Genomic DNA, 72089 nt, shown 5'->3' with positions numbered 1-72089 from the left:
CCGTCACTTCGCCGCTCCACTGACCGGCCTGACAGAAAGACAGTGCCGCCTACGCCGCTCCGACTGCGGTGCCACTTGACAGAGTGAGGCTGACAGGCAGTCAGGCCCGGACGCAGGCACCATAGGAAACTCCGCTCCGCCCGACCCAGGGCTCGGACTCGGGCTCAGCCCCAGAAGACGGCGAACTCCGCTCCGCCCGACCTAGGGCTCGGACTCGGGCTAAGTCCCGGAAGACGACGAACTCTGTTCCGCCCGACCCAGGGCTCGGACTCGGGCTAAGTCCTGGAAGACGACGAACTCCGCTCCGCCCGACCCAGGGCTCAGACTTGGGCTCAGCCCCAGAAGACGACGAACTCCGCTCCGCCCGACCCAGGGCTCGGACTCGGGCTCAGCCCCAGAAGATGACGAACTCCGCTCCGCCCGACCCAGGGCTCGGACTCGGGCTCAGCCCCAGAAGACGATGAACTCCGCTTCGCCCGACCCCAGGGCTCGGACTCCGCCCTGGCCTCAGCCGACGGTCTCCGCCTCGCCCGACCCAGGGGCTCGGACTCGACCTCGGTCACGGAAGACAGACTCGACCTCGGCTTCGGAGGAGCTTCCACATCGCCCAACCTAGGGCGCAGACTGGCCACGTCAACAGGAGGCGCCATCATCACCCTACCCCGAGCTGACTCGGGCCATAGAGAACAAGACCGGCGTCCCATCTGGCTCGCTCCACCAGATAGGCAATGATGGCGCCCCGCATACTCTGTGACGACGGCGGCTCTCAGCCCCCTTACGGAAGCAAGAGGACGTCAGCAAGGACTCAACAGCTTCGACAGCTGTCCCTCCGCCAGGCTCCAGCACTCCTCCGACGGCCACGACATCACGCCAGTAGGGTGCCAAAATCTCTCCGGCTGCCACAACGGCATGTACTTAGGGCGCTAGCTCTCCCCTGCTAGACACGTAGCACTCTGCTACACCCCCCATTGTACACCTGGATCCTCTCCTTACGCCTATAAAAGGAAGGACTAGGGCCCTCTTAGAGAGGGTTGGCCACGCGGGGACGAGGACGAGACAGGCGCTCGCGTGAGGCCACTCGCTCCCTCTCCCGCGTGGACGCTTGTAACCCCCTACTGCAAGCGCACCCGACCTGGGCGCGGGACGAACACGAAGGTCGCGGGATTTCCACCTCTCTCACGCCCATCTCCGGCCACCTCACTTCCCCCCTTCGCGCTCGGCCTCGCGTCGACCCATCTAGGCTGGGGCACGCGACGACATTCACTCATCGGCTTAGGGACCCCCCGGTCTTAGAACGCCGACAGTTGGTGCGCCAGGTAGGGGCCTGCTGTGTGTTGACGAACAGCTTCCCGTCAAGCTCCAGATGGGCAGTCTCCAGCAACCTCTCCAACCCGGGACGGTGCTCCGTTTCGGGAGTCTTGAGTTCATGTCCCTCGATGGCAGCTACGACATGATACTCTTTCCACCGCCGGGCGACAGCGACAATGGCGGCCGATAGCTCGCCCGCCGGCGGTGGAATCGACGACGTCTTCCCCGCGGGGTGGAAGAACAACCTTCGAGCTCGCCCCGTCCTCTCCCCCGCCAACGGAGGAGGAGGCGAGGCAACCAAGGCCAAGCGGGAGGCAACGCCTCGTCGACTGTCGAGCGAGTCGACGGCCCCAGCGCTCCAATGGGGGGCGCGTCGGGCATCGACCTCGCGTTTGAGACGAAGGCGAGCGTCATCTCCCCGCGACACGCCAACTCCGAGCAAATGGACGACGCTGGCACGCTCGCGGAAGGCTTGCTGGGCGTCACCCTCGTACCTGAGACGACGGTGCAGTCAGTCCCCGACGTGACTTCATCACCGCCCGTCGACCAAGAGGTACCGACCAATTCCCATCTCGCGCCTTTCGGATTCAGCCTCGACCCGCCAAGCGGCCTCGCTTTGGCGGACGCTCTCGTAGAGGCGAGTCCGAACCCCTTGGGGTTTCGTATGCGGTCACCTTGGGACCGGCTGACGGACGTCTCGACCTACGGGCCCTCTGGGTCCGGGGAAGACGACGAGCCCAGCTTCTATTAGGATTTCTCTGGACTTGGCAACCCCAGTGCCATGCGGGACTTCATGACCGCATGCGACTACTGCCTTTCCGACTGTTCCGACGGTAGTCGTAGCCTCGGCGACGAGGACTGCTGTGACAGAACCTCCCAAGTAATTAGGCCCACCTACAGTTGTCCTTGTCTCACAGACATCAGACAACCCTGTAGGTGCCCCTGAACTACTTGACAAGTTCGGTATCTTTCCTTACCTTACCAGGAACGTCTCACCCATCTTGTAGACATTACAGAGCATCGGAGATAAAGAAATGCGGAAGCGAATTACATAAACTTTACATTTATTTTAAAAGTAAGCTTGAGTTATATTATTACAGACCAGCCTAAAAGTGAGTGCATAGAGTAATAATTATACAAACCAGGGAGACACAAACTTCTCCCGAAAGACTATACACAAAAGATCCTAGATGGAGGACCGAGTCCTCCCGCACTTCAGTCTTGTTTTTCTTCTTTGGGAACCACCTTAGCACAGAAGCAGCAAAAGTCTGCTACTTCCTCACCTAAAAACAACGAAGGGATAAACCCTGAGTTTGGAATACTCAGCAAGTCTTACCCGACTAAGGAAAAGACTCTCAAGGGTATGCTGGTTATAGGGGAGTCAAGGTAAGGCTTTTCAAAATTCAAGACTCTGTTTTTGCAGAAATGCTTACTAAAGTGGATCCTTAAAAATCCAGTTTTATTTGTCAAGTTAAGTAAAATTACCTGCACTAGAGTTCTTTCTATCCTAGTTCAATCACTGGTCCTGCACTAGCCAATTTCTTTAACAAAAACCCATCATCTTTAGTGGAATGCTACGTGTAGGTCAGTGACCAAGTCTTCATAACCGCGAAGGTACGGCGATCCGAATCGATTATACTCAGCTGAGGATCTCCAATCACACGACATATGTAGCACTTAACCCTTGCATATGTCAACCCGCCACCGGGGTTCTTAAGACCGGATCAGGTTCACGCAGACCGAGAGCACAGATACACCACCGTCCAGCCTCTTGCCACGGAGGGTACACGCTACTCTCGCCACCGCTCCACGCCCATCTCGTGTTGTCTTATTCCGGCCTTAGTCTGCCCGAGGCAAGGCTTACCCATGACGAGGCATGTGACCAGTTAAAGGGTCCTCGATCATCAAGCCTACATCGACAAGGTCCTTAATCGACTCAGACGGAGACACTACACCGAGACTCTCTTCTCGTGCAAGTCACCCGCCCGGTCTCAGCTTAATCATTTCAAATCCAAAGTTTGGTACCTGACAGAGGTACATCTTTTTCGATGTTGGACCCATCATGGCCATGATGGATCCACCATCAAGTTTTGTTTTTGAAAACATCCCAACCACTTATGCCAAACATCTTTTGTAAAACAAATCCTTTTGTTTTTCTAAAGCAATACTAAGCATAGTAAAACCTTTTTGTAAAAACAGGGTTGCAAGGAGGATAATCAAAATCAAGGAAGGTAATGCAGGAATTGTTTAACAATCAACTCCTATAACTTAATGCAGCAAGCAAGTGAGAAAGATTTAAAAACATCAAGGGAGGTGGCAAATGCACCGGGGCTTGCCTTCGTTAACAGGTGATTCAGGCTCGGATCCACAAATGTCGAAGTAGAAACTATTCCCGGCCTGAGTGTCCAAAGGTGGTTGCACTTGCTCTTCAGTTACTTCTATCTCTTCTTCTCGTTCTAATCATAACCATATGCATGTATAAGAATGGATGCCATGGGATGCTCATGAGGATGCAAAGATAACATAAACTTATTAGTTACGTCTTGAATACAACTTGCCTTCACGGAGTTCCGGGAACTTAGGGTTTCCGGAGTCGGTAAAGGAGTTCATGGAGCAGGGGGGGTGTTTTGGGGTTTGGTGATCAAACAAGGTTCAAATCAATTCAAACTCTACCCAAGGTCTCTAAATATTGTATAACACTCACATAAAAATTTTGGGCATTTTAGGACTTATCAATTATTTTCTAAAAATCTATAACCAAGACTTTTAACTACTTTAAATACCCTAAAATTTCTTATTTTCACCAAAAATCACCAACTTATTTTTATTAAATACTATGGAAAATAACAAACCTAGGAAAATTAGTTTCACAATTTTAGCATTTTTCTACATTTTTCCATGGATTTCTAAAGTTATTCTGAAAAAGAAAAGGAGAAAGGTGAATAGTGTTGGGCTGATTTCAGCCCAACCAGCCCAGACCCAGACAGAAACGTGCCCGCGCGCGCTGGCTGTTGATTTTGCGAAAACGCCCCCGAGGTCTTAACTAATCTGCAAAACGTTCTACAGAATATCTAAGAGTCACTGACACCTTACGCTAAGGTCCCTGGAACTTCGCTTCTTCCCCAAAAACGTCCCTCACGGCGAGCAACATCGAGCAGAGCTCCGGCGAGCTCGTGTATAGGCCAATTTACGCAAAGACTGGCGCTCCCGAACGGCTGTCACCGAATTGAACCCCTCCCGAGTATTTCCCCTCAAACAATTTCAATAATGGGGCATTGAATCAACCAGCCCACGGTAACAGGGCGGAGGATCGAAGGGATGAACACGTTCCGACCAACCGACGACGTGACTGACTCAATTGAAGCTTGAGAAAGCTTCACAGGTTAACCAGAGATGCCGCACATACTAAAATTTGGACTGGGCACGAATAGAAACGTGGGGCGACGGAGATGGTGTCACGATGGCGTTCTACAGAGCAACTGTGTGTTCCGGTGATGGGCTTCAGCCGAATTTCAATTGATTGGCATGGAGAGCAATAGGAGATCACATACTAACTAAAACAAAGAGTAATTTGATCATTACTGACCGGAGGGGTGCTGGCCACGATGAGGTTGGATTTCGGGTGTGCTTGAACAGAATTGGGGCGAATGCAAAATTAGAGCTCGTAGGGAATCGACTAGGAGCAATACTTGGTGTGGGGGTGCACAATGATATTGCGAAGCTAGCCACGAGCTCAATTTATAGGCAGCTTCGTCGGTGGCACATGAATTGAAGATGGCGCGGTGGCGGCCGGAGAGGAAAAAGGCTACTGGTGCAAGTGAACTCGTGGCAACCGTCGTGGCGACAACTCCGGTGATCGGCGGGAAGCTAAAACGAAGCGCGGCGATGCGGTGGAGGTACTCAGATACGTGGCGCAAGGTCGTGCGACGGTGGTTCCCCGGCGAGCTTATCTGCTCAGCCGCAAAACAGAAGGGAGATGGTGACGGTGAGTCACCGGAGTGACCTCCAGCCCACCGACGACAAATATCTTTCCTCTCGCGATGTTATCCACCCACCCGAGCGTGCATCTAGGCGGCAACAGCACGAATCCCAGCGCAGGCAGGTCACCGGCGGCGAGCGAGCAGCGCTGGCAGTTTGATCTTTATCAGGTTACTGTACCATTGGATTGGGATTCAGTTAGTCTGACAGTCGATATTCAGGCATGATTTACTCACAAATTCCAATAGGAACATACTCCATGCTCTGCAGCAAAGTTGGAGAGCTATGTACCACCTAAATTTCGACTATAGTGACTGAGCTCATTTGATCACTATATCATGGTTGAATTCACACTCAAAGCTGACCCTGTTACACTGAGTAGCTGAATTTCCAAATGAAACCAGCCTGTCAGCCAAGCTTTGAGCATGATTATCTTCCAATTTCTCTTAACAACTATGCTTTCCTTCTTGAGCAAAGTTGTTCTCCTATGTTTGGTCTTTAACTTTGATGTGGTTCCCTAGGGCAAAATCCCTAGAACATGAAAGATACAAGGGCTCAAAGTTGAAGAAAACACACTGATTTCAGACTTAGGCTCTATAGTGCTTTAAGAAGTGATTTTTGCATTTTGGTCCAAAACTTAGGGTTTGGCTTTCAAGTCCACATATTTGTGAACCAAATGACTTTAAATACTTATTTAGCTTGGTTTCTGCACTTTAGCCCAAAAGTGGACTAATTTTGCACATAAGCCCCTAGGGTTTGGTTTCAGGGTTTTCCAGGATTCCAATTAGGGTTTCTGGCATCCCAGGGGTATAAATGTGATTCAACTTTATTTTTAGGGTCATTTTATGACTTTTACCCTAAAGTATTTAGGTTTTCTTAACTTGGGTTAAGTTTTACCCTTTTAACCTCTATTTAGGGTTAAGTTCCTTAACCAGGGTTCTTTTTGCAAAACACTTTAAACAACACAACTTGTTTCAAATTTTTGCCTAGTGAATGCACTCTAGGTGTGTCAAACATATGCAATGCCAATGCTCATGATGCCATGCTCAAGTTTTAGTTATAGTAACACCAGGGGTGTTACATCCTTCCCCCCATAAAAGAATCTCGTCCCGAGATTAAAAATCCTAGGGTAGGTAATGGTAAAGGAAACGCATCACATTTTTATTTCCTTATTCTTGGTACAAGACAGGGGTGATGTGGGGGTTACTTCTTTTTTTACAACAGCTATACAGGCTTTACAATTTACATGAGGCTAAAAAGCCTGGGAAATTCTTATCCAAGAAGTCTTGGGTTTCCCATGTAGCCTCATCTTCCGAATGCTGGTTCCACTGTATCTTATAGAACTTGAGAGTCTTTCTTCGGGTGACCCTGTCCTTTTGATCCAGAACTCGAATAGGATGTTCCGAGTATGTTAAATCTGGTTCCAGGACAACATCAGCCACTTCAATGGTTCGATCAGGAACCCGAAGACACTTCTTCAATTGTGACACGTGGAATACATTATGCACAGCAGACAATGTTTCGGGGAGCTGAAGTCGATACGCCACTGGCCCATATCTTTCCAGAATAAGAAAAGGACCAATATATCGTGGTGCAAGTTTTCCTTTAACTCCGAAACGCGATACACCCTTCATTGGTGAGACCTTCAAGTAGACATAGTCTCCTTCAAGAAAATATAAGGGCATTCGCCGTTTGTCTGCATAACTCTTTTGCCGTGCTTGAGCTTTCTTCATATTATGGATAATTTTCTGAACCTTTTCTTCAACCTCTTTCACCATATCAGGCCTAAAGAAGTATCTTTCTCCAGGTTCAGACCAATTTAGCGGAGTTCGACACCGTCGTCCATATAAAGCTTCAAAAGGTGCCATCTTGATATTTTCTTGATAACTGTTATTGTATGAAAATTTTGCTAGGGGCAAATATTCATCCCATTTTGGTGAGAAGTCCAAGACACATGCCCGCAGCATATCTTCAAGTATTTGGTTCACCCTCTCAGTCTGTCCATTGGTTTGAGGATGATAGGCCGTACTGTGGAGCAACTTAGTACCCAGGGATTTATGAAGTTCTTCCCAGAATTTGGATACGAATTGCGATCCACGATCCGGCACTATGGTTTTCGGAACACCGTGCAGACTAAGAATACGAACAATGTACAATTGGGTATAGACAGTAACTGGGTAATCGGTCTTGATTGGCAGAAAATGAGAAATTTTCGTAAGCCGATCAACAATAACCCAGATAGAGTCATACCCTTTTGTAGTCCTGGGTAATCCCATGATAAAGTCCATACAATATCTTCCCATTTCCACATGTGCAACTTGCTTTTTCTGATGACACTGTACTATCTGAGTCTGTTGGGTGGCAATTATGCAACTTTACCCAAATAGAATCAGATGCACCATCTTGGGTAAAACACACAAGAAGAGGTTTACCAACAAGTGGTTACAGTAAGTTCATAGCACACGAGACGAGTGTGAATGTTGAGTAACATCACGGTCAACTCGTGTTAGCCAGGGAATCCAAATTCACGAAAGGTGATATTGATTCAAGAAAAATCACCAGTGGAGGGATCTAAAAATGCGGACTTTGCAACTAGTCCATTTTATCGGGCACTAGACATGGCTCGACCCAATCACTTATGCTGGAAAAGCATACATGAGGCAATCGAGGCACGACTAGAGCGATGGTTAGGTGGTTATTGACCGACTTAATCTCGATTCTTGAAAATTCTTCCTTAAGAGGGGTTGTACAAAAGTGAGCTTAGACAACTTGATAAAACGATCTCTAAACTCAACCTTCGTTCAACAGGCAGTTGCACGTTAGTGAAACCAACTTGTTGAACTACTTTTGACATTGAGCAAGTCCTCTCAATACCATCGGTAAGCCAAGGGTTGAGAGTTCACATTTGCAAGCCAAAGGTCATGCATTTGGATAAAAATCCATTTGGTCAGGTTGTTCATCCGTTTCTTCAAGCGAGATGAATTATCCACTTGGTTAGGGAATACATAGATTAATTAGGAAAGCGAATGAACAAACTCCTGCATTTCAGCGGCAGGGGAAAGTCAATCTCCAATTTGAGAGCTAATTAGTTGTTTTCTTACACTAAAAAGCTCCAAGGCTTCACCTTTACACAAAGGATGCAAAGGGAACTTGTGTGAGTAGTCACTACCAAGATCAAAAGAAATAAGACCACACATGAAAGTGGTATGCCCTTTTGATCCAATGGAAATGACAGATGTTGCTTGATCTCTTCAAGACACATAGAGAGTGTTTCAAGGAAAGGTCAATGGAAGACAACACATTAGTGTAATTCCATAATGGATCATGACTAGAGACCTCGATACCGACATGCGCCAAGCAGCAAAATCCTGGGTGCACATTCATAGGAGGCTCTCAGCTTCGCCGTGGTACCATAAGTTCTCCACCATGTCACCAATAGATTGAGCAAGGGTGATTATACACAACGAAATACTCCACTAATAAAGATGGTTACAAGTAGAGAGCCAAATAGATCATGGCCCAAGGCATGGCCATAATCTAAACTTGATAGAAGGAGTACGAGGGGAGACTGTTAATTTAGCCCAATCATATTTCTATGCCCATCGCAGAGATCACAAGGTCAAGGCTTAAGTTGGTATGCCTTCGATAGATATGAAGAAACCAAAGGCATCAAATTCAAGGAAATGGTCGGACATGTCTTTCCTAGGTTGGGTTAATAAAGTAACCTGACGATCCACAAGGAGAGGCCAACTATACTAGAGACTTCAACCTGCATCAGCTGTTCAAGAGAATGGCTCTAAAAGGAGGCACGACTTGAGATCCTTGTTTGAAGTCTAGGTATACTCTAGGTCCGACAAAGAAATTATCTAGGCATTTACTTGTACGGGTGTGGTCATGAAATGATAACGGAAAATTCGACTCTGGGTCGGGTCATGGTTCACTAAAGCCTAATTCTTGGGTTTAGGCAACCAAGTCATCAACTCTCTATTGGTCATAACTCAACCTGATGGTTCTCGGATCAAGGTTGCTTTTTTGCTGGTCTAACCAGTTCATGCCCAAGATGACATCCATGTCTTGGCTTTTCAGAACAATCATATTAGTAGGAAAGTCCTGTCTGGCCAATGTTAAGGGCACCTGATAAGCCACTTCTTTTCACTTTTGGTAGCTTTACTGTCGGGCGTAGAAGACCATTCGTCAACCAACGTCATAGAGGGAGGGGGCCTGAAAAGGTCCGGTTCACCATCACGTGCTTCTCCCGCTACATGAGAAGGTCCGGCTTCTGTCCCGACAAGATTCGCAAGGACGTTCGGGTGCAGTTGTGAATACAACACATGCACTTCTTCATGTAGTGCATTACAACAGACCTGCAAGTTATCCATGGCTAAGCTAAGCTCCTCCACATGGGCTCGAGCTTTGGCTTCCTTAGCCCAGACGAGTAAACGAGAGTTAACCATCCAATCGAGTGCTAAATCTCGTTTCGCGAATTGGTCTTGCAAGTAGCGGATGGCTGCATCCGCGACTCACAGATCATTCCTGTGACGGAGTTCTGATTGAAGCAGTTCGACTTGTGCTTCCAGATCCCGATGGGATCGTTGCTACCACTGTTACTTCCTTCATGTCTTGGGGCAAGTTAATGGCAGAGTATGCCAATGGGTCTAGTAGATTTGCGCGCGGTCTTTCTGATGCGCGACAACATTTCTCTAAGGGGGAAATTTTATTAATATAGTGCTCAGCATGATGCATGTGTAAGTACAGAATCAACCTTAGTCGATTCAACCTTCTATATGTTGCACTCTTCCTATCTGGTCTTTAAGATATACTCTTTAGAATACTTAGGTAAGAAGAGAAAAGAGTTTTTAGATAAGACTTTTAAAAATCCTTTTGAAGATGCTTCATAATATCTGCCAAGAAGGGCTACGCTCCGATACCAGCTGTGACGGAACCTCCCAAGTAATTAGGCCCACCTACAGTTGTCCTTGTCTCACAGACATCAGACAACCCTGTAGGTGCCCCTGAACTACTTGACAAGTTCGGTATCTTTCCTTACCTTACCAGGAACGTCTCACCCATCTTGTAGACATTACAGAGCATCGGAGATAAAGAAATGCGGAAGCGAATTACATAAACTTTACATTTATTTTAAAAGTAAGCTTGAGTTATATTATTACAGACCAGCCTAAAAGTGAGTGCATAGAGTAATAATTATACAAACCAGGGAGACACAAACTTCTCCCGAAAGACTATACACAAAAGATCCTAGATGGAGGACCGAGTCCTCCCGCACTTCAGTCTTGTTTTTCTTCTTTGGGAACCACCTTAGCACAGAAGCAGCAAAAGTCTGCTACTTCCTCACCTAAAAACAACGAAGGGATAAACCCTGAGTTTGGAATACTCAGCAAGTCTTACCCGACTAAGGAAAAGACTCTCAAGGGTATGCTGGTTATAGGGGAGTCAAGGTAAGGCTTTTCAAAATTCAAGACTCTGTTTTTGCAGAAATGCTTACTAAAGTGGATCCTTAAAAATCCAGTTTTATTTGTCAAGTTAAGTAAAATTACCTGCACTAGAGTTCTTTCTATCCTAGTTCAATCACTGGTCCTGCACTAGCCAATTTCTTTAACAAAAACCCATCATCTTTAGTGGAATGCTACGTGTAGGTCAGTGACCAAGTCTTCATAACCGCGAAGGTACGGCGATCCGAATCGATTATACTCAGCTGAGGATCTCCAATCACACGACATATGTAGCACTTAACCCTTGCATATGTCAACCCGCCACCGGGGTTCTTAAGACCGGATCAGGTTCACGCAGACCGAGAGCACAGATACACCACCGTCCAGCCTCTTGCCACGGAGGGTACACGCTACTCTCGCCACCGCTCCACGCCCATCTCGTGTTGTCTTATTCCGGCCTTAGTCTGCCCGAGGCAAGGCTTACCCATGACGAGGCATGTGACCAGTTAAAGGGTCCTCGATCATCAAGCCTACATCGACAAGGTCCTTAATCGACTCAGACGGAGACACTACACCGAGACTCTCTTCTCGTGCAAGTCACCCGCCCGGTCTCAGCTTAATCATTTCAAATCCAAAGTTTGGTACCTGACAGAGGTACATCTTTTTCGATGTTGGACCCATCATGGCCATGATGGATCCACCATCAAGTTTTGTTTTTGAAAACATCCCAACCACTTATGCCAAACATCTTTTGTAAAACAAATCCTTTTGTTTTTCTAAAGCAATACTAAGCATAGTAAAACCTTTTTGTAAAAACAGGGTTGCAAGGAGGATAATCAAAATCAAGGAAGGTAATGCAGGAATTGTTTAACAATCAACTCCTATAACTTAATGCAGCAAGCAAGTGAGAAAGATTTAAAAACATCAAGGGAGGTGGCAAATGCACCGGGGCTTGCCTTCGTTAACAGGTGATTCAGGCTCGGATCCACAAATGTCGAAGTAGAAACTATTCCCGGCCTGAGTGTCCAAAGGTGGTTGCACTTGCTCTTCAGTTACTTCTATCTCTTCTTCTCGTTCTAATCATAACCATATGCATGTATAAGAATGGATGCCATGGGATGCTCATGAGGATGCAAAGATAACATAAACTTATTAGTTACGTCTTGAATACAACTTGCCTTCACGGAGTTCCGGGAACTTAGGGTTTCCGGAGTCGGTAAAGGAGTTCATGGAGCAGGGGGGGTGTTTTGGGGTTTGGTGATCAAACAAGGTTCAAATCAATTCAAACTCTACCCAAGGTCTCTAAATATTGTATAACACTCACATAAAAATTTTGGGCATTTTAGGACTTATCAATTATTTTCTAAAAATCTATAACCAAGACTTTTAACTACTTTAAATACCCTAAAATTTCTTATTTTCACCAAAAATCACCAACTTATTTTTATTAAATACTATGGAAAATAACAAACCTAGGAAAATTAGTTTCACAATTTTAGCATTTTTCTACATTTTTCCATGGATTTCTAAAGTTATTCTGAAAAAGAAAAGGAGAAAGGTGAATAGTGTTGGGCTGATTTCAGCCCAACCAGCCCAGACCCAGACAGAAACGTGCCCGCGCGCGCTGGCTGTTGATTTTGCGAAAACGCCCCCGAGGTCTTAACTAATCTGCAAAACATTCTACAGAATATCTAAGAGTCACTGACACCTTACGCTAAGGTCCCTGGAACTTCGCTTCTTCCCCAAAAACGTCCCTCACGGCGAGCAACATCGAGCAGAGCTCCGGCGAGCTCGTGTATAGGCCAATTTACGCAAAGACTGGCGCTCCCGAACGGCTGTCACCGAATTGAACCCCTCCCGAGTATTTCCCCTCAAACAATTTCAATAATGGGGCATTGAATCAACCAGCCCACGGTAACAGGGCGGAGGATCGAAGGGATGAACACGTTCCGACCAACCGACGACGTGACTGACTCAATTGAAGCTTGAGAAAGCTTCACAGGTTAACCAGAGATGCCGCACATACTAAAATTTGGACTGGGCACGAATAGAAACGTGGGGCGACGGAGATGGTGTCACGATGGCGTTCTACAGAGCAACTGTGTGTTCCGGTGATGGGCTTCAGCCGAATTTCAATTGATTGGCATGGAGAGAAATAGGAGATCACATACTAACTAAAACAAAGAGTAATTTGATCATTACTGACCGGAGGGGTGCTGGCCACGATGAGGTTGGATTTCGGGTGTGCTTGAACAGAATTGGGGCGAATGCAAAATTAGAGCTCGTAGGGAATCGACTAGGAGCAATATTTGGTGTGGGGGTGCACAATGATATTGCGAAGCTAGCCACGAGCTCAATTTATAGGCAGCTTCGTCGGTGGCACATGAATTGAAGATGGTGCGGTGGCGGCCGGAGAGGAAAAAGGCTACTGGTGCAAGTGAACTCGTGGCAACCGTCGTGGCGACAACTCCGGTGATCGGCGGGAAGCTAAAACGAAGCGCGGCGATGCGGTGGAGGTACTCAGATACGTGGCGCAAGGTCGTGCGACGGTGGTTCCCCGGCGAGCTTATCTGCTCAGCCGCAAAACAGAAGGGAGATGGTGACGGTGAGTCACCGGAGTGACCTCCAGCCCACCGACGACAAATATCTTTCCTCTCGCGATGTTATCCACCCACCCGAGCGTGCATCTAGGCGGCAACAGCACGAATCCCAGCGCAGGCAGGTCACCGGCGGCGAGCGAGCAGCGCTGGCAGTTTGATCTTTATCAGGTTACTGTACCATTGGATTGGGATTCAGTTAGTCTGACAGTCGATATTCAGGCATGATTTACTCACAAATTCCAATAGGAACATACTCCATGCTCTGCAGCAAAGTTGGAGAGCTATGTACCACCTAAATTTCGACTATAGTGACTGAGCTCATTTGATCACTATATCATGGTTGAATTCACACTCAAAGCTGACCCTGTTACACTGAGTAGCTGAATTTCCAAATGAAACCAGCCTGTCAGCCAAGCTTTGAGCATGATTATCTTCCAATTTCTCTTAACAACTATGCTTTCCTTCTTGAGCAAAGTTGTTCTCCTATGTTTGGTCTTTAACTTTGATGTGGTTCCCTAGGGCAAAATCCCTAGAACATGAAAGATACAAGGGCTCAAAGTTGAAGAAAACACACTGATTTCAGACTTAGGCTCTATAGTGCTTTAAGAAGTGATTTTTGCATTTTGGTCCAAAACTTAGGGTTTGGCTTTCAAGTCCACATATTTGTGAACCAAATGACTTTAAATACTTATTTAGCTTGGTTTCTGCACTTTAGCCCAAAAGTGGACTAATTTTGCACATAAGCCCCTAGGGTTTGGTTTCAGGGTTTTCCAGGATTCCAATTAGGGTTTCTGGCATCCCAGGGGTATAAATGTGATTCAACTTTATTTTTAGGGTCATTTTATGACTTTTACCCTAAAGTATTTAGGTTTTCTTAACTTGGGTTAAGTTTTACCCTTTTAACCTCTATTTAGGGTTAAGTTCCTTAACCAGGGTTCTTTTTGCAAAACACTTTAAACAACACAACTTGTTTCAAATTTTTGCCTAGTGAATGCACTCTAGGTGTGTCAAACATATGCAATGCCAATGCTCATGATGCCATGTTCAAGTTTTAGTTATAGTAACACCAGGGGTGTTACAACTGCGGCCCAAGCCGCGAATGTTTCCACGTCGACCTAGGGGGTCCCTCCGAAGGCAACCATCTCGGCATGCCGGAGGACGGTGACCTCCCTAGGCCGGTGCCTCGCGTTGACATCCCATGGGAGCTAGCTTTGGTCCCCGTTCAGGCGGGGGCCATGACCCACAGCTCGAGCAAATCCGCGGGGTGCAGGCCAGGCTCGACGAGGGAGCAGGAGCGCTTGAGCCGATCCGCCGGGACGTCGGGTAGGAATGGGCGGGCCAGCCTCCGGCCGGAGAAATACGTCATCTACCCCAGGGCTTCCAGCACCGCATCACCGACGATGTCAGGGTCAGGCCGCCACCCGCATCCAGTGGGGTTGGCCAGAACCTGGCTGCAGCAGCAATGCTCCTCCGCGCGATGCCGAAGCCATCAACCACCGAGGGGCGGCGAATCCAGAGAGAGCTCAAGAATCTCCTGGAAGGCGTCGCGGTCCGACGGGCCGAGAGCTCCGCCTCCCGAAGGCAGGGGTACCCCTCGGAACCTCATGCCGCGACTTCCCGATTCATGCGGGAAGCCTCGATCTACACCGGGCGCACGCGCAACACAGCGCCTGCGGCCCCGGGTCGCCTCGGCAACGAGCACCATCACCGCGACCGTCGGGCCCACCTCGACGAGAGGGTGCGCCGAGGCTACCACCCCAGGCGTGGGGGACGCTACGACAGCGGGGAGGATCGGAGTCCCTCGCCCGAACCACCCGGTCCGCAGGCCTTCAGCCGGGCCATACGACGAGCGCCGTTCCCGACCCGGTTCCGACCCCCGACTACTATCACAAAGTACTCGAGGGAGACGAGACCGGAACTGTGGCTCGCGGACTACTGTCTGGCCTACCAACTGGGTGGAACGGACGATGACAACCTCATCATCCGTAACCTCCCCATGTTTCTCTCCAACACCGCCCGCGCCTGGTTGGAGCACCTGCCTCCGGGGCAGATCTCCAACTGGGACGACCTAGTCCAAGCTTTTGCCGGCAATTTCCAGGGCACGTACGTGCGCCCCGGGAATTCCTGGGACCTCCGAAGCTACCGACAGCAGCCGGGAGAGTCTCTCCGGGACTACATCCGGCGATTCTCGAAGCAGCGCACCGAGCTGCCCAACATCACCGACTCGGATGTCATCGGCGCGTTCCTCGCTGGCACCACCTGCCGCGACCTGGTGAGCAAGCTGGGTCGCAAGACCCCCGCTAGGGCGAGCGAGCTGATGGACATCGCCACCAAGTTCGCCTCCGGCCAGGAGGCGGTCGAGGCTATCTTCCGGAAGGACAAGCAGCCCCAGGGCCGCCCATCGGAAGATGCCCCCGAGGCGTCAACTCAGCGCGGCGCCAAGAAGAAGGGCAAGAAGAAGTCGCAAGCGAAACGCGACGCCGCCGACGCGGACCTTGTCGCCGCCGTCGAGTACAAGAACCCTCGGAAACCCCCAGGAGGTGCCAACCTCTTCGACAAGATGCTCAAGGAGCCATGCCCCTATCACCAGGGGCCCGTCAAGCACACCCTTGAGGAGTGCGTCATGCTTCGGCGCCACTTCCACAGGGCCAGGCCACCCGCGGAGGGTGGCAGGGCCCACGACGACGATAAGAAGGAAGATCACCAAGCAGGAGAGTTCCCTGAGGTCCGCGACTGCTTCATGATCTACGGTGGGCAAGCGGCGAATGCCTCGACTCGGCACCGCAAGCAAGAGCGCCGGGAGGTCTGTTCGGTGAAGGTGGCGGCGCCAGTCTACCTAGACTGGTCCGACAAGCCCATCACCTTCGACCAAGCCGATCACCCCGACCATGTGCCGAGCCCGGGGAAATACCCGCTCGTCGTCGACCCCGTCATCGGCGACGTCAGACTCACCAAGGTACTCATGGACGGAGGCAGCAACCTCAACATCATCTACACCGAGACCCTCGGGCTCCTGCGTGTCGATCTGTCCTCCGTCCGGGCAGGCGCTGCGCCCTTCCATGGGATCATCCCCGGGAAGCGCGTTCAGCCCCTCGAACAACTTGACCTTCCCGTCTGCTTCGGAACACCCTCCAACTTCTGAAGGGAGACCCTGACGTTCGAGGTGGTCGGGTTCCGAGGAACCTACCACGCGGTACTGGGAAGACCATGCTAAGCGAAGTTCATGGTCGTCCCCAACTACACCTACCTGAAGCTCAAGATGTCGGGCCCCAACGGGGTCATCACCGTCGGCCCCACGTACAAACACGCGTTCGAATGCGACGTGGAGTGCGTGGAGTACGCCGAGGCACTCGCCGAGTCTGAGGCCCTCATCGACGGCCTGGAGATCCTCTCTAAGGAGGTGCCAGACGTGAAGCGTCATGCCGACAACTTTGAGCCAGCGGAGACGGTTAAGGCCGTCCCCCTCGACCCCAGCAGCGACGCCTCCAAGCAGATCCGGATCGGCTCCGGGCTCGATCCCAAATAGGAAGCAGTGCTCGTCGACTTTCTCCGCGTGAACGCCGACGTCTTCGCGTGGAGTCCCTCGGACATGCCCGGCATACCGAGGGATGTCGCCGAGCACTCGCTGGACATCCGAGCCGGAGCCCGACCCGTCAAGCAGCCTCTGCGCCGATTCGACGAGGAGAAGCGCAGAGCCATAGGCGAGGAGATCCACAAGCTAATGGCGGCAGGGTTCATCAAAGAGGTATTCCATCCCGAATGGCTTGCCAACCCTGTGCTTGTGAGAAAGAAAGGGGGGAAATGGCGGATGTGTGTAGACTACACTGGTCTGAACAAAGCATGTCTGAAGGTTCCCTACCCTCTGCCTCGCATCGATCAAATCGTGGATTCCACTGCTGGGTGCGAAACCCTGTCTTTCCTCGATGCCTACTCAGGGTATCACCAAATCAGGATGAAAGAGTCCGACCAGCTCGCGACTTCTTTCATCACACCCTTCGGCATGTACTGCTATGTCACCATGCCGTTTGGCTTGAGGAATGCGGGCGCGACGTACCAGCGGTGCATGAACCATGTGTTCGGCAAACACATTGGCCGCACGGTCGAGGCCTACGTCGATGACATCGTAGTCAAGACAAGGAAAGCCTCCGACCTCCTTTCCGACCTTGAAGTAACATTTCGATGTCTCAAGGCGAAAGGCGTCAAGCTCAATCCTGAAAGTGTGTCTTCGGGGTGCCCCGAGGCATGCTCTTGGGGTTCATCGTCTCCGAGCGGGGCATCGAAGCCAACCCGGAGAAGATCGCAGCCATCACCAGCATGGGGCCCATCAAGGACTTGAAAGGCGTACAGAGGGTCATGGGATGTCTCGCGGCTCTAAGCCGCTTCATCTCACGCCTCGGCGAAAGAGGTCTACCTCTGTACCGCCTCTTAAGGAAGGCCAAGTGCTTCACTTGGACCCCTGAGGCCGAGGAAGCCCTCGAGAACCTGAAGGCGCTCCTCACGAAGGCGCCTATCTTGGTGCCCCCAGCTGCCGGAGAAGCCCTCTTGGTCTACGTCGCCGCAACCACTCAGGTGGTTAGCGCCGCGATTGTGGTCGAGAGGCAAGAAGAGGGACATGCATTGCCCGTTCAGAGGCCAGTCTACTTCGTCAGTGAGGTACCGTCCGAAATCAAGATCCGCTACCCACAAGTTCAGAAGCTGCTGTATGCGGTGATCCTGACACGGCGGAAGTTGCGACACTACTTCGAGTCTCATCCGGTAACTGTGGTGTCATCCTTCCCCCTAGGGGAGATCATCCAGTGCCGGGAGGCCTCGGGGAGGATTGCAAAGTGGGCGGTGGAAATCATGGGCGAGACAATCTCGTTCGCCCCTCGGAAGGCCATCAAGTCCCAGGTCTTGGTGGACTTCGTAGCTGAATGGGTCGACACCCAGCTCCCAACAGCTCCGATCCAGCCGGAGCTCTGGACCATGTTCTTCGACGGGTCGCTGATGAAGACAGGAGCCGGCGCAGGCCTACTCTTCATCTCGCCCCTCGGGAAGCACATACGCTATGTGCTACGCCTCCATTTCCCGGCGTCCAACAATGTGGCCGAGTATGAGGCTCTGGTCAACGGGTTGCAGATCGCCATCGAGCTAGGGGTCCGACGCCTCGACGCTCGCGGTGACTCGCAGCTCGTCATCGACCAAGTCATGAAGAACTCCCACTGCCGCGACCCGAAGATGGAGGCCTATTGCGATGAGGTTCGGCGCCTGGAAGACAAGTTCTACGGGCTCGAGCTCAACCACATCGCCCGGCGCTACAACGAGACTGCGGACGAGCTGGCTAAAATAGCCTCGGGGCGGACAACGGTTCCCCCGGACGTCTTCTCCCGAGACCTGCATCAACCCTCCGTCAAGATCGACGACACGCCCGAGCCCGAGGCACCCTCGGTCCAGCCCGAGGTACCCTCGGCTCAGTCCGAGGCACCCTCGGCTCGGCCCGAGGCACCCTCGGTTCAGCCCGAGGTACCCTCGGCCCCCGAGGGCGAGACGCTTCACGTTGAGGGGAAGCAAAGCGGGGTCGCGCCTGATCAAAACTGGCAGGCCCCGTACCTACAATATCTCCACCAAGGAGAACTACCCCTCGACCGAGCCGAAGCTCGGCGGTTGGCGCGGCGCGCCAAGTCGTTCGTCTTGCTGGGAGATGGGAAGGAGCTCTACCACCGCAGCCCCTCAGGCATCCTCCAGCGATGCATCTCCATCACCGAAGGTCAGGAACTCCTTCGAGAGATACACTCGGGGGCTTGCGGCCATCACGCAGCACCTCGAGCCCTTGTCCAAAATGCTTTCCGACAAGGTTTCTACTGGCCGACGGCGGTGGCCGACGCCACTAGAATTGTCCGCACCTGCGAAGGGTGTCAGTTCTACGCAAGGCAGACCCACCTGCCCGCTCAGGCTCTGCAGACGATACCCATCACCTGGCCTTTTGCTGTGTGGGGTCTGGACCTCGTCGGCCCCTTGCAGAAGACACCCGGGGGCTACACGCGCCTTTTGGTCGCCATCGACAAATTCTCCAAGTGGATCGAGGTCCGACCCCTAAACAGCATCAGGTCCGAGCAGGCGGTGGCGTTCTTCACCAACATCATCCATCGTTTCGGGGTCCCGAACTCCATCATCACCGACAACGGCACCCAGTTCACCGGCAGAAAGTTCCTGGACTTCTGCGAGGATCACCACATCCGGGTGGACTGGGCCGCCGTGGCTCATCCCATGACGAATGGGCAAGTAGAGCGTGCCAACGGCATGATTCTACAAGGACTCAAGCCTCGGATCTACAACGACCTCAACAAGTTCGGCAAGCGATGGATAAAGGAACTCCCCTCGGTGGTCTGGAGCTTGAGGACAACACCGAGCCGAGCCACGGGCTTCACGCCGTTCTTTCTAGTCTATGGGGCCGAGGCCATCTTGCCCACAGACTTAGAATACGGTTCCCCGAGGACAAGGGCCTATGCCGACCAAAGCAACCAAGCTAGTCGAGAAGACTCGCTGGACCAGCTGGAAGAGGCTCGGGATAGGGCCTTACTACACTTGGCGCGGTACCGGCAGTCCATGCGACGCTACCACGCCCGAGGGGTCCGGTCCCGAGACCTCCAGGTGGGCGACCTGGTGCTTCGGCTGCAACAAGACGCCCGAGGGCGGCACAAGCTCACGCCCCCTGGGAGGGGCCGTTCGTCATCGCCAAGGTTCTGAAGCCCGGAACGTACAAGCTGGCCAACAGTCAAGGCGAGGTCTACGGCAACGCTTGGAACATCCAACAGCTACGTCGCTTCTACCCTTAAGATGTTTTCAAGTTATTCATATACCTCACTCCTACGCAAAGTTTAGTCATCAAGGAAGGGTCAACCTTGCCTCGGCAAAGTCCGACCCTCCCTCGGGGGCTAAAAGGGGGGAACCCCCTCTGCGTCGAATTTTTTCCTCGAAAAAAGATCCTTTCTGCCAGAATGTCTTTCGTGCTTTTTGACTACTTCGAAAGTGGATCCTGAAAATGACGGAGTACACGTAAGCAGCCAAGGCTGACCGAGCCGAGGGACTCCTACGCCTCTGGGATATGGATACCTCACTCATCACCTTCTGCGATAAGTAACTCACGTTCGGATAAGTGATTCCGCGGACCGAACAAGTCTTCACGTTCGGAAGCTCTTCTGCCGAAGCGATTCTTCGAGCCTTCTCAACTGCGTCGGTGACAGAACCCCATGGACGGGTAAGAGTGCGCGTAAGCAGCAAGGCCGACCGAGCCGAGGGACTCCTACGCTTCCGGGATACGGATACCTCACTCGTCACCTTCCGTGAGAAGCAACTCTCGCTCGCACAAGCAATTATGTTACCGACAAAAAAGTCCAGATACTCGAAATAAGAGGAAAGGAGACGCAGCTTTACAACATGACGAGGGTGTGTTTTGGCCTCGGCGGCCGCAGAAAACACGCGCTACAAGATGATCCGACCCTGCAGGCACGGATCTTGACGCTTGAAGGGAGCAGCAGCACCCTCGGCGTCGACAACACCTTTGGCGAGGTCCGACCTGGCCTCGGACGGCGACACGGTCTAAGGGTCTCCGCTCTAAAAGACAACGTCATCACCAAGCTCGGGCCGTCGCCGCCAGGGTCTTCTCCGAGAATCCGGCTCGGGCAGGCGGCTTGGCTGGCCACCCCCGAGGCCTGGGCCAGCTGTCCCCCGAGGACATCAGCCCGACCCGAGGCCTCGGCAGGTCAATTCCGGCGTCGGTCCCGCTAACGGACGACCCGGCCAGGCTCCGACCGACCAGGTCTTCTTTCCGAGCTAACTCTGCCTCTGTTCGTGCTGACACCGCTACCCCTGGCCTCGGCTCATCGAAGAGCGGCCGAGGGGTTCCTCTAACTAAGCAAGGGAAGCCTCGGACAACAAGGCTGACCGAGCCGAGGGACTCCTACGCCTCCGGGATACGGATACCTCACTCGTCACCTTTACACGGGGCGACTCACGCTTGGTGAAGCGGTTCAGACAACCAACAGGCGAGTCTTAGTGCTCGAAAATGAGGAAAAATACATACATGTTCAGGCCTCGACAGCCACAATGAACAAAAACACTGGCATTCAAAGTGCCATTACAAACGGAACTCCGGTTCCACCTCCGCATGTACGAACAACCCCACTCGATGGGGAGGGGGCCTGCGGAGCAACAGAAGACCGACGAACGGCGCGCCGTCGCCCGCTCCGGCAGCGGCGACGACGACGACTTCTGCTCCGGGGGGCCAAACAGCGGCAGCAATGACCTCAGGGCGGATGCTGCTGCCAGGAGGCCCCCGCCCATGCCCAAACTCGTGAGGCAAGGACGGGCAGAAGGCCGTAGAGTTGGAGGTCGGTCCGTGGGCGGCCCTGGCTATCTCGTCGGCGGAAGAACCTCTTCCAGCTGCCATGGCAGAAGCCGGCGCCGAGAGCGGCTCCGAAGCCACTCGGGCCCGAGAGCCAGGCACGCGGCAGCTGGCAGCGCCACGGACGACAACCGCCCTTCCCCCCAATCACTAAGGGAAGGAGCGGGCCACCGCCCACGCAGGGGCCGACCCCAACTCGGCACACTCCCCTCCCCAGCCCTGGTGATGAAAATCCTTGAGGCTGAGGGAGGGGCAGAGGCCGCGGCCCGGTTTGCTTTCCCCCGCCATCAAACTGGAGGTCACCATCTTGGGTGACCTCCGGCGGAGGGGTGCAGCCGGGCCGACTGATGAAAATCCTTGAAGCCGAACGATGGCTGAAAGGTACCAACTCCCACGGAGTTGCGTTCCTCCAACTATAAGGCGGAAAGACTGCGAGCATCCCCCATCCAGGGGCTTGGAAGGTGGAAAGGCACGATGCATAAGGGAGCGCGAAGACATGGTCGCCTTCCAAGGGGGTCACCCTCCTTTTAAAGGCGACTCTCCCTACTTGCGTCCCCAGCCGTCGTGGGCTGAGTCTTCTCCAACACGCTCCAAGGTCCTCCCCTACGGCGCGGGGGCTGGGTTCCACATGTCATGCAAGCTGGCTCAGAGCAGAAGAAGCCAAACCGCCATGCGCGGTGCGTGCAACCGCCCAGCGGTTACAAGCGGCTCTCCACTTTTGCCCAGACAAGCGGGCGAAAGGGCGGGCAGCCATGCAGGCGGCATGCAACCGCGCCAAGTGGGCGCACTTCTTCGACTCCCAACACGCCCAGCATGGAGGCCCAGGCCCACGCGTCATGCAACTGGCGCGCCGAATGCTTCGTGCATGCAACTGCACCGCCACTTGCGCCACCACCGCGCCTCCTCGACTGCGGAACCGATACCGCGACTCGAGGCGACCCAGAGCACGACCCAGCGGCGCCAGCCTGGCGCGACGGTCAATGCGGCCAAAAATGGGCTGGCAGTAATGGCGGTGGCAGGCAGGCAGGAGCAGCGGTCACGTCGCCAACCAAGCCTACGTCCCATCCAGGGGCGACGAGAGAACCCTCTCTCACGGCGTGAAGACAACGCGCCCGTGTTCCGTTCCTCGAACGGCTCGCGCACGCACAACGGCCGCCCCGCGAACCACTCGCCCCGTCGCATTAACTCCGCGGCGGGACAGGCGGCGCCTCTGGCAGGAGAAGCGAGCGACGCTTTGCCTTCGCCATAATGACCGCGTCAAAAAAGGTACGCCGCGTCGTTCGATTTCGTATCCTTTTCCTTTTTTCCTCTTTCTCTCTCTTGCAACAGGGACCGGGAAAGGGGGATACCCCGAAAAGGATCCTTCTCCGTGAAGGAACCAGGCTTCGAGCCTCCCTACTGATCAGAGGTTCGAAGGCTGGCCCCTCGGAAGGGTTCGACAGCCGCCTCATATCGCGTGGGCTCTACACCCACTACTGGTCAGAGGTTCGAAGGCCGGCCCCTCAGAAGGGTTCAACGACCGCCTCAGGCTACTCGGGCTCCGCGCCCACTACTGATCAGGGGTTCGAAGGCTGGCCCCCGAAGGGTTCACAGCCGCCTCAGACACAGAGCGAGGGATGACCATGGGTACGTTCGATACATAACCAAGGCTCGGGCTGCGCTCCCGAGGTACCCTAGGACATTTCCGAGACCAGCGGGAACGATCTTGTAACGGAACCCCATCAGAGGGAGGCATCGTGCCCTCGGACCCCGTCGCCAGGGGACCGGGTCCGGCAGATCACCCGCAGGTACTTTTGGGCGCGCCTCTGGGCCTCTAGCCGACCCCTAACGAATGGGGCACGGACGTCCACTCGGATTACCCGCCTGCAGCTCACCGGAGACACCATGTTCGGCGCCCATCGAGGGCAACATGGCGCTTTCCCCCCTCCTCCTTGCGGAAAGGCGACGCAGGTGCGTATGTAAAAAAGTCGAGTTTGTCCCTGATCGCCCTCTCGCCCTGTGTAGAGGCTCGGGGGCTGCTCTCGCAAACCCGGCTCCGGTCGAACCGTTTACAGCGTCAACATACCAGCCCGAGAACTTGGGACCCGACCGTACACCTGGGCTACGGCCAGCTCGCATGAGGGAACGACCAGACCAGCCGAAGCATTATGCGAGGCATTAAGACCTCGGAGGAGTCAAACCACTCCTCCGAGGCCTCGGGGGCTACACCCGGCGGGTGCGCTCGCGCGCACCCACCGGAACAAAACGCAACCGAGAAAGGCTGGTCCCCTTGCAAAAAAGTGCGACGAAAGCCTCCAAGCGAGTGCTAACACTCCCTTCGAGGCTCGGGGGCTACTGTCGGGGACCATAATTAGGGGTACCCTCAAGGCTCCTAATTCTCAGTTGGTAACCCCCATCAGCATAAAGCTGCAAAGGCCTGATGGGTGCGATTAAGTCAGGGATCGGTCCATTCGAAGGACGCGATCACGCCTCGCCCGAGCCTAGCCTCGGACAAGGGCAGCCGACCCCAGAGGATCTCCGCCTCGCCCGAGGCCCCCCCCCAGCGGCTAACGTATTTCCGGCTCGCCCGAGGCCCTGTCTTCGCCAAGAAGCAACCCTGACCAAATCGCCGTGCCGACCGACCAAATCGCAGGAGCATTTAATGCAAAGGCAGCCTGACGCCTTTATCCTGACGCGCACCCTTCAGCCGATAGAGCCGAAGTGACCGCCGTCACTTCGCCGCTCCACTGACCGGCCTGACAGAAAGACAGCGCCGCCTGCGCCGCTCCGACTGCGGTATCACTTGACAGAGTGAGGCTGATAGGCAGTCAGGCCCGGCCGCAGGCACCATAGGAAACTCCGCTCCGCCCGACCCAGGGCTCGGACTCGGGCTCAGCCCCAGAAAAGACGGCGAACTCCGCTCCGCCCGACCCAGGGCTCGGACTCGGGCTAAGTCCCGGAAGACGACGAACTCCGTTCCGCCCGACCCAGGGCTCGGACTCGGGCTAAGTCCCGGAAGACGACGAACTCCGCTCTGCCCGACCCAGGGCTCGGACTTGGGCTCAGCCCCAGAAGACGACGAACTCCGCTCCGCCCGACCCAGGGCTCGGACTCGGGCTCAGCCCCAGAAGACGACGAACTCCGCTCCGCCCGACCCAGGGCTCGGACTCGGGCTCAGCCCCAGAAGACGACGAACTCCGCTTCGCCCGACCCCAGGGCTCGGACTCCGCCCTGGCCTCAGCCGACGGTCTCCGCCTCGCCCGACCCAGGGGCTCGGACTCGACCTCGGCCACGGAAGACAGACTCGACCTCGGCTTCGGAGGAGCTTCCACATCGCCCAACCTAGGGCGCAGACCGGCCACGTCAACAGGAGGCGCCATCATCACCCTACCCCGAGCTGACTCGGGCCACGGGGAACAAGACCGGCGTCCCATCTGGCTCTCTCCACCAGATATGCAATGATGGCGCCCCGCATACTCTGTGACGACGACGGCTCTCAGCCCCCTTACGGAAGCAAGAGGACGTCAGCAAGGACTCAACAGCTCCGACAGCTGTCCCTCTGCCAGGCTCCAGCGCTCCTCCGACGACCACGACATCACGCCAGCAGGGTGCCAAAATCTCTCCGGCTGCCACAACGGCATATACTTAGGGCGCTAGCTCTCCCCCGCTAGACATGTAGCACTCTGCTACACCCCCCATTGTACACCTGGATCCTCTCCTTACGCCTATAAAAGGAAGGACTAGGGCCCTCTTAGAGAGGGTTGGCCGCGCGGGGATGAGGACGAGACAGGCGCTCGCGTGAGGCCGCTCGCTCCCTCTCCCGCGTGGACGCTTGTAACCCCCTACTGCAAGCGCACCCGACTTGGGCGCGGGACGAACACGAAGGCCGCGGGATTTCCACCTCTCTCACGCCCATCTCCGGCCACCTCACTTCCCCCCTTCGCACTCGGCCTCGCATCGACCCATCTGGGCTGGGGCACGCGACGACATTCACTCGTCGGCTTAGGGACCCCCCGGTCTCGGAACGCCGACGATAGGATAACCAAATTTAAGATGAGCAAACGAACAAATAGCAAACGAATTTAAGAAGAGCAAACGAACAAATAGCTCTAGTGTAAAAGAATAATAAGAATAATAGCATTTATCCTAATAAAATTGGTAGGCAGCTATGTAGGCAGCTATGGATAAGGAGATAGAGTGTACATGATGAAAATGGACACATGGAGCAAGAAAGTAGGAGAGAGAATCTCATATCTCACCACTAACAAAATCGCACCTGCGTCCATTCCTCATGGAAGGGGTCGGCCTATGTAGGTGAGCAGTGACTGATCTGAGCGGTGTTGGCAACAAAATAAATGTTCTAGCAAAAGAAGAATTGATCAACACAGGGTTAGATTAGTCATGGATTTATTCATAAAAGATTCCCCAGCCCCTAGACGTATTCAAAGATGTTTCTTGGGAGTCTCTAGTGCATCTAGCATTGTTGTTAATCTTTATTTAGCTTAAGCGACGATGAGGACAGGAGGATAGGAACGGGATATGCACGACACACCTTGACAGTGAGGGTCCATGCTCCACAATGAGAAGATGTTTAGTGTATCGACCCCATTGAAGTAGGCCTTGAGTCCTTGACCTCCAGGATCCCCGACCCGCTAGCCACCGACGACAAGGACATCGTGATGGATAAGGGGACTTTAGACAGTCCAACAGAAAGTTGCAGTTGGTATAACAAGATAGCCAGTTGTTAAAAACATTCTCACCAAAAAAGAAGAAAAAACACTTCATGAATAAATAACCAAAAAAGAACATTTAGGAGATTTTAATTAATTCCAAGAACTTGCAAAACTACCTAGATGACGGACCAGAGGCTGTCAATGTCGATGTCGACGTGATTGTGGTTGATGTCGCCGAACTCATAGTTGAGCACTGTGTCGAACCCCACCACCAAGATGTGGTTGCTGGTGGCCTCGGCGCCATCGGTGATGTTGAGGAGGCCTAGGTACTGGATCGACATCGTGGTGGAGAGGCTCCGGGTGCGCGAGATGAAGAAGGCTAGCTCGTGGCTGCTTAGGTGGAAGGATTGTCCGACAATGGTGAACAAAAACAACACGGAGAAGGACCACACCGTGCTGTTGGACGCCGACTCACAGAATGGGAGCGGAATCAGGTGCAGCGCATGGTCCGTCATGGCCACTGTAACGTTGGTGAGCACCAGGAGGCCACTGGGCGCCACGCGCGCGACGCTGTCGAACCACACGGAGGCCGCAGGCATGGGGCGTGCGAGCTCGAGGTGGAGGTGACAGTTGCAGGAGGGCGAGGGCGATGGAGTTGGCGAGTACAGAGGGCGCCAAAAGGCAATATTATGGACTACACAAAAAGGTATTTTCATGTGACATAGTTGTGTGGTCTAACCTATGCTATTTTTAGAATGCCCATTATGTTTTGAAGAACAGATGGTGGCTCAGAAACCTAGCAGACCGTCAAGCTACCATCTGCCGCACCATATGCAAGCAGATCAGAACTTACGCGGCCAAATTTCAACATAGTAACTGCCAATAATAAAATCAGTCAATAATGAGAAAATCGGTACACTAACCAAATCAATTAGATAAAAATACTTGATCGCTAAAAGAGACAAAACACAAGACATGATCATGGGTTCGTAAGATAAAAAAACTGAGGCCTTGTAGTTGTCAAAGATGCAATGCATTCCAACAAATGAGTATGCAAGCTCGGCATATCTAACATGCCACTCAGTATCACTCTGCTTTGAGCCAATACTTATAGTGTGGTTTAACACTCCGCTGAAAGAAACATTTAGTTGAAAAAGGCTAGACAAGTTTACTACTATCTGAAGGAACCCACTCATAATTGGATGTCTGGATTACTACAACAGTTCAGATCTATATTACATTAAGTACAAGTAGTATCATTGACACCTTCATAATTAACATGTCATATCACTGTCTGAAGGAACCCACATGTAATATATTACATTAAGTACAAGTAGTGCAGGTTGTTTAGTCTTCAAACAGAAAACAACTGAAAGTAAAAATATATATTTTAACACCTCGTTGTTCCTTAGGAGCTAGCAGTAAATACAAGCGCATCTATGCACTGATGCAGTATTGTAGAACAAGTCAGACACTTCTTTTCTCCAGGCTTCTGCTGTGATTATTCACTTCAATATTGCCTTTGTAGTCTGGAACCTAAATACCTTATCAGTAAACTTGGTAGTAGAATAGAAATCAAGGTAGTCTTGGAAACGATATTGGCTAGGATATGTGAGCTTTGAAGCTAGGCAGATTATGGCGTCGGCACCAGGGTTATAGAATGTTGCAATGGATAGGCGGCTCCCGTTCTTGTTGGGAAGGACCCGGTGGCATATGCTCTTGTAGGTTCCATTGGTTATCACTTCAATCTGATCTCCAAGGTTTACAAAGATCATGTTGCCTTGTGTTGGAGGTATTGCCATCCACCTACCGTCTTTCAGAAACTCTAGACCTGGGATCAGTTCATCTTGAAATAGAAGTATGATCCCCCCCAGCGTCAGTGTGCTCCCTGAGACCCATCACAAGCTCTGGATGGCTGCACCTGGGATACTTTGCCACCTTAACGCCTACGGAAGGTTTAGAAAACGCCTATCATAACAAGTGCCATGACAGTGCAGAGCAGAGAACTCAATATAGTAACATCATATACTATACTAACATATATAACCATTGATTTCCTTACTGAATGGTACTACTCTTTCGGTGAGAGAAATATGGTAATAAATTATTCATACGACATAACATTGTTAAAAGCTTTGCACTGTCGATTGATGGTACTATTAAAGAAAATCCTTAAATGACAATATTTTTAAAGGCATTGAGTCGCTGACATCCGATTCACACTATTTGGGTAAATCATGATTACACACACACAATCAAATGACTTAATTGGATGCCTGGATTACTACAACATTCAAAAAAAGTTTCAAGGTCCCTCGATAATGGTGTAGATCCTGTGCTAGACAAGTTTACTAGTATATATACATCTATTATCATGTTCTTCACTTATTTTCCATTATCACAAACTGAATTGACATTTCTATTTGAGAAAATAATGATCCAGTTTGGGGATTCCCCTAATAAATTCAGTTATAGCTAGTCGATCAGATCTAAAATAGGTATAAGCTTAAATTCCATATCACCCACCCCGTCCGTACATAAAAATATTGTTTTCTGTAAAAGCGGAAACAACATGCATGTACATTGCCTGCGAATGCAATTCTCGGGCAAAGCAGTAATCGCAAACAAAAGTGGTAACAATAGTTACAAATAACAATAGAAAGTAGTAGAAGAATCTTCTTCGCACCTTGGAGAAATCCGCCATAGTGTATCATCGTTCCCTATTTCACCCTTCACAAAAGAGGAAGATAGTAAGATCATCAGTTAAGGCTCACGAGGAGCAGCGGAGCAGGCAAAATGGCAGATCAACAACAAAACAAACTCATAGAACAAAAAGGTCGTGTGGATACAACAAGAGGAAGTGGACAGCGAGGGAGAGTTGCTCCTCAGCCGCGGTGGAAGGAAGGGTACTGGATCACGGTGTACCGCTCTAGAAGAGTCTTCTTGTCTTCCTGTGTTAGGAGCACATGCGTTACCTCTTGGTAAGCGGTCTGCTGGAACTTGTCGTTCTGCTTGGAGATGTTGATCTTCTTCATGACATACCTACGCTGGCCCCGCGAGGGAGGCAAGCAACATACAAGGAAGGATCAGGAACCGAAGCACACGTCAAGAAAGCAGACCAGCAGAGCGCGATTAAAGCCAGATCAGAGGCGACAGTTCAGATCTAGCGCACTAACCTTGTCTCCAGTGAGGTACAGAGCGAGCAGCTTCACGGCCTGCAGCGAGGTAGCGGCTGAGGCGCCTGACGCCAGATGTGTTCGCACCTGGTAGGAGCCGAGGGCGATGTAGGAGCGGAAGACGATGGCGTCGCGCTCAGCGGCGGCGGCGGCGTCGAGGCCCAGGATGTCGATGTTGTTAATGGCTGCCTGGTAGGCGCCCAGGTAGAAGAGGTTCCGCAGATTGAAGAGCAGGTCGGGGGAGGCCATCGCTGCAGTGCAGCAGAAGACGACGGTGACGAGGCGTGGGTGGGAGAGAGATCCGGGAGGTCGCGGTTGCTCTTGAGTCTAGACTCCGCTTGGTCGTCCCTTCGGTTCGAGTTGATGCGGGGGACGCACGGGCCAGTTCGCTTCCGCTTGGGCTCCCGCGCCGAGTTTGGGGATGGGTCAGCCGACGCCGTCGCCACCGGCGAGGGGATCGGATTCAGAGCGTAGGTACTGCTGGACGAGTCGACGGCGGGCGGGAGATCGAAGTAGCCGACACCGGCGGCGGCGCCACTTGTGACGCTGGACGAGGTGGACGCGAGCCGAGACGACGGCCTAGGGCATGGCCCCCAGGGCGAGATCGCGTGCCCGCGAGCAGGAGGGAGCTTTGGAGCTGGGCGAGGCCGGAGGGGCGGACCACGGACGGATCTGGGCGAGGAGGCGGCGTGCCAGACCACCGGAGGCGGAGGGAGCTGCAGCTGCTGGGCAGGAGCCATGGCGTGAGGCGCCGTGGCGGCCGATTTCGGGAGGCGAGTGCGGTAGGATTGCGCGAGGGGGAGCACAGACGCGATGGATGATTCCTATGGAAGGTTGTCGAAGGAAGGTGCGCGAGAGGCGATGATGGCGGGGATTCCTGCGATTGCGCGAGGGGAGGACGGGCAGAACACGGTGCACTTGTGAACGCCTACAATTTCGTCTTATAGAGTAGTAATAGATGAGTACATTACAGTCAAGATACCATAATGACAACATTTTTTTAAAAAAACTTATAGGCAACAACTTAGTAAAAATTCATAGCATCTCTAGGGCTAGCGTGCTTCTGTGGCTGTGTGAATCGCGTGAGGAGCCTAGCATGCTGTAAACTACTAGCTTGGAGCCTTGGATGCTTGTGTTGACATGTTCAATGCGAGTGCGTGGCTGGCCTGTAGACGGACGCATGGTCATTTGGGCTGGCCAAAAGAGCTCACATAGTGCTTTGCTGGTTAATGGTTTGTTGCCAAAAACGAGATAACCCCTCATAAATACGGGATAAACGAAAATGGTCAGGATGCACCCAAACTGTTTCGTACCGATTCCGAATTTAGTATCCCATTTTTCGTACCATTTCTGAATTTGTACGAAAAAATACGATTTCGATCGAGTTAAATATAGAAAACGATGCGAAACAGAATGAAATTTATCCCGACCGTTTTTATTCCTACTAGACCTGAGTAGATAAGTCCTTTCTACCAAATCTTATTCCATTTTACTTGGACTTTATTTTGAGCTTTCCTACGACTAGACAAATATAGTTAGTACATAATCAAATTGACTAAGTGTGAGGAACTCACCTTTTCACCAAAGTTTACCAGGATTTGCATTTTGGCTCAAATTACGTCCTAGAAGCGCTTTTCTCACAGAATTGGGTTTAAGATGAAACAAAAGTGCTAGAAACATAGTATTAGGCATATGAAACTTATCTAAGTACTCAAACCTCATTGTTTTACCCTTTTACCCAAAGTTACACTTTCTATCCTCCATTTTAGCTTTTTAGGACTTAGAACTTTCAAATTGCCTTCAAGTGAACCTATACTCATACTAATATCAAACTAACTTGTCCATGTTGGTGTGTTGTACACTTAATCAGTCGATACATGTTGGGTGCTCGTCACCGACGAAGATGATCTGAGCATCTAGCGTACAACGACGACACCTTCTCCTTTTTGATGCTTCATCCTTGGAGCAAGGACAAGGAATGCCAGACACAAACCGAGGATGGGTGAGGTGACAACAGAGATCGAGGATAGCCAAACAACGGGAAAAAATGAAAGAAACGATGTGCCTTTCATGTGTGCGAGTTAGGAACCAAGCAACACAAAGTTGAGCTGCTACTTTTGAAGGTGTGAGGTAGGTGAAGCTCATGCACTAATTCATGAGTTTGTGGCATGGCGCTAATGGTTACCATCTTAAATCGTGGTCAAGACGGTTGTAATAGACATGGTTTGATACACGAACTGGATATCATAAGGTAAAATAGGGTGGTTGGAGCGGTGTCTTTAGAAGATGCTTCATGGCGCGTAAACAACAGAGTGAACTCGATTGACTATTGAGGAGGACACCTGCTGCAGCTAGATCTAGATAGAGTACTGAAGAGGTCATAACCGTCTATGGAAGCACGAAGGGGCAGAGCGGTGAGCCACCACAGACGGTGAGTGCAAGCGCCTAATAGGAGTGGGGGGGCTTATGGAAGCGCAAAGAACCAGAGCCATCGCCGGACGCGGACACTAAAATGAGGCGAGGACCTGCACCTGCTACAACCAGATATGACATGGTGCTTGATTCCATAAGCATTGGCGATTGGTGGGGTCACCACTGACGGGGATATAATTCTCAATCTATTATGAATGTATTGGTTGCCTGCATATGCCATTGACCATGTTCACCGAATGCAATCTCCACGTGTTTGGTTGCGTGGCCAGCCTCTGCAGATGCAAAAATTATCTCTAGGCCTAGCTCCCAAGATAAACAAAAAAATGAGCGTTTCTCTATAGTGAGGCTCTATTGGTACAACCATTAGTCTTTCTCAATGATGGATTAATATGTATTTATTGTCTATTATAAATTATTATAATTTGTTTAAAGGCGACTACAACTTAATACACGATATGGTAAAATTATATACTATTTACAACATGATTACATCAAAATATAATAAACTTTAATACTCCCTCCGTTTCTTTTTATTAGTCGCTGGATAGTACAAAATTGCACTATCCAGCGACTAATAAAAAGAAACGGAGGGAGTAGAATTTAAGCTTAGCATCTCTATGGAACAGTTGAGATAACCAACCTAGACGTTAACCAGGCACCAGGTTCGACCAGGATGACAATTAACGCGCCCAAACCTAGACGTTAGCCAACCTAGACGTTAACGCGCCCAAAGCTCACGAGTGTGACACCTGACTCAAAGAGCAAGCTCAATTTTCCCCTTCCCTTGGAAAACCACGCACCCACCGAGCCCGGCCGCCCCCAACCACTCCGACCAAACCAAAACCCAGACCCACTCTCCCCCGAAACCCAGGGCCTCGTGTCGTTTGATGCGATTCCGGCGGCGATCGCGAGCGCCTCCACCACCACCCGCTCCCCCGTCCTAGCGCGCGTTTGGGCGATCTCCCCTCTCGCGGCGGGCATGGCTGGCGGCGGCGGCGGGGCACGCGGCTCCGACAGGGCGGGGGCGGCGCGCTCTCCCACAACCACCACGGCGATACAGTCGACCATCCAATCGATCAAGGAGGTCGTCGTCGGCCACTCCGACGCCGACATCTTGGACACCCTCCGCGAATCCAACATGGACCCCAACGAGACGGCGCAGAAGCTGCTCAACCAAGGTCCCCTTGCATCTTCCCTATTCTCCCGATCTGGGTCGCCTCGACTCGGTCGATCTCGTACCGTTCTGGGAGCTAGGGTTTTGTGGGCTCTCGCCTAGCGCATTGGGTCGGCTCTGCTGCTGCACCCGTGCCGGCGCAGGGGATCGCCGCGTCGGGTCTAGGGTTTTCGAGCTATGGATATTTGGGGTGGCTCTGCTAGGGTGGGTCACCGTTTAATGGTTATTATCGATATTGATTAATGATACTATCACGAGGTTCGTGATTTTGATTAGCCAATGATGTCCATATATATCAATGATATTCTTGCAGGGTCAAATTGTTAACATTTGTCCGGGCTACTTGTATTTTCGTGTTCTATTCTATGTTGTAAATTTGTAAAAGGCAGTGCTTACTATTGCTTGCAGCACGTGGGTTCTAACTATCTCTTTATGATCAGCTTGATGCCATTGTTTGCAATATATATTGCCTTACTAGTAAATCTTCTCATGTTTTCTTTGTGATTGTAATTCGTCATTGTTTGTACCTTTTGTACTTGCAGATCCATTTCATGAAGTAAAAAGAAAAAGGGACAAGAAGAAGGAGGTATACATTTTCTGTTTGGGTACATTTTCAGTGAACGATGAATGATTAAATCTAGAGTTGTTTCTTTTTATTTATAGCATACTTATACATATTCTTCTTGCAATGTTAAGCTTTTTGTGATGTTCTGAAACAATCTAAAGCAAAAAGGAACGTTTGGAGTTCTATGTCCTTAAATTGCGTATAGTCACTCAATAGGCTAGCAAAAGAAAACCTGGCCTCCAAATTCCAAATACTAGATGCAAGTTTGACTCAGGACAAAGCTAAAACAACTTACAATTTGGAACTGAGGGAGTAGGAGTAGACACGCACACTGCTTCTGCACAAGACATGCATTCCACAACATTTTATTTGCTCTTATGTGTTCCTCTCACTTTTTTCCTTGTCATCCCCTGACCCTACCTTGTGTGCGAGCTTCTGGCATTGGGTGTGAAGAAACGAAATAAAAGCTAAAACAACTTACAATTTGGAACTGAGGGAGTAGGAGTAGACACACACACTGCTTCTGCACAAGACATGCATTCCACAACACTTTATTTGCTCTTATGTGTTCCTATGTCTCACTTTTTTCCTTGTCATCCCCTGACCCTACCTTGTGTGCGAGCTTCTGGAATTGGGTGTGAAGAAACGAAATTAATTCTCTATCAATTGAGGAAACATGTTAGGTTTATTGGTTCTTTGTTGAAGTGTGTAATGCATGTTATGAAGCTTCTGTAATGCTGAAAATCATACATTGCTATTCTTTTATTTCGTTGCACTGAAAAAACTATTGCATTGTTAGAGTGCTGGCCAGAAGAGCTTTGCTGATAGCACTGCACAAGTTGAGCAAAACTCACAATGGATGAAGCCACATACACAAAAGATGGAAAATGATCAAAGAACTCCCAAGCAGGGTCAGATGTCAGGTAACATAATTGAGGGCCACCATCTGTAATTCTGATCTTATGTAGATATGCTTCTAGACAATGATGAAATATATAGCTTCCTGTTTTCCATGGCAACATTGTTTGTCTCCAGCTTTCTTGTCTTTGTTCTTGGCTTCCCATGACATACTATAAGCTTCTGCAGTTTTCACATATTGTGTGACATATGTGCAATATTTTGGTTGTGTAACTAGCAGTTTCCACCTGATTGTTAACTGATTGCTTGATGTAGGCCCTACTCGTGAATTTCGGGTTGTGAGGGACAACAGATTTCAACATGGTGTGGTGGAGAACAGACCAGAATTAGGACACAAAGGTTCAGCAAATGTACAAATGTCTGATAGGAGGTATTGTTTGTGACAAATTCTGCCACTGCTCTTACTGTACCATGCATTCATTTGTATGTCAAACAATCTTGTCATCATTTTGTAGTTCTGGTTAAGTTGTATTCTGAGTATAATGCAGCTATCAAGCACTTATTCAACTTCCTAATATTCTGTATAGCTAAGGTTATCTCATCGAGTGTAGGCATCACATCGCCTCCTCTATCAAACTCTAAGGCGCTGTTTGGGACAGCTCCAGCTCTAGAAAATTTGGTGGAGTTAGTGAAGCAGGTCATTAGGTGCTCTAGAAAATCGTGGAGCTGGAGTTGTAAGCCTTTAGAAGACATTTAGATAAGTCTTTTTGTTTATTATTTAGATTAAAAATATTTTTTAAAACTACTTAGATTGATATTAAAAATACAGCTCCATACTGGAGCTGGACCCTAGAGCCATCCCAAACACCCCCTAATTTAATAATGTAAAAATGATTAAATGCTCTAGGTTTGATGTTTCTTTGTTCCGTGCCTATGGTACACGAACAAATCCTATGAAATTGCAGGGTACATTTGTTGAGGTAAATGTTCCATGCATGCAGGTAGCTGCATTGACTGAATTCTGTGTTTTCTACGACTTTAGTTTTATATATGTTTGCTATGGCCATTTTGTTGTTCATTTGCAGCTAGGTTCCAGAGCTGTAATACACTGATCAAATGTCTAAAATACAATTATGAAAGTTGCTATCTTCAAATTTTTGTCAATTGTTTTGCATGAACATCTTATTATAATCAAACTAATACTTTCCTTACTGGATTGTCTATGTTCAGTACTCTTGTTCAGTCTGGTCGAAACCGCTCACCTGCTACAACCTCAGGTGACCAGATCACACATCAAAATGCTATGCAGAACTCCAACTCTGACACAACCCAAGGGAAGAGGGATGCTCAAGGTACTACAGAGAAGCATGTGAAGCCATATTTGAAGAACCCTCAGAATGAGCAGCACTTTCCAGGTTCTGACCCAGCTCATGGGTCAGCCAATGTTAGAATTGCCGGTGGAACTGTTGGACCTGCTCAACGTCATGTTGGAGTTGTTAATTCTACTAGGCAATTTGCTGCCCGTTCGGGTTCTCAGATGCATGCACCAAGTGGTTCTTATGCAAATATTCAGAGGGGGAGTTTTACCTCAGTAGGGGCATCTGGGCGTTACTCAGCTTTCATGTCTAGAAACATTCAACAAAACCAGAGACCTGATACAATGTTTCGTGGAAGGCCCACTGTTAGATCTTTTGTTGCACAAAACACCAACAGATATCACCAGGGTTCTACTAGCAACCAAAAAGGTATCATCTGGCAGTGATGTCTAAGCTTTATTTTTTTGTCATCAGAAGAGTTCATATCAAAATGTTAGTTTTTGTCAGCAGCAACTCTGTAAGGGCATGTTCAGTTAATCCCAGGGGATTGGAGGGCATTGAGGTGGATTCAATTCCCTACAAGTCAAAATCCTCCTCAGCCCCCTTCAATCCTCTCCAATCCTCTTGGATTGGGGATCAACCAAACAAACCCTAATGGTTTTTGTGAAAAATATATATAATTTAGATTGTGCTTTATATCTTTTATAAGTTTGAAAGCAAACATGCCGAAGATATTTTGACATAATTATTTCTCTAAGTGGTTTTAATCAATTTTAGAACTGGGTGTAGTGCCTACTGTGTTCCAGGAATCGACATATTGTGCTTTTTTTGTGTTTCCATGTACATTCGTCTCCACCTTGTGTTGTGGGGGTTTCAGCCCTGGGCAATTCCTTTCCCCCTCCCCTTATATATAAAAAATGGTGGACCTCATGTTTAACTTCATTTTAACTGTATGTTACTTTTTGCTTTAACTGTATGTTACTTTTTGCTTTGTATGAAGATCTATATAGCTACCCTAAGATTTATTCTCATGTGACTATTCACTGAAATACTTGTTAATTGGCAAAATGGATTTGCAACTTAGAATGCACTTTCTGGAAATGTTCTGTGTTACCACAGAATTGCTGAGTTTAAAAAATTATATTTGCCACTTGATGTCTGGCTTTGTAGTTTTTCTTTATTCATTATATATTAGGTAAACAATCTGATAAAATTACATTTTATCTTCAGCAGTACACCCTATTAAGGAGTGGAAGCCAAAATCGACAAAGAAGTCACCGACCATTGATGCAGATAACAGTATAGCTGATGCTACATCTCCTTCAGCTAGCAACTGTGAAAGTGCCAACACACTGAATGTAAACGAATTGCCTGAAAAAATTTCACAAACTAACTTGCATGAGGTGGAGCATGTTATTATTCCGGAACATCTTCGTGTGCCAGAATATGAGCAGACCAAGTTAAGGTTTGGCAGTTTCACATCTGGTTTGGATTCGGAACAAGTATCTGCCTCGACCCCACAAGACACTGAGCAACCAGAACAGTTAGGTGGACCTTTCCCAATTCTTTTAATAAAAAACAGATAAACTTGTGGCAATCGTCATTGCGTCAGGAAGTTGACCTCCTGAAGTTATTGATATTGTATACTGATAAGTGATCAACTAGATTATGTAGTTCCTATGATTTTTTTTTCTAGTTAAAATACTTTATGCAATAAACTTGATTCTGTAGTTTATGTCACATCTATTGTCAATGTGCTATGTGCTACCTAAGCATCTATAGTCCTTTTACATGGTGAAATACTTTACAAGCCTGCAGTTTTATTGACATAGCCATTTGGTTTTTAGGTTCTGGGTACATTTATAACTTCTTATTCTTTACGTTTGGTGAATCATAGTCATACTTTCTGAATGCTATTCTTGCACTCTGGCACGATGTGGGCAATTTAGAGATATGTCTTCCTCTGACAATTCTTTTGTTATATGTAGTGTACAAGAGTCAGTTCAACAGGCAAGTGAATATGATAGTTTGGATGCTGGACCTGATGACATGGATGAGCAAGCTAGATCTTCACAACACCTGTCCACATCAACGGCTGAGATTTCCTTGCCCCCATCTGAGGATAGTGATCGAATGAGTGGTCAAGTAGAGAATGATGATGGCCTGGGCTTAGTTCAGAGCGACACTCCAATTGGAGCAGCAGACGGTGACAATACCCAAATCACCTCGACTTTGACTGCTTTTTCGGTAATGAGAAATATTTGTGTAGTGGGTTTGTCAGTGGGTATCTTTGTTGATGTTACACATCACATGGCTGAAGGCTTTTTCATTCGGCATTTTCTTTGCTAGGTTATTAATTAGACAGTGAAGTTGTAATTCTTATTTCGAGTGAGTTTTTTGGCATTGTCCATGACATCTAGAACTTCAATATCTGCACTCTGCAGGCTTATAGTCATGAAGATCCTAATATGCATACAAACAATGAGGCCCAGTTATACGGACTGGTGGAGCCTAATGTACATCCGCAAGTATTAGCTTCCTCTTCTCAGGTAAATGTTATTATATTGGAATTCAGTTGCTAGTTGGTCTCCTTGATTGTATTACTTTTTGAAGTTACCATTTTTTTTGGATATAGTTGGCATTTAAAAAATGTAACTTCAAAATCTAATTTCTATTAGGGGCTGTTTAGATCCATTCATTTTGAAGGAATTGATATCTACTTAATGGAGTGGGCAATTTGGCTTGGAATTTGACATTCCACCACTTTCCAAAGTCTATATATAAGCCTATCTCAAATTCATAGGATGGGGGATGGAAATTGATTTTATGTATCACCAGGCTATGTTTCTACTCTACAACTTATAACACGTTCTTTGGTTCGCTCCACTATAGTAGAAATATAGCACATAAATATCTCCTACATATGGTCAACAATATGTACAAGTATATTCCGCATAAAATCATATTAGTTTAGGCTGTTTGCTTCGGATTAAAGCCGGCTGTTTGGAATGGTGCACCTGCAATCCATAGAGACAAAAACACTGTAGAAGCAGTTAGGTCTGGGCAAAAAATTCGTAACCCGATACCTGAACCCGAATTACCTGCAACCCGGTTTTTATTTGTGAAATTCGGGTACCAACTTTAAGAACTTATTTCGGGTAATTCGGGTACCACCCTCCGGTACCCGAAATACCCAAACTTCCCAAACCTCAATGGTCCAACCCGTTTTCTGTTTGTGTTTGCTATTTCATCCTGTCAGAGCCAGCACCTGCGACGCTGGCCACCTTGCCAGTCACCATCAAGTCCTGCGTGCTGCCGCCACCATCCCTGCGGGCGTGCTCCAGCCTCCGGTGGACCTGGCCCTGCTCGCATACGCCCAAGGCCAGCGGCCCCACCCTCCTACTGCGCGCTCGCGCCTCCCCACCCACTGCGCACGCAGCACACAGGCTCAGCCGCTCAGGCACATAGCCGCCAGCCCACCACACATGCAGGCTCCAGGTTGCGCACAGCGGCACAGGATCCAGTTCAATTCCAGTTGACCCAAGTTATTTAAACTAAAATGCAAAATGATGAATGCCTTGGTGTCGATTTGCAGCAGGGCTCTTGCATTTTATTTTTATTTTTGCTTTGCTAGGAGTCGTGGACCTCGTCTTTGTGAATGTGGCATCCATTGGATCCTAAGATCGTCCCGTCGTTTTCCTATTATTCCTGCAGAGAAAGCATTGGCTACATCATTGGAAGAATTTTCGGGTACTTCGGAAATACCCGATACCTGGACCCGAATTTTCGGGTAATATAAAACCCGCTATGATTTCGGGTAACAATTCTCGGAACCTGAAATTTAAATTACTCGAATTACCCGAATGCCGAGGCCTAGAAGCAGTAGAAGAACGGTACGGATTAATGCCAAATGAACAGGCTATAAATCATGATTATTAGAACGGAATTCAATTCAAAGGATCCAAACGGGGCCTTATAGTATTTGTGTTACAATACTTAGTACTTTTGAAGCCAAACAACCACATCTTCATATGTCCAACTTAAATGACCCTAAATAAACTTGTGGAGAACGAGAATATTATGGAGCTTGACTGCTTGTATCCCAAATCTTCATATATCCTTAAATGGAGTAATATGGATGAAATGTACTATTTAGTGCTTACAGTCCCTTACTCCCATCAGGGGTACCCTTCAGAAAACCCGGAAGCAGATAATGCTGTGCAAGTCTTCAGGATGCCAGAATCTAATGTTCACTCACAAGTTCTCCCTTCCACATCTGAGGTAGCACTGTATTGTTATTTTAAATTGCTCTCCTGCAGTCCCTTTTATATTATTATTACTTGTAATCATTTGGATATATTCATTAGGCAGCTTAACTTATAACAATACATCGTAGTCTACTAGTCTTGGCCCATCATCATGTTGACCAGGGCTGCTAATGAGTCCAGTTTTAATCCACTTAGTTTCCACATTTAATAATCTCTACGTGGTTCTCTTGTTATTGCATTATTGCTTCTAAAATGGTTCTGCTTCAAGGAGTTCAACACGGGGCACTTTGCTGGTTTATAATTGAGGAAAATTAGTCTGCTCTGATATAAAATTTGAGAATCCAGTCTTGGTTTTTTGTGTTTTGTCTCAGGTTGAACGATGACTGACAATTAGACTGCCACAATTTCTGTCTTCTGTTTTCCTAGAACACTCTTCTATTCACTGTTGATCACAGTATAAATACATAACCTGTTGGCCGGCTAAGTCACTCAGGTAGCAAAAGTACATGAGGCTATCTACCAATTCTACCAACTAACTGGGCCAAACCACCAAACTACCCATAGAGCCAAAACCTACAATTTCTGCTACTGTTCTACATACAGTCAGAGGTGAAAACAAAGGAGCAGGCCCTGTTTCCTGTACTTCTATGACAAAAGAAAAAGAGTGGATAGTAGCTGATTATCTAACATATTCTTGCAGTCCAAGAAAAAATGAAGACAAATTTGCTTCCTCTTTGTGTAACGCTTAGTGAATATCATGATTAAATTGTGACATGTGTTGCAGGCTTTAAATCCACAGATTGTGAGCAACAGCCCTGTTTCGATCTCGTCACAGCAGCAGCAGCATATCTCCCAGCAACAAGCCGCAGCACAGATGTACCCTCAAATGCATGTGCAGCATTTTCCAAATTTCATGCCATATCGACAACTCTATTCTCCAGTTTACCCCATGCCTATGCCAAACTATTCGCCAAATGTCCCTTATCCATCAAATGGAAATAATTATCTTCAGATGCCCAGTGGAGGTTCACATTTAACTGCAGGAAGCGTGAAGTATGGAGTTTCACAGTTTAAACCACTCCCATCTGGTAACCCTTCTGGCTATGGAAATTACACTCATCCAGCTGGTTTTACAATGGGTTCTCCTGGTGTTATTGGAGCCACAGTTGGTGTTGATGATGTCAATAGGATGAAGTACAAGGACAACATTTATGCCTCAACTCCACAGGTAAAGTTTACAATTTTTTAATGCTATTGAGTCTCAAATTAGATAGTATGGGTAGAGGTGGCAATGGGATCTAAAACTTACACTATAAAATTTAAGGATCGAATTGGATTAGGATCGAGCTCTATTTCTATTCATTTTTGAACTAAAATTAATTGAGGGCTCAAACAAATTGTAAAGAACCATTTGGATCGTGATCCATTACCACCCCTAAGGCCCTAAGTATGGGTATCTTTTTCGTTTTGGTATGTTGCTTTGCAATACTTCAATAGGACTCTTTACTTTCTTTGTTTATGGGTTTGAGTACTTTATCTCAGTGTCCCAGTCTTTCCCTGTAAAAAGTAAATCAGGTGGGAATGGTGCCATTCTCTTTCTAAAAAGAGTGATAGTGAAACATCTTTAGGCCTTGTTTGGATACTCTTGTGTACCTCAATACACGTGGATTGATGTGAATACCAGAGTATCCAAACAAAGACTTGGGCTAATAGTGTTCATGGTTTCTGGGTTCGGTCCTTTTGGTTTACTAATTTTAGTATCTCTCACAGGTCGAGACATCTGACATCTGGATTCAGCAAGCTAGAGAGATGCCACCTATGCAGGTTCCTTCATATTACAACATACCAGGTCAAGCAACACCAGGTGCTTTTGTGCCAAATCCAGCAAATGCATCTTTCAATGCTACAGCTCAATCCTCTCATGTGCAGTTCCCAGGCTTGTACCATCCTCAGCAACCTCCCTCTATTGTAAGTCCGCACCCCATGGTGCATCAACAGGTGCCATCGGCCATTGGTCCCAATGTTGGGGTTGGGGTGGCAGCTCCAGGCCCGCAAGTTGGAGCTTATCAGCAACCACAGCTTGGCCATATGAATTGGAGACCCAGCTTTTGAAGAAGGTTTCTTAATTATCTGTAATTAGGGGGGGTCACAAGAGCCTTTATGTAACAACAGTAGGCTCCTTTTAACAGGAAGCACCTTTGTTTTTAGTGCAGCTCTTTCTGATCTATTTAAGCTATAACGAGGTTTTTGTTAGCCTTTCCATCCCCCAAGTGAATTCAGTATCCCATCTGAACTGGTATGATGTAGATTATGAGTTAAAACATTGGGCAAAATCTCGCACGAGCCCAAGGTTGAGTGCCTTCCATTTTGTTATATTGTTTTGTTTCCTAATCAAATTTGTAGGTTGAGTGCCTTCCATTTTGTTCTGATGTTCGTTTCATTATCTGATTTATGTACGCATAATGTTGTGAATTTTAGGGTTTTAGTGTGTTATGCAATCTAATGCAATGTGATAACCTGGTCAGGGTTCTTTGTAACTGGGTACATTTGGATGATTCTTTGGAACAAGAGTCTACAACCTAATTGCATGTGGAAATATATTTGTTCATTGTCACTGTAGTCTTCATTGATAAGTACACATCAGAAAGTTTCTGTGGTACCTGAGGACTTTTGTAGTAGGCAGGCCAAATGGAAAGTTTGTGGTACCCGAGGGCTAGTTACTTTTTACTATGCTGTTCTGTATGTAGTTGGAAAATGTTTTGCACTGATTTAGTTCTCCCGAGGATTATTTATCTTGGATCTGAGAGTTCGAATGGGCATGAAGGAACAAATTATGAAATTCTATATATGTTTCTAATTTGTTGATTGGTTGCTGCGTTTCATATGTGGAGAGGCATAGGATGTGCCAAAATCATGGTGTTCTAACGCAACAATGAACGAAAGAAAACTTTTATGTTGGCAACTGCCTACTTTGTGCTTATCACCATTTTGTAACTTTTGCTCGTACGGTGGGCAACGGAGAATTTAGAGTAATTCTTGGCATCCTTATGATATGGGCATGGCTGATGTTGCACATAAATATATCTCGTGATTACACGAGTGAAAAACAAAACCGGCCTTTGCGTTTCTTTGTTTGTCAAAAAAAAGATGCAATGAGTTGTATGAGCTCTCCAAGCGACGAAAATGATGGACCGGGCGCTCCTGCGAACGCGAGCGAGGCGGGGAAGAGAAGAGGCGAGAGCGAGACTGAGCAGAGGGACGAGATCGATAGATTGGGCGGAGGAGCCTACTAGCGGTCGGTGGTGAGCCGTTCCCGGCGGAGGGCGGAGGCGGTTCTCGGCGGCGGCGTTCTGGTTGAAGCTAAGGCGGAGGAGACGAACGAAGGTTGATAACGGATATGAATTTGTTCGGACTGGGCTAAGATATTGTCCGGGCAATACCTTACCGGGTCATGCTAGACCCTTTCCACCCCTGCATATGTGCACTCCTTTTTTTTGGCATATAAATTTATTCAGTATCTGATAGGAAAAAAAGGACCGCCTCACCGTTTGCTTGTTAAGCTAGCTTGTGGGTTTCGTTGGCCCAACTGAAGATGCACTGCTCACTCTATGTGCTGTGATTACGTTCTCGTCTTCGAGAAGAAGCTAGAAAAAAAATGGTTTGTGAATTGTGATCGAGCAATCTGTACTTAAATGCTGCCATGGTGGTTATTGAACTGACGTCATTCACGATTGAGATGACACGGAACTATGTAGTTTAGTGTCCACTGTTGGCTCTGGCCGAAAACGAAAACAAGCGAACATACGAAGGGCTTTATTATTTGGCGAATTTTAGACGAAGCCACGAAGGCCTCCGCTGCGCCGCCTCGGTTCCCCTTTGGTCTGCCTTTGGCCTTTGGGGCACTTTGCCTGTTTGGTTTGTGGCTAAATGTGCCTCACTTTATCTAAGATTAGTCGTTCGAATTGAATAATTAACCTTAGGCAGAAAAGTTAGGCAAAGTGTGGCAACTGAGGTAGTGAACCAAACATGCCTTTAGACTTAGACCACTCCCAAGGGCCAAGTGCATATATATCCAGCAGCTGGACAGTGGACACTATAGATTAGGATTTAGGAGGCGTTTAATCAGTGGAAGACGACAAAAAAAACCCACAATTGCGCGGTCGTGGATGGCAAAAGACAACAGTAATCCTAGTGGGATGGCAACGCATGAAAAGCTTATTTCGGCCGCACATTGTTTTCCACAATCCAAGAGAGCTTATCATAACTCTCTCTCTTCGACAGTTTATGGGCTTATGGTAAGGTTTCATATAGGCCGACAAAACAAGCTAGACAATGTTTCTGAACGTGATATGTCGTCGTCGTCTGGAAGGTCGTAGCACCGTACGTGCTCTCTCGAAGCAGTTTCCGAACTGAACTAGATGGCAGCGCGAAGTTGGGGGGTGGGGGAGGGGGGGGGGGGGGGGGGGGGGGGGGGGGGGGGGCGGTGCCGTGCGTACGCACAATCAGCACACGCGCATCCATCGCCATCATCAGCTGCGTGCGCCCATACCCTGTGCGTCCGCCGAAACCGAGGCGATGGAGAGCCCGGCCGACCTCACCCGGTCGAGAGACCTATGGGGGCAAATCAACGAGAGAGAGAGAGACAGGAAGCACGCACGCGCGCGCGGCGCGACTGACCGACGATCCGATCCTCGCACATATGACATATTTCCATGCTCGGGCGTCCCCTTGCTTCACGGATCCGTCGCGCAAGGTCCAGCATCGCCCGCGCCCGCGCGCGCGATTCCGGCCGGCCGTACTCCTGTCGTATCCCGGCGTACGTGGAAGCGGGGAGTGTTAGGTTGTATGGTGCTTAGAATATTAAATCCGTTGTCGCAGCTGCCGTCTTCGTAGCGTTGCGCTATAGAGAAGTAGCCGTTATTGGATTCGAGCCGCCGTGGATTGTAGCGTTTCAAGCACTCTGACGCTTAGGCGACGGGGTTCTCTGTGTTAGGGTTTTAGGGCGAGCTACTAATGTTAGTTTTTTCAGCGACTCTTTAGTCATATAATATATTTATAGTGTTGTGTGTTTGGGGCTCCAATCGAGGTTAGCATAGACCCTTCCAATTAAAGGCCTGTTTAGGGCTTGTTCGGTTAGCTCTCAATCTATGTGGATTGAGCGGGATTGGATGAGTTTGAATCCCAAACAAGTCAAACTTCTTCACAATTTTTTCCAATCCCATCCAATCCATGTGTATTGGGAATAACCGAACAAGCCCTTAAAAAGATAGATAGTTGAGTTTAATCCAATCCAATTACTAATGATAAGCTGTAGAGGACACACGGAGAAGATGGTGGGCCCTGCCGTGCGGCCGGTGTTCTCTCTGAGTCTACCCCTCCTTTAGCCAGCTAGAGCGATGTGTGTACTGGTCGACGACAACGACTGTGATCACAAGCTGCACGGCTAGCTACCACGTTGCTCGCTGCTACGGAGTATACTTGCGTGCGTGCTCCGAGTACCATGTGGCAATGCAGGAGCCTCTCACTCGACAGTCAGGATGACTACTGTCGCAGAAAGATGGGAACAGAGGAGTAGGTTGGGAATAAGTCTGCACTTCAACAGTGATAGCCTGACGATTACACCGTCGTCAGTTCCGTTCACGGCAAACATGCACTGTGGAATTAGTGGCGGACCTAGGATTTTAGCCAAGAGTATGCCATAATAATTTTTACACTAGAGCCCAAACATATGAAATACGAAATTTGCAAGAAACAATGTTTGAAAGATAATTACCATACTATTTGTTCGGACGACGCTTTCTAAAAGCCATAAAGGTCTCAATTATATCATCTTCATCGACTTTGAAGAAAAGATCTCGTTCGATGAATGTGACTAGACAATCGTCCAAAAGACTATCACCCATCTTATTTCTTAACTTAGTTTTGACCAAAGACATTGCAGAAAATGCCCTCTCAACACTTGCTGATTTTCCATAAGGCACATAATTATCCTCCATAGCAGGAACTTGGATGCCATATTGATTGCAAAACAATGTAACCCTTTGTAGGAATTGATCCCAACCATTAGACCTCAATTCTTGCATTCTGCTCTTTGCCACATTAACAAGTGAGATTGCATTGATGATATCTTGCTCCCTTCTTTGCAAACACTCAGATAATTCATTTGTGTATCCAAGAATAACAAACATTAATTGTGCAAAGAAAACAAACTCAAAGGACTCAAATGCTCCAGGAACAAAATGAATTTTTGTCCAATCGCCCTTATGTGAAATATCAGCCCCTAGAGCGATGAGTACGCCACGAATTGTGGGGTACATAGAAATGATGCTACAAACAGTTTTGTAATGAGAGCCCCATCGAGTCTCACCAGGCCTAGGCAACCCCATCTCTTGATTTAATCCAGTCCCAGTTTCAAGTTCACCGCAATCTAGTGCTTTTCTGATATTCTCAAGCCTAGCATTTCGAAGCATACCATGGCGCTTACAAGAAACTCCAACAATATTTAGCAAGAGAGTTATTTGATCAAAAAATGTCACACAATCGGTATTCCCCTTAGCAACAGCAATAAGAACTAGTTGTAGTTGATGTGCAAAGCAATGTATATAATAAGCAGAAGGTGACTCTTTCATTATCAATGTTTTCAGCCCTTTTATCTCTCCTTTCATGTTGCTGGCTCCATCATAACCTTGACCTCGGATTTGAGCCATAGACAAACCATGGCTAACAAGAAGAGCTTCAATTGCTTCCTTAAGTGACAAAGAACTAGTATCATCTACAGGGATAACTCCAATAAGTCGCTCACATGGTCTTCCCAATTTATCAACATAACGCAAGCAAAGAGCTAGTTGTTCTTTATGTGATATATCACTAGACTCATCAGCTAAAATTGCATAGGGTTCTTCACCAAGATCTTCAATTATTTTCTTTCTAGTTTCTATGGCACAACAATGAATAATCTGCTTTTGTATCTTTGGGCTAGTTAAGGTACAATTACCTGGAGCATTCTCTAAAACATATTTCTTCACCTCTTCACTGTTTGATGCAAGAAATTTCAAAAGTTCAAGAAAGTTGCCTCTGTTGTTAGACTCTTCACTCTCATCATGTCCACGAAATGCCAATCCTTGACACAATAGAAACTTCAAACACCTAAGTGAATAAGTCAATCTGATCTTATAAAGACAAAGATCCTCTTTACTCCACTTATCAATGTGATAATCAATTGTTGCCTCAGGATTCACGAAGCCACTATACCTCTCTTGAGCTGCATTGTGCGCACTAGAACCCACATGTTTCAAAAGTGCCTTCTCTCCTATATTCCAATTTCTCCAACCATCTATAACAAATGCATCTGCCCCCTTGCTCTTACATCTATAACAAATCCTTCTTGATACTATATTCAAGCCAATGATGTTTATGAAACCAAACGAAATTGAATTGACGATATCTCTTTCCTATTTTTCTTTTTGGAAATTCATGTGCATATGGTTGGAATGGACCTTTAAGAATATATAATCTACGAATTGCATCTTGATCATTAATAGGGTAACTTTGGATGGGCATTCTTTCACCTGGATCATGTGGAAGGCGATTGATATCATAAACCGGTGTTGGCTGCGGCGAGACATCATCAGTTGGAATTGATGGCAGAGAAGATGGTATAGGGTTCATAATTTCTTCAGTAACTCTCTCCTGCACTTGAGGTTCATCTTCCACCACAGTTGCAGCTGGAGACGATGAAACAACAGCCTTCTTTGATGAATATTTCTGAAAAAGAGATGCGATGTCTCCATTCCTCTTCATAATTCAATAATTCTACAAAACAAAATAGGCGATGCATTAACATTCAGTGAAATACTCTATATGCTAGAATAATTTAGGAGCTGTTTTTGTTTCCGAAGTATGGCTGCAATAAAAATGCAAAATTAGCAGATAGCCGTAACCTGATTTTGAGTGGCCATTGCTGATCAGAGGATGAATTGGGGTTACCTTTTATTTCTATGAGGTATGCCTATAATCACTAATCAGTCTGCATCTGCAAGGGGGCAAAACTGCAAAAATGCAATCCATATTAATTATTTAATTTGCAATTTGATGAATGAGTATCAAAACTTACGTACCTCTGGAATTCTTGATTACTAATCGGTCTGGACATCAGCCATCAGGAATTCAGAATCAGGCGAGAGAAAACAAAAGAGGAATAGAGGATCGCTATGCTGTAGTGCTGTACGCCTGTTAGCCTGTACGCAGTAAGCTCGTCTCGTTGCCTTGTTGCGGTGTCGGTGTGGCGCTGCTTGGCTCCGGGCTCCGGCTGACCGCTGACGGACGGAGTGACGGCTGTCGGCGCGTCGCTGTGTCGACCAAGCACTCAAGCAGACTGTAGACAGCCACCGACAACTCCCACTCGAGCCACAGACGCCAAGGGCCAGACAGAGATGCAGATCGCTGATCGGCGATCGCAGCACGTTGCAGTCGCAGCGACGAAGGAGGAACGGCGGAAGCGGAACAGACGAAGAGTCATCGTCGTATTTATGTATTCTACTGGTTTATTGGGCTGCAAATGGAACTATATGTATAAGTGGGCTAGATTTTACAGGGTATGCCACGACCCACCTGGCATGCCCTGTAGGTCCGCCACTGTGTGGAATTGTTTCTCCTCGGACTTTGTTTAGATACTCTAGTATTATTAACCTTAGTCTACATGTGTTGAAGTTGATTGAAGTGTAAATTAGATTAAGTTACACTCTAATCCATCTTAATACATGTAGATTAGGGTCAATACTAGAGTACCTAAACTAGACCTCAGGGTTATATCCTAAGCCCTAAACCCTAGAAGTATTAGGGTATGTTTGGTTCGTGGCTAAATGTGCCACACTTTACCTAAGATTAGTCGTCTGTATTGAAGAACTAATCTTAGATATAAATGTGCCACACTTTTTGGAAAGAGAGAAGTAGTCGAGGAGAGTCAGTGTTATCTTATACGGCCGTTTAGACACTTGACACGCCGTTTAAACGCTACTTAGTAGCTAACCATGTGGACCGTTTAATCTATTTAATCTCGTGTAATTTGTTTTTTAGTCCGTTTAAACGCCCGTGTAGCCCGATTAAACGCTAAACAGAGGATGACTGACTGTTTACCATTTAGGATAACACTGCGAGGATAACACTGCGAGGAGCATGTAAATATAAACCCATGCAATGCATCTTACAAACTATATAGTCATGAAGGATGGTGTGGTACCAAGTGCTTGAAAAAAATCATTGGAGGACTTGAAGCATGCATCAAAAGCGAGAAAGATAATTCAAGCAAGCATGCATCGATCACCCACGAACGTTGCATGCAATAGACGTAGATCCCACAAAAAGCTATCCACTGTATCGAACGCAGGACCAAGAGTACTCAACATTTATCAAATAACGGGACAAAGGGAACTAACAGAGTTCAGGGAGCGGACAGGGCAAAGTGGACCATGCCCCCACCACCTCAATTTTATATAACCCCTTATACATAATGTTCATTTGCGGTCAAGTATAGAAAAAAAAGGTTTTGGGCACTAAAACAACTCTATCCGTCTAGCCCCATTCTTTCGGATAATGTCTTAGTCAGTCCACTTTGATGCCTCGTTTGTGACGCACCATCGTCTTGCCGCCGTCTGATCTCGCTCGTCCCGACGATATGACCTATGCCCGGTGGTCATCGAGCTTGGCGAACCAGCAAGCCCTGACTCTTGTCTGACCTCGCCCCTTTCTCGACGCTCTCGCTCTTTGAGAAGATCGATATTTGACAAGGTATGCACGGCTTCGATTCGGTCAATAATAATAACTTAGCGATATGTTTACTTCTTTTGTTCATATGGTTTTCCTCTTTTGAACTTGTATCGTGTATTAATATGAAACTTCAATTCTAGGCAACACTAGTTTTTTTTACGATTTTGCTTGATTTTGTGATGCTGTTTTCTTGTCCCTCTGTCTCTCTGTGTATCCTCATCATGTGTCCATCGTTGACAGAGTTTAGATGTCGTTGCATACATGCATGGACCATGGTGGTGATACCTTCAATATGATAACTTCTTTGTCAGAGGTACCGAGAGTTACTTTACAACATTTATGCAAACAATTTAAGATTAAAGCTAATATAAAAAATGATGAAATGGTACAGGCGCTCAATCAGTTGGCCCAGTCAAATGACCAGATCTTGATTTCTCTTCAAGATTATTTTAAATCAAAATCTCTTTCTCAAAGACCAATGGCCCGAGAAGATCTTACTCAGGTCTTGGGCAAGCGGGTGGTTTCTGATGAGGACACTTTAAGCAAGGCTCAGCGTCTTGCGGCAAAGCGCAATTTAGAAATCAGTGAGTATTCGTTTCTTCCTTTTAAGCCTAAAGTTATTGCTACCAAGTTAAATAATGTTGGGATTCGCTTGGGCAGAAACGATAAAGAGGTTCTTACCTCAGCTATTTCTATTAAGAATATAGAGGTCGATCGACTCATGGCTTCTAGTATTTCATCCCCATCCATTCGTCGTGCTGTTTTAAATGAAGAAGATGATAATGACATTGATGAACATCTTTCACATGCTATTAAGCGATGGGATGAAAATTCTGAGCATGATGATCTAGAGTGGGGATACGACCTTAGTGCTGTTCCATGCCGTAAGAAGGCGAATCGCTTTACTTATGCAGGGAGGGTTCCTCGGCCTTCTAAAAAACCCATCACACCATCTAAAATTAGTTTAAAATGAAGGGAATTTTTTGGAATAGCAGAGGTCTCGCTGACTTGGCTAAACATAATTACCTTGCGTCGTTATCTAAAAAATATCGACTTGACTTTTTAGCGATCTTTGAGACGGGCAGGGACTTTTTCTCGGAGTCCACTTTGCGCCATTTAAGTGGTGGTATAGATTTTCTTTGGCATACTATGCCACATAGAGGGAGATCTGGTGGTATGATTTTAGGTGTAAATCCAGTTGTTTTCGACGTTGGAGCTATCGATGAGGGGGATCATTACTCTAAATTTCTCCTTAGAAATAAATCAGATGATTTTAAATGGTCCCTTTATGCAGTGTACGGCCCGGCTCAGGACAATCTCAAGAATGCTTTTTAGCAGAGATGGTTAATGTAGTTGGTGCGGAACTGAACCCTTTTATTATAGGGGGAGATTTCAATATAATGAGGCGGCCAGAGGATAAAAATAAAGATAACTTCAATCCCCGATGGCCTAATCTATTTAATGCTGTCATAGAGAGCCTTGAGATAAAAGAAATTGAATTAAAGGGTCGTCAATTTACTTGGTCAAACAACTTAGACCCTCCAACATTTGAAAAACTAGATAGAGTTTTTATGAGTATCGATTGGGAACTAAAATACCCTAATGCCACTGTTGAAGCGCTTCATAGATCACGCTCGGACCATACGCCATTATTACTCATCGACAAGATTGCCTCACAATTTGGCACTCGATCGTTGTTTAAATTTGAGTTAGGATGGCTTATTAGGGATGGGTTCCATGATATGGTTGCATCGATTTGGCAGCAGCATACGAGGGGATATTCAGCGATGGAGAAATGGCAATGCAAAATTAGATCCTTGCGTCAATACCTTCGAGGCTGGTCTAAGAATACAACCGGAACTCTTCGAAAGGAGAAGTATCAACTTACTCGGAAGCTTGATGAGTTGGACAAAAAGGTAGAGACTTCTCATTTGTCACCTAATGAGTTAACAATGAAAATTTATATGGAACAAAGGCTTACTACAATATTAAGGGAAGAGGAAATCCGTCTCTTCCAACGGGCAAAAGTTAAGCATCTTCTTGAAGGAGATAATAACACTAAATATTTCCAATTAGTGGCCAATGGAAAACATCAAAAACAAAGAATTTTTAGCCTTGAGGATGATGAGGGTAACCGTATTGAAGAAGGAGATCTCAAACACCATATCACTAATTACTATAAAACTCTGTTTGGGAAGACAGACCACAACTCAGTAGTAATGGAGGAATCAATTACTTATGATATCCCCCAGGTTACGGATACTGAAAACACGATTCTAACTGCACCATTCACTATGGATGAGGTTCGCAAGGCTGTTTTCCAAATGGAACGTAATAAAGCTCCTGGTCCAGATGGTTTTCCGGCGGAGTTCTATCAGACTTTCTGGGAAGTAATAAAGGATGATTTACTAGCCTTGTTTGCGGATTTTCACAATGATACCCTGCCAGTTTATAGCTTGAATTTTGGGGTTATTAATCTTCTACCTAAGAAATTTAATGCCTCAAAAATCCAGGAGTATCGACCTATTTGCTTACTTAACGTTAGTTTTAAGATTATTACTAAAGTCCTAACAAACAGAATAGGGGTGGTTGCAGATAAGCTTATTAATCCCTCGCAGACAGCATTCATGCCTGGTCACAATATCCTTGAAGGTGTAATCGTGCTTCATGAGACTATCCATGAGATGCAAAGGAAAAAATTGAGTGGCCTGATTCTAAAACTTGACTTTGAAAAAGCCTATGATAAAGTAAATTGGTCGTTCCTACAACAGGCTTTGCGAATGAAAGGTTTCTCACCGAAATGGTGTGCTTGGATTCAATCTATTGTTTCTGGGGGGCATGTCGGGATTAAAATTAATGATGAAGTTGGGCCTTTCTTTACTACACATAAGGGCCTTCGACAAGGTGATCCCCTTTCTCCTATTCTCTTTAATATAGTTGTGGATATGTTGGCGATACTCTTTTCAAGAGCGAAGGAAGATAACCAATTCGCGGGAGTGGTTCCTCACCTAATGGAAGGGGGACTTTCTATCCTTCAATATGCGGACGATACTGTTGTTTTTATGGATCATAACTTGGAACATGCGCGTAACGTGAAATTACTCCTGACCGCTTTCGAACAAATGTCGGGTTTAAAAATCAACTTTCACAAAAGCGAGCTTTTTTGCTATGGTTTAGCTAAGGAGTATGATTTAAATTACTCTCATCTTTTTGGTTGCGGGATTGGTTCATTACCTTTCAAATATCTCGGGATTCCTATGACCCATCGTAGGTTACGAAATAGTGAATGGCAGAGTGTTATTGATAGATTCGAAAAAAGATTAAGTTCTTGGAAAAGTAAATTACTTTCTTCTGGTGGACGTCTTGTGCTAATTAATTCAGTTTTGAGCAGCCTACCCATTTTCATGATGTCCTTTTTTGAGGTGCCGGCGGGGGTGTTACAAAAATTAGATGCCATTCGTTCTCGCTTCTATTGGCAAGGCGGCCATTCGAAAAAGAAATATAGACTAACAAAGTGGAAGACTATTTGTCAACCTAAAGAGATCGGTGGTTTGGGGGTTGCCAACCTTGCCATTAAGAATGTTTGTTTACTTAGCAAATGGCTCTTTAAGTTACTAAATGAGAACGGTAAATGGCAGGAAATTTTGAAAAATAAATACTTCGGATCTAAATCACTTACTCAAATAGTGAGAAAATCTGGAGACTCGCATTTCTGGTCTGGACTCATGAAAATTAAAGAAAGTTTCTTGAGCAGGGGGAGGTTCGATGTAGGTGACGGTCAAATGGCTAGGTTCTGGGAGGATAGATGGATCCTCGATAGGCCACTTAAGGACCATTGTCCGAACCTTTTTAATATTGTGCGTAAAAAGAATGTTTTAGTCAATGATGTTATGAATGGAAATATACCCAACCTATCCTTTCGTAGATCTATTATCGGAGTGAAGCAGGTTGAGTGGCATAATTTATTAAATTTGATGGCAACCGTTTCTTTAGAAGAACCGAGAGACAAATTCATTTGGGGGGCTCACAAAGATGGACTTTTCTCAGTTTGCTCAATGTACTTTCTTTTAATGAATTCTCCCCCTATAAATCGCAATATACTTTGGAGTCTAAATCTTCCTCTGAAAATTAAGATTTTCTTGTGGTATTTAGGCAGGGGAGTTACTCTCACCAAAGACAATTTAGCTAAGCGAGGTTGGAAAGGTTGTTTAAAATGCAGATTTTGTAATCAAAATGAGTCTATTCAACATCTGTTTTTTGATTGTTACCTTGCTAGAAATATTTGGAGAATTATTTACTTTGCCTTAAATATAGAGAGACCGAACAATATTAATCATATAATTGGGTCCTGGATTGCTAACAAGGGAACAACACATAGAAAAAAACTTCTAATTGGAGTGGCGGCAATGTTTTGGTCTATTTGGCTTTGTCGCAATGATGTTGTTTTTACTTTTAAACCAAAACCATCAATTATGCAGGTTCTTTTCAGGGCAACATACTGGCTCAGATTCTGGAGATTGTTGCAGAAAGAACAACTTCAACACGAGATCCTTGCGGTATGTCGATCCTTAGAGGTGGTGGCTATGGAGATCTTTGCAAGCCATGGATGGAGGTCGAATGCTAGATTAGAAGGAGCTTGATTTGTTGATGTTTTATTTCAAAGAATGTTTACGATGGATGATTGTTTTTTCGATTTGTAAGGCCGTATGTAAGAGATTGCAGAAGGCTGGAACATTTTGTTTCCATAATAAAAAAAAAGAGCAATGTAAAGGCGGGACCTTCAATTCAACAGCCGTGGGGTGGCTAGCTACTGACTGAATCATAGTAGCACAAACTACTGCAATACTCCCTCCAGTGCAGTAAAGGTAGTCGTTTAGAACATGATTGTGCATACCAAGGAATGATTAATTATCATAGAGTTTTCCCTGTTTGCCCCTATTAAATAGGGATATGGGTGCATTAATGTCACTAAAACAATCAGGCTTGATTGGTTGCTGCAGCAGCTCCAAGGTATTCTAGACTGGAGGTCTCAAGTTCGATTCCTCTTAAATGTATCTTTTTTTTGCAATTACTAGGGGCAACAACGTCCAAATCCCAGACCCACGCGCGCTATGACTTCTTTTTGTGCAATCTTGGTTACGCGCAGGATGACTTCTTTTACTGCACCGGAGGGAGTACTAACTAACATGCATGTATACAGCGCAGACGCAGGCACCGAGGCAAGCCGCCGCCGGCCGACCCCAAGCCCAAGGCAAGAGAGGACCCCAAGCCGGCCAGGGCCAGTCAGTCAGACGGCCTCACACACCATGCCCTGAAAACCAGGCATGCATGCCAGGTTTTTCCTATACGGTGACGGCGCCTTTCCTGTCAGCAACAGTGACATGCAGAGGGACAGAGAAGCTGGGGGTCTGGGAGTCGCAACATGCATGCACGGCGCATTATGTCTTCATGCCCGCTTGCTACTGATCGCTGCTGCTCCTCTGCGCGCGTACCTACAATGATACAAAGACAGCGAAAAAAACAGACAGACAGGCAGCTTTATGTCTGCTGTAGTACTTACTGCTTCGAAGCATGTTTTCCCTGACTAGCTAGTCAATCCATTTATACCATATACTATAAGGCATGATTTGGAAGCAGCAAGAGAGGGAGACAAACCCAGCGGTGGAAAGCCTAAAGCCCCCTACAAAGAACTGGATATGGTTTAGTCACTGAAACCACTTTTGAGTTGACTGTTCGCCCTGAGAAAAGTTCAGGATTTAAAGAGGATTTAAGCTTCCAAACTAGCTCTAAGGGTTAGGAAAAATATACTCAAAGCTAGCTCGATCGTCCGTAAGGTGAGATGTGGATCTAGGTAGTTTGACTGAAATTTAATTAGACCTATATCTTGTTTTCTTAATAAGCAAGGTTATGATTCATCTGATTAGTTTATGTGATTCCGCAGGGTTCATGAATACATTCATCAGACATGTCTTGGTTAAGCAGTAGAACGCTCAAAGGAAATAGACAACGCGGCTGATTAGAATTCTTTTTAGCGATTTCAAACGAGTAGCACTACCGGAACAGAGTTCTTTATCGAGTGCCTCGGCAAAGCCTCTAAAACACTCGTCAAAACCTTTGCCGAGTGTACCGCTCGGCAAAGAGGGCTCGATGAATAGTTTATCGCTAATGACCTTTTTGCCGAGTACTTTATATCGGCAAGCGATGGTGACAGAGCCTTTGTCGAGTGCCAGGCCAGCATGCACTCGCCAAAGCGAGCTCCATTGGCCCCCCACAACCGTTTTTCTTTGCCGAGAGTTTAAACTGGTACTCGATAAAGGAGTCTTTGCAGAGTGCCAGTTGGCCTGATACTCCACAAAGGGAGCTTCAGTGGCCCCATGCCAACCACAAAACTAGATGCGGCGCCAAGGCTCTATATATACTGAAACATCTCCATCATCGTCTGCTGATCCGCCAAGCGAGCCACCCACTCCACCTCCCGTTCCGCCCTCATTCTCACCTCCATCTTCATACGTTCCCTCCTCTCTTCTTCTAGCTGGGCCTGCAATTTTGCATCCTAATGTTACGATAATGCAAATAAAAGGTATATAACTCAATGAATGACGAGGCACAGAAGCACTAACCTGGAGTTCTTGTATGCGATGTTGTGAGCTATCTTGCCGAGGTCATATGGCTGGGCTCACGCTCGTGCTCATTGTTCGCATCAGAGGCGGAGTGGGAATGAAGGACGAGTCGATTGCTCCGTCGGCAATCCAGTACCGCCCATGCCTCTAGCCTCCTCCGGGACATCTCCGTCGATGTTCTCGGTCCTCAGATCGTCTGGCCTATGGACCTCTTTTGCCATGGTGGTGTACTCATTGAGGCGGCTATGCATGGTGGGGTTGTTGTACGCCTTGGGCTCGTCCACCGGGTTTGTAGGTGACGTCGATAGGATATGTTTGTACATATAGTGCATGACAACTTTCATGAAACTATGTCAAATTTTTATTACAGTCTCTACATATGATATCATGACATTTAGACATGTTTCATGATTTTTTGACTTTGTTTGTGCTTTATACAATTTTAAAATAACTAGATCGCAAGTTCGCGGTCATATTTCGTGAACATGGTGTTCGGAATTTCTGTTCTATTCCATTCATCGTTTGCCAATTTCTGCTCAATAATACGAATACCATTTTTCCATTCATCGTTTGCCAATTTTGAGTGACTTACGGTTCAAATTTGAATTATCCGAAGAAATTAAATTAAATGAAGTAAATCCAATAGATATAACAAACACTTTGATAAATGTGCCAAAAATGAACATGTAGGTCCAGAGACTATATGAACACAGTAGAAAAAGTTTGGAGGAAAAAAGAAAAAAAAACAAATAAATTTTGCCGAGTCGAGTGTCAAAAAAAGACACTCAGCAGAAGATGTGTTTGCCGAGTGTGTCACCTGGGCACTCGACGAAGACAAATCTTTGCTAGGTGTCTGACTCAGGCACCCGGCATAGGTGCTGACGATATTTTGCCGAGTGTCCATTTATGCCGAGAGTTGGGCGTTCGGCAAAGACGCTCATCATCGAGTGTTTTATTTTGCCGAGTGTGACATTCAATGAAGTGTGTTTTACCTAGTGTCTGATGAATTACTCTTGGTAAATCGGTAAGCACTTAGCAAATAGCTAAATTACGGTAGTGTTGCCATCGTTTTCGCGGAGAAGCATGCATTAACCGTTGCACGGGTAGTCGGCCATGTGTGCACAGCACAGGTCAGCACCGCGGTACGCTGCTGGCTAGCCTGGGGTACTTCGGTGACGAGATGGTAATTAATCAACACCTCGGCTGTTGTCACGTACTCCGGTCTCCGGTCCCCCTCCTCGCATTGCAAATGGCTGGCCGGCCGCCTGGCCTTCGTCTCGTCTGGCGCCTTAAAACCACACCACCACTCGCAGGTTCCTGCGCGCACTTCTGCTCAGTGCTCATTGCCCATTGCCCATTGCCGGGCATCACTGCACAGACGACAGAAATCCTAGCTTGTGCCTGTGTCGTCCAATTAATTACGTACTGCGACGTGACCGCAGTCGTGCCGTCGTTGTCATGGCCGCACCGCATGACATGCACGGCGTGGACTCTTTCGCGCAGCTGCCCTTCGTCCGCGGCGCGGCGCCGAGGCCTCCGGCGGGGAGCAGGGACGTCGCCACCAGCATCCGCCTCTTCGGCCGGGACTTTTCCAGCGACCAGCAGCAGGCGGTCCAGCTGCTGCTGCTCAAGGAGGACGCGGCGGCGGCGGCGGCGTCCGGGGAGAGGAAGTTCGAGTGCCACTACTGCTGCCGCAACTTCCCGACGTCGCAGGCGCTGGGCGGGCACCAGAACGCGCACAAGCGGGAGCGGCAGCACGCGCGGAGGGCGCACCTCGAGGCCTCCTTCGCCGCGCACTGCGGCGCCGCCTACCTACCCGGCGCGCACCTCTACGGCCTCTTCGGCTACGGCGGCGGCGGCGGCGGCGGCCACACCGCGCACTACCCGGCCGTGTGGGCAGGCGCCGCGCCGGGGATCTACGGCGGCGTGGGGCCCGTGGCGCGGCCTCCCGTGTACGGCGCCGTGGCCGTGCCGGGGACGTGGAGGCCGTCCCCACCTGGGAGTGGCGGCGCTTTCGTCGCGGCTGGCCGACCCGTGGGGTACGGAGAGATGGCTGGCAAAGACGACAAGGCGAAGATGAGCGTGGTGGTGTCACTGCCCGCGTCGTTGCCGTCGTCGTGCTTGTCCGGCCAGTCGGCGGAGATGATAGGGAGGTCTGAGTTGGGACACACGGATGGAGTCATAAGCTTGGACCTCTGTTTGTAGTCTGTCTTCTCCCTGTTTAGATCGCTTTCATTAATTTTTTTCTCTTTTCCTTTTGGCTTGTTTCGAGAGTTGTTTCAAGCATGTTTCTTCAGCTAAATTGCGCGAGACATTTCCATTAGCATTGTCGAATGGTATGTACTTTTTTTCTTTATTTTATTCAAGGTAAGCATGCATGTGTAGTTTAGCTTGTGATATTATTTTCGTCTAAATTATCTGTTACTATATTATGTTTATTTCTATTTTTTTATATTTGCTTTTCCAATTGTTTTACTAAGCGTCCTTTTCAACAACACTTATACATAGGAAATGTGGAGTGCTTCTAATTGAACCACACTTATATATTAGGATTTGATCTCTAAGCTGTTTTGAAATTCCTATGCAACCGCTTGTTTCATATCATAGGAAATGTGAAGGTCTTTCTAATTAACATGGGGTCTAACCTTTCAGAAAAAAAACTTATATATCTATCCTTTATTGACACTACACGACGGTTGATCTTTAGCGACCCTTATTTGGGACCGACGGTTGGTCGCTAAAAGTTATGGACCGATGGTTGGTCGCTAAATGCGTTTATAGCGACGGTCTGTGGGTCGCTAAAAGTCTAGAAATTTAACAACTTATGGTCGGTCGCTATAGAGTTAAGTGTGTGACTGATGGTGGGTCGCTATAGGGGTACGTCAGTGTGTTCCACTTATTAAAACATCAACACCCCTCAACCCTAGCCGCCTTGCGCCGTCACACTCAACCTAGCCGCCAGCCTCTCTCCTCCTTCGTCCGCCAAACCCTATCCAGCTTCCAGCGGCAGCAACCAGCATTCCAGCCACTCAGCCAGGCAGCAACAGACGGCGGCGCGGGCTCACGGCACGGCGGCAGCGACGACGCGGCGCACTCGCGCCGGTGAGGCGGCGCGAACTCCCCTGCTCGGCTGCTGGAGACTAGAGCTTCTGCGAATCTGCCCCAGTCGCCCCCGACCCCGAGCGGCCGAGCCCCGGACGACGAGTCGACGACGACAGCTGCTCTGCTCCTGCTCGGCTGCTCGCCTGCTCCAAGCCTCCAACGCTTCAACGCTCCTGCTCGGCTGCGGGCAGGCACTCGGCCTCTCCAACGCTTCAACGCTCAAAGTCCCCAGTTGCTTCTAGTGCCTGATTGACCGATTGTGATGTTTCTGTCCACTTCAGGTTTGGTAATTAAGTTATTTAAAGAGCTTGCTTTTTTCCTTCTGAGCTGGTTCGTCCCCAATAAGAGCTCTTTTAGCAAACCCATAGCAGCTCATGTATTAATTGCTAAGAATTGTGGACCTTGCAACACAGTTTGTGTAGAAAAATAATAAGGCAGTTCTTTTGTCTATGATAACTATCTTCTGAAAAAACAGGACTTGACTGAATAGAGAATTCTTGAATGTGGAAAACAGGAATTGCCTAAATAGTGATAGGGTTTTTAAATAACTTTTTTGTGACTCATCTTAACTTGTATTTCTATCTGTGGTTAGAAATAGCAAGGAAGAAACATGTCTTGTTTTGGCCTTGATTAGACTACATAATGTTAGTTCATTTATAATACTATCATGCAGATTTCCCTGCTATTATTTCTTCTGACCTTCCAACCAAATATGAAATTATTTGAATCCCAAGTGTGTGTTTTGAACCCTAGGGAATGTTGGTACTGGTTGAATGGCAGTTGTTTGAATCCCAAGTGTGTGTTCTGACATCTGGTATGTCTATTTTCATTTCCTATATTTACTATCAGATTTATAACTATTTGCCTATCTTAACTGTTAACATTATTTTCTCAACTTTGTTTTTGCTTCCTTTGTCTTATCCAGCTCGATCTATCATTGTTACATTATTCAGCTTCACAGATAGTAGCAATTGAATCTTTGGTTTCTTTTATTTCCTATCACATCAATGTTTTTTCCTAAATTCTTGCTAATCGTTTGATATGCAAAGCAAGAAAGTTCAAGGATCTCATGGTAAAAAGTAACAACAGGATATGTGCTGCCTATGATGCACCTGTTCCCAAATGGGCGTAAGTGAAGTCATTTGCTTCTCATTTAACTTTTATTATTATGTTTACCATTTCAGAATATAGCTACTTGTGTGGCTTCTCTAGAGAATGTTCATTCCTTAGTTGATAAGCTAGATCATCGGTTTATTTTATATGAATACAGAATGCATTGGAGCATGCATGTGCGCACACATCTTTGCTGCTGTACCCATACCATTGATTACAAAAACAAATGCTAAATATGTACAGTACTTTATTTTGATTTTTCCCCATATCATTATACATAATTAAAAGATATTTGTTTTTTTGTGGATTTAAGCTCTGCCAATATTGGAGTGTTTCTTTGCTTAAAATGTGGAGATGTCATAGGGCACTTTGACCTGACATTACAAAGGTTATTTGGACATGAAAATCTTCTTTTTACATTTCTTTTCATTTGTATTGTGTATATATATCATTGCATCTTCAAAGTAATAAGTATTTTCAATACCCGTATGGTTTGCTGTCTATCATAGTTTATGCTTTAGACTCCTTACTCATTTCATGCTTCCGTTATTCTCCATCGGGTTGTCAGTAACTCAACATATTATATGGTGTACTGATTTATGTGCTATAACATTTTTCCTTTTCCTTCTTTGAAAGGTGATATTTGCACATCTCTTCTCCATTGTGTTGTGATAAAAACAGTCTTGCTCTGTTTGTTGGTACTTCACAGATAGCTGGGAGCAATTCCGTATCAGTGGCAGCATAGATGTGATTGATGCTTCTACTACAGACCCTGCCAAGCTCCAGGTTAGACCTGAGAGCTGATTACTGCTGCATTTCACCTACGCGCTTTATAGAGTGCACTGGTCTGGTAACGCTTTGAGCACACAGCCAGTTGTTCTACTAGTGTAAATTAGTGTAGCTGATTACTGCTGCATTTCAGAATTTATTTTGGGAATTATTTAAGTTCCTTGGTTGGTGATATGATTCTGTAATCAGGTGTGCTGTCCGCAAGCATAAAACTGTAACACTGGGGAGATAGTGTGAGAAAATGATGAGTTTGGTGTTAAATAGCAATGGAGATAGGTCATGGTTCTTTTTATTGTACTCAATCTGCCCATAGTTTTCAATATACATGGCCGATAATACTCAGATTTAATAGCATCCCCATCTCGCCTTCAGTCTAGTGGCGTTGTACTTCCATTTCAACAAACTGCATAAGTATATGATTATCAATCAGTGCCTTTTTTGACCCTGACTAAGCATTGTGTATCTCTTAGCACCCTAGTTTTTGGTGCCAGCTTTGGTTTAACATTGGTTATGAAAGATGTTGTAGCTAAGGCATAAGGCTGAAGTTGGTGCATAAGGCTGCAACACTGTCTAGTGGAGGTAGATAAGGCATCAAAACTGTATTTTTATTTGTCAAATGTAGCAACAATATACTAATTTGATGTACTTTTTTCTAGGGTGTTCTGGACAAAGAAAGCTTGTACCTTAAAACAGGAGGATACAAGAAGCTAGAGTGGTTGTCTGAAGGCTTTTGAACTGCTTGAAGCATTAGTGTAGCTTTGGTGCTTTTGTGACTGATCAACTCTGGAGCAGCTAGAGTGATGTAGTTGTGGGCTTTTGAACAATAGCTGGAGTGATATGAAACATTAGTGATGTAGTTGTGGGCTTTTGAACTGCTTCAAGCTGGAGTGATGTCGTGTGGTGCTTTTGTGACTGATCATCTCTGGAGCTTTTATGAATGATCTAGCTAGCGATCTGTAAATGATCTAGTTGTAAATGATATTATAATTGTGATGCTTTTGTGAATATATAATTGTGGTGCTTTTGTGTTTATGTGATGGATCTATGACTGTGGTATACTAATTAACTGTGTATGTCTTTATGATTTGTGTATAAAAATCTGTGATTTGTGGTGCTTAATTAAATGTATATTATTATTAATAGCAACTGTAAAAAGGGCGACTTTCTGTTGGTTGCTAAATGTATAGTATGATGACTTACGGTTGGTTGCTAAATCTATAGTACAGCAACCCACGGTTGGTCGCTAAATATACAATATTAGCAACGGACGGTCGGTCGCTAAAAAGATGTCGGTCGCTAAAGCCTTTAGCGACGGCACTTACAGCGACCATCCTTATGGGTCGCTAAAAGTTTTTAGCGACCAACCGTAGGTCGCTGAAGGCCGTTTTAGCAACCAACTGTAGGTCGCTGTAAGTGAACCGTCGTGTAGTGTGATTATTACCTCCGTTCTCGAATATTTATCGGCCGCTAATTTATTTTTAACTAAAACGCGATAAATAAAGAAGAACAGAGAGTAATATTGAAACCGACAAATCCCACGTTGTCCCATAGGATCCCACGTTTTTTTAATGTACACATATCGGAATTCGGCTCTTTATCGACTGTGCCAAACCTTTTTGCCAAATGCCAAGTGTTACACTCGACAAATTAAAAAATGCAAAAACACGAAAAAACATCAATTCTTTAATTATGGGAACAACCCCCTTGCTAAGGGCCATTTTTAAAACCTAATCAATGTTTTTTGTGACTATTGAAATTTGAACTCGCAACCCCTCCCACACACATAACTTCCTCTACCACTACATCACTACCTTAATTGTGTCTATATGACGTTTTTCTTCTCCACGTATTATAACAAACCAAGTGTAAATCGATTCTTTGAGACACTAAATGGATTTAAATGAAAAGTTTGTCAACTACAAAGTTGCAGAACTTTTCGAGATCTACAATTTTTTATTTTGACAGTTTCTTCATCCAAGACCGTTTACAAAATTCAAACATATTTTTTATATGACAAGATAATTTCAAATAAAAAGTTGTTAATTACAAAGTTTCATAACATTTCAATACCTACAACTTTTATTTTAGTCGTTTTTCCATGTGAGGTTGTTTGAAAAATTTGAATTTTAAAATTCAAATGTAGTTTTGCATGACAAGATAGTTTTAAACCAAAAAGTTATCAACTACAAAGTTTCATGATATTTCAAGACCTACAACTTTTGGTTTGATGGTTTTTCCATTTGACTTTTTTGGAAAAAATCAAATTTTATTTTTTTTAAATTTTGACATAGTTTTAGTTGACAAGATAGTTTTAAATTAAAAGGTTGATAACTATAAAATTTTATAACTTTTCAAGACTTACAAAGTTTATTTTAGTTGTTTAATCATTTGTTCATCCAACATGGTAGTTCTAACATTGTTCACAAATCTTATATAGCTCACTTATGGTTTCATAAACTATAACACAGATATAAGTTTTGTGAACTAATTTACTTTTGATTTGTCATATGAAAAATGACCAATAAAAAAATTATGCATCTTGATGAGTTATACAACTTTGTAGTTGAAAACCTTTTTATTTAAATTAACTTATAGCTTCAAAATATTATTTGAAAATTGGCTTTGCCTAGTGTCAGAAAACACTCGATAAAGAAGCTTTTTGCCTAATGTCGGAAAAAACACCTGACAAAGAAACTTTCTTTGCCTAGTGTCGAAAAAACAGTCGACAAAGAGATTCTTTCCCAAGTGTTGAAAAAACAATCGGCAAATAAGTTCTTTGATGAGTGTTTTTGTTTGCCGAGTGTTTTTTGTTTGTCACTCGACAAAGACCTTCTTTGCGAGTGCCTAAAAAAGACACTCGACAAATCAATTGACACTCGACAAAAAACCAAATTCCGGTAGTGACACACAATGCTAAAATGGGAGGGATGCTATTAAGTTAGGTCTCATATTAATAAAAAAACCACCCATCCACACAATTAACTTCGTTGTAGGCTCGCAACTTCCGCTACAGTGGGCGGTGGCCCCTTCTTCTCGTAGGGCATGGTAGGGATTGTAATGGGTCACGATCGAAATATTTCTCCACTATTCGTTTGATCCCTTAAATAATTTTTATACAAAATAAATAGAAATAAAGTCCGATCTAAATACAATATGGTTCTTAAATTTTATACTGTATAATTTAGAGCCTACTAAGGCATACTAGACCAATAGAGACTGCATCAGAGAGTCTGAGTTGCTAGAGCAGGTGTCTGATTCAATTGCTCGAGCTAGTGAACATGCTAGCTTACCATGGTCGTATTGCACAACAAAACCTGACAAACTCAAAAAAGGCACCAACTCCTACCCGACGTGTCAAATGTCATTGTGTAACAATAGAAGTGTGCACATAGTATTGAAAAGAAAGAGTGAGTTGGTATCATGGCATGGGTCCATAGTTGTGCTGAACCTAGGCATGAGTGGGAGCCAACATGCAGGCATTTTGTCACACCCGGTTTTAGGGGGAAAACCGAATGCATAACATATGTGTCAGGATCCACTTTCCACACATATGTTGATGTCACAAGTGTAATATATCAAAAGATAATGCAATAAAGGCGTAAAGAGAGTATAATAACTTTATTACATCATCTAGACAAAAAGTCTTAAATAGTTTCATCATCAAAGTACAGCAGAAATATCATGGGCAATCTTTCACACGAAGATGACCGGAGCGTCGCTAGACTCAGTATTCATCAACATCTTCCTCAACACCTTCTGATCAAAATATTAGCAAGGGTGAGCTCACTTATGGTGGGGGCTCAGCAAGTGGGAGGAGTAATGCAAGGTAACAAGGTAGGCTATGGTTAAGTGGTAAGCATTTTAGTTGGTCAATATTTTATTAACAACGTCTGACTTACTAATTGTCAGTGTGGAGGTCCTCTGGGCAAGGCAGCTTAGCCAAGTCTATGTCCCCATGTTAATGTGAGCTGCCACCACTGCCGACCCCCCTCTTGCCCATATTTTAGGAAAGGTTGCTAAGTACTAAGCGCATTAAGATAATTACCAAAGCCAGAGCCATGATAGCACTCGTGGTTGCACAGTTATCCTAGATGGTCATTCTATGTTCATTTTAATATGAAATGATCTTGTTTAACCATCGGGTTAACATCACAATACAAACTTCATTCCTAGAATAATAGTATCATTAAAGAGTGACATCATAATTATCAAGTTGAGCGGTAGCACAAATTGCTAAGCATAGTATTTATCCTAGGGTAATCAAGGAATATGGTTGGTATTTCTAGGAAATTCTATTTAGGCAAATCCCATTAAATTATGCAAGTATTCAAAAAGTAAACATTATTATATGTATTATTTGGGTACAAACATAAATGTAGAGGGAGAATCCACTTGCCTTGCTCAAAAGTGTACTGCCGATCATCGTCAAACGTATTTTGGTCTTCTACCACGAAATCAGCTTCTAATATAGATTCACATATCGTACATAGAAAAGAAAAACATTCACCAAATAAGTGTACATACACCATTACATGAATAACATACACCAGTACATGAAACATACACCATACAAACCATACTTATAATAGTGCGTAGAATAAAACCTAATTCCTATTCATTTTATTAATCCACTATAACTCTACTTTGGATTGTCACTAGTGAAAGTTATACGGACATTCAACTACGAAAGTATTTTACAGAACATAGCTTAGATGTAATGATTTAACCAATTCTACAGAAATAAATTAATTATTAATTAATTATTTCTATTATGAACAATGATCTCCATTTGAATTTTAACTTTTCTTTCTAAAAGAAAATGTCATTATAATAATTAGAGGTCAAAACACTTTAATAAATTAAACCACTGATTAGACTACAATATTTGAATCATTACGAACCCTATACCACTTATTACTTCCATGTTGAGAAAGTTTCTATTATTTATTTAGTGGGTCTACATGAGCTTATGAATATATATTTCTAGATTAATTCTAAAATTCACCATAAACAAAGTTAACTATGAAATTACTTATCTAGTGCTTTCATTACTAACACATGTTCTACCAAATTTTGTCATCCTTCTTTCTAATCCCAAATTCTAAAGTAATCGTAAACCAATATCATGACAAATAACAATTCACTAATTCATCACATATATACCCAAAATCAATAGTTCACATACACATGCATTCCAAATCACAATCTTTCCAAATTACAACAAAATAATTACAAAATTCATAAACTACTTCAAAACATGATTTGAAAATTAATAAAATCCGAGTTGTCTTCAACCTTGCGATGAACGAAGGGTTTTGGTCACGACGAGGTCACGACCGGGGACAGACAGAGACGGTGCGACCGGGACGGGCACGACGCGACGCAGACGAACGGCACGACGCGAGCGAGGGTGTGTGTGTGTGAGAGAGGTGAGGCGAGGGAGATGGCTTGGGCGAGCTCGGTAGGGGAGGGAGCAAGGGCTCAGCCGGCTTTTATAGAGGGGAGGAGGGAGGAGAGAGGGCGCTAGAGGAGAGGAAGGGTCGGCGGCACCATCAATGTCATTGATGGCGTCGGCCGCAATGAAGAGAAGGTGGGGGAGAGGAAGAGTCGGCGGTTTTAGGTCCGAGGGAGATGAGGGGGTGCGGCCGAGGTCGGGCGCGTGGGCAACTCGTCCGGGCGCGGAAGCCGGGGCAGCGGGGAACGCCGAGCGGCGCGGCGGCGCTGGCTACGCATGCTTGCCCGCGTGGTGAAGAAGACAGGCACACACGGTGGGGCCTGCCCGGCAGTGAAGGGGAGAGAAGAGGTGCACGGTTGGGCCGGCGGCTGCCCTAGTGGGCCTCGGTTGGGCCGAATTCGCTTGACCGAGCGCCATGGGTTTTTTAACTATATATATAAATATATATATATTTATATATTCACAAAATTGTAATAATTCTAGAAATAAATAAACATGTAAAAGAAATTAACAAGCAAAAGCCATGCTCCAAAAATAAATGCATCAAACAATTGAGTGAAAGTTTTGTATACTCTAAAAATTAATTGTTTTATGAACGTTTTCCTAACTCTTGAAGATAAATTTCATCTCTAATGGACTTATCATTTAAGAATCAAATTGATTTTAACTGATGGATTTAAGGTATTACAAAACTTACCCCCTAAAAAGAATCTCGTCTTCGAGATTAAGGAACTTATGCAAATAGCTGGGGGAATTCGGCTCTAAGTTCATCTTCTCTTTCCGAAGTGGCCTCATCTTCTGAATGATGACTCCACTGAACTTTGCACATATTGATAACCTTGCTCCGAGTAATTCAACGTGATGTTTCCAAAATTCTAATAGGATACTCAAAATATGTCAGGTCCTCATTAATATTAAGTTCTTCCATGGGTAACTGTTCTTCCGGTACTCTTAAACATTTCTTAAGTTGTGACATATGGAATACATCATGCACATATGATAAACTGTCAGGTAGCTCCAAATGATATGCTACTTATCATTTTCTTTCCAAAATTTTGAATGGGCCGATATAACGGGGAGATAATTTACCTTTAACCTTAATTCTTTCCATTCCCCTCATTGGGGAAACTTTAAGATATACGAAGTCTCCAACTTCAAAAGTCAATTCTCTTCTATTATCTGCATAGCTTTTCTGCCTTGACCATGCCGTTTTCAAATTCTCTCTAATAATCTGCACTTGCTTTTCTGCTTCTTGGAGAATTTCTGGACCAAATACTTGACTTTTTTCTGTTTGATTCTAATATTGGTCTTCTACATTTCCTTCCATAGAGTGCTTCAAATGGTGCCATCCTTAGACTTGCTTGGTAACTATTGTTACAAGAGAATTCTGCATAGGACAAACTCTTATCCCAACTTTTACCATATCTTAAAGCACATGCTCTTAACATATCCTCTAACACTTGATTTGTTCTTTCCGTTTGTCCATCTATTTGCTGATGGTAGGCTAAGCTGAAATTTAGCTTAGTATCCATAGATTCATGCAATTTTTTCCAAAAGCACGAGGTAAATTGGGTTCCTCTATCTGATACAATCTTCTTTGGTACTCCATGCAGACAAACAATCCTTGACATGCATAAATCTACTAATTGAGCTCCTAAGTAAGTTGTCTTCATAGGTATAAAGTGTGCAACTATAGTCAATCTGTCTACAATAACCCATATGGAATCATAACCATTACGAGTACGGGGTAATCCCACTACGAAATCCATACCAATTTCTTCCCATTTCCATTCGGGTACTTTAAGAGGTTGTAGCAAACCCGCTGGTCTTGATGTTCTGCCTTAACTCGTTGACACACATCACAAAGTGCAACATGAGTAGCAACATCTCTTTTTAAATCGTACCACCAATATTTTTCCTTCAGATCCTGGTACATCTTAGTACTCCAGGGTGAATAGAATATGCTGAATCATGAGTTTCTCTCAAAATAAGTTGGCGGAGATGTTCAATTTCTGGTACACATATTCTCTTTTTAAACCATATTGTGCCTTGTTCATCTTCTGTAAAATTAGAGGTCTTTCCCAAATTAATCTATATTTTAATTTTCTTGATTTTCTCATCAGATTCCTGTCCTTTACGAATCTCTTGTTCCAAAGTAGATTCCACTTCCATAACGACTGCTTCCGTATTATTGACAATACCGAGATTAAGTTGTTCTATTTCCCAACATAATTCCTGTGGCATCAAATAGGTAGTAACATTGTTCACTTGACCTTTAAGACTCAAAGCATCTGCCACTACATTTGCTTTTCCTGGGTGATATTGTATATCCAGATCATAATCTTTGATTAACTCAAGCCATATTCGATGTCTTAGGTTGAGTTCTTTTTGAGTGAATATGTACTTCAAACTTTTGTGATTAGTGAAGATCTTACACTAGTTTCCAATCATGTAGTGTCTCCAAGTCTTCAAAGCGTGCACTACGACAACTAATTCCAGATCATGTGTAGGATAATTCTTTTCATGCTTTCTCAACTGCCTTGAGGCATAAGCTATTACCTTTCCTTCTTGTGTTAACACACATCCAAGTCCTAGATGTGATGCATCACACTACACATCAAATCCTTTATGAATATCAATCATTACTAAGACTGGTGCCGTGGTTAACTTTTCTTTTAATTATTCAAAACATTTATGACATGCTTCATCCCACTTAAACTCTTTACCTTTATCCAGTAGTGAAGTAAGGGGTTTCGCTATCTTGGAGAAGCCTTCGATGGATCTTCTGTTGTATCCTGCTAATACAAGGAAACTTCTGATCTTGGATACATCTGTTGGTTGCTTTCAATTTAGTATTTCACTTACTTTACCAGGGTCTACCTTGATTCCTCCATCTTTGATAATATGTCTTAGAAAAGCGATTTCCTTTAGCCAAAAATCACACTTAGAGAATTTCACATATAACTGGTTGTCACAAAGCTTCTGCAGAACTAGTCTCAGATAATCTTCATGTGTTTTTTCATTCTGAGAGTATACTAGTATGCGTCGATGAATACAACCACAAACTGGTCAAGGTATTCCATGAAAACTTTATTCATCGAGTTCATAAAGTATGCTGGTGCATTAGTTAGTCCAAATGACATAATCAAAAACTCGTATAATCCATATCTTATAGTGAAGGATGTCTTAGGTACATCTTCAGTTCGAGTCTTCAACTGATGATACCCTGATCTTAGATCTATTTTGAGAATATCTTAGCTCCCCTCATCTGATCAAACAAATCTTCAATCCGAGGCAAGTGATATTTGTTCTTAATGGTTACTTCATTCAAACTCCTATAATCAACACACATTCTTCTTGAACCATCTTTCTTTTCACAAATAGAACTGGGGCTCCCCAAAGAGATGAACTTGGGCGAATAAAACCTTTTTCTAATAATTATTCTATTTGTTTCTGCAGTTCAATTAAATTCTTGACATCCATTATATAAGGTCTTTTTGAAATAGGTGTAGTTCCAGGTAATAAGTCAATAGAAAACTCTATATCATGATCAGGTGGCATACCTGGTAACTCCTCCAGAAATACGTCTGGGTATTCACAGACCAGTTTGATATTTTACAGATATTTTTCCTCTACTTGATTCTCCATAGCATTTGCTTTTGCTAGCATGTTGAGACTGACCTCAACTCTATCTCCATGTGAACTCGTTAACGCAACTGCTCTCCTTGCACATGATATCATTCCATCATACTTGACTAGACAATTCATTCCCAATATCACATCAATGCTGCAAGATTTCAAGACTATTAAATCAACCATAAAGTATATTCCCATGATCTTAAGGTTAAAACTAGAACATTAATATGTGGCTTCCATTTCACCTCCTGTTGAACTAACAAGTAGTTTCTTTCTCATAGGTTGTTTAGGAATGTTATGTTTTTCCACAAATATTTCAGTTATGAAAGAATGTGATGCTCTTGTTGTTGGGGGCCTTCCTCTTCCGAAGATCCTCAAAAACACGGCTAACCATTTGCTTTCAGTATACTACTGAATATTACATGAGCTTCGTCACCAGAAAAGCTTCGGTACAACAAAAGAGGAGCGAAGCAAGCTTTGTCCAATAGGCTTCATCACGTTGAAACGGGTAGACAATGTGGCCTCTGCATTACTAAAAGAAAGTACAATGAACCATGCTTCATGAAGAAGTCTTCATCGCGACGAAACAATGAGACAATGCAAGGAGAAGGTGTTGCTCAAGTTATTAAATACAAATGGTGATGTTGCCCTTATGACATTTTGTAAACTCTGTATGTAATTATTGAGGGCATAAATGTAATAGCATATGATCCCTTACGGTTGCCTATAAATAGACGAACAGTACCCCGATACTGTTCACGTTGGATTGTAATTGCTCTCGCGTCATCACTTTCAAATAAGCCGAAGGTATCAATGTAATGTAAATTTTGATAATGTTAATATGTTTATCAGGGGAATACATATATGAATATATAATACACCTCGTGTATATAAACCCTTATTTCCTATGAATCATGGAGACGTGTTCTTCATGACCTTCGTGTGAATATCATTATATCCAAGAGGAGATAATGCTTCGAAGGATGAAGGTCCTTAATGTTTTACAATTGTGTTGCCTTATTCTTGATTCATAGTATTTGAGAACAAGTGACCAACATTGGCTCCCACCTCCGGTGAACTCAAACGATCACCTTCGACACCAAGAACCCGAACAACCACCTTCACCATGACGCTGAAGAAGGCAATAGCGACAGGGGCTGCCCTTGCACCGCTGGATATCAACCAAGAGGGCTCCCTCTGAGAGAGGCCCAAAACCAAAAAAAGGAAGGCCATTAGCCAAACACCACAGGAAGAGGAGCTGGATCAAGAGATCAGAGATCTAGAGGCCATCCACCAACAAGTGGAGAGAAGAAGGGAGAAAATGGTTCGGCTCTCTGAACTCCAGAAGAAGATTGATGAAGCTGCCGAAGAGATGCGCCATATCACACAAGACAACGAGCAAGGACGAAGGCCACAACAGAGAGAGCTTCGTCAAGAAAGGCCAAGTA

General features: G+C 46.1%; 3 protein-coding genes across 16 annotated transcripts; 2 read left to right on the top strand and 1 right to left on the bottom strand.

Moving 5' to 3' along the window:
* Positions 1-27642: 27642 nt before the first annotated feature.
* LOC100274827 (1-aminocyclopropane-1-carboxylate oxidase 1) lies at positions 27643-30542 on the bottom strand. 11 transcript variants are annotated; one of them, XM_008660113.3, is made up of 4 exons: positions 29548-30541; positions 29297-29418; positions 29058-29101; positions 27643-28317 (listed from the first exon to the last, which is right to left on the bottom strand). In XM_008660113.3, exons 1-3 carry the CDS (start codon positions 29794-29796, stop codon positions 29092-29094), a joined length of 381 nt encoding a protein of 126 aa, XP_008658335.1. In that variant the 5' UTR covers positions 29797-30541; the 3' UTR covers positions 27643-28317; positions 29058-29091.
* Positions 30543-32699: 2157 nt separating this feature from the next.
* Positions 32700-42582, top strand: LOC100501220 (uncharacterized). 4 transcript variants are annotated; one of them, XM_008660734.4, is made up of 11 exons: positions 32700-33158; positions 33697-33740; positions 34519-34642; positions 34893-35007; positions 35808-36322; positions 37124-37436; positions 37882-38140; positions 38338-38442; positions 40076-40177; positions 40946-41389; positions 41932-42582. In XM_008660734.4, the coding sequence occupies exons 1-11, from the start codon at positions 32960-32962 to the stop codon at positions 42271-42273; spliced, it is 2562 nt and encodes an 853-aa protein (XP_008658956.1). In that variant the 5' UTR covers positions 32700-32959; the 3' UTR covers positions 42274-42582. The 4 variants fall into 4 exon arrangements, with proteins under 4 accessions (XP_008658956.1, XP_008658959.1, XP_008658958.1 ...); XM_008660737.4 differs by having other exon boundaries at positions 32729-33158; positions 37127-37436; positions 40076-40174; XM_008660736.4 differs by having other exon boundaries at positions 32729-33158; positions 37127-37436.
* Positions 42583-57885: 15303 nt separating this feature from the next.
* Positions 57886-58935, top strand: LOC103637909 (zinc finger protein 8). The gene has a single exon (XM_023301057.1). It carries the CDS (start codon positions 58005-58007, stop codon positions 58749-58751), a length of 747 nt encoding a protein of 248 aa, XP_023156825.1. The 5' UTR covers positions 57886-58004; the 3' UTR covers positions 58752-58935.
* Positions 58936-72089: the final 13154 nt, after the last annotated feature.

This window comes from Zea mays, chromosome 9 (assembly GCF_902167145.1).
Source record: "Zea mays cultivar B73 chromosome 9, Zm-B73-REFERENCE-NAM-5.0, whole genome shotgun sequence".
Lineage (NCBI taxonomy): Eukaryota > Viridiplantae > Streptophyta > Magnoliopsida > Poales > Poaceae > Zea > Zea mays.
This window is presented reverse-complemented; position numbering and strand designations above follow the sequence as displayed.

Coding starts and splice junctions, on each gene's coding strand:
- LOC100501220 (XM_008660734.4), top strand. CDS start 32,960: ATGGCTGGCGGCGGCGGCGGGGCACGCGGCTCCGACAGGGCGGGGGCG. Junction 33,159..33,696: donor GCAGAAGCTGCTCAACCAAG/GTCCCCTTGCAT, acceptor TTGTACTTGCAG/ATCCATTTCATGAAGTAAAA. Junction 41,390..41,931: donor TTTATGCCTCAACTCCACAG/GTAAAGTTTACA, acceptor TATCTCTCACAG/GTCGAGACATCTGACATCTG.
- LOC103637909 (XM_023301057.1), top strand. CDS start 58,005: ATGGCCGCACCGCATGACATGCACGGCGTGGACTCTTTCGCGCAGCTG.
- LOC100274827 (XM_008660109.2), bottom strand. CDS start 29,796: ATGGCCTCCCCCGACCTGCTCTTCAATCTGCGGAACCTCTTCTACCTG. Junction 29,414..29,547: donor TGTACCTCACTGGAGACAAG/GTTAGTGCGCTA, acceptor GGGCCAGCGTAG/GTATGTCATGAAGAAGATCA. Junction 29,102..29,296: donor AAGAAGACTCTTCTAGAGCG/GTACACCGTGAT, acceptor TCTTTTGTGAAG/GGTGAAATAGGGAACGATGA.